Source organism: Ranitomeya imitator, chromosome 1, assembly GCF_032444005.1.
Source record: "Ranitomeya imitator isolate aRanImi1 chromosome 1, aRanImi1.pri, whole genome shotgun sequence".
Taxonomy (NCBI): Eukaryota; Metazoa; Chordata; class Amphibia; order Anura; family Dendrobatidae; genus Ranitomeya; species Ranitomeya imitator.
In genome coordinates, this window is record NC_091282.1 from 1083206123 (window position 1) to 1083278211 (window position 72089).

Sequence of the window (72089 nt, forward strand, 5' to 3'; positions counted from 1 at the left end):
CAATAGTTTGCACTAAAGTTCAAGTCCTCTTCCTCTCTGAAGAGGCAATTTGCATATTTAATTTCCACAGGAGCATTGAATGGCTTATAACCCTCCTTATACTGGTATTCCAGGCTTATCATTCTCCACAAAGCGAAACCTTATCCCTTATATCCAAGTCAGAAGCCTCTCATACAGCCAAATCAGATCTCTTGCCATACACTGATGAGGGGCAACACCCCAAAATACTGTGTCTGCAAATTGAGATTCTGATTTGGCTTTTTTGTGTGGCTTTTCCTAACCTAAGTCACATCTCTTTCCTGTAGAAAGCCACACTTTTATTTTTTATTTGACCACAGATCAATTCATACAACGAAAAAGTAAAGCAATATGTACATTACATTTAAGAAATAGAATTTCCTTTCCTTGGTACAGTATTCTGTTGTATTCTTACTTGTGTGTAAAAAAAACGCAGTAAGAAAACTGATTGGGGAGAACAATATTTACTCTTGCTAAAATACGGTAAGTATATTTATAATTCATTATGAATTTAAATAGCTGGTATACCTGCTTATACCAGGTAATAATGGTAGTGAAATTCCTAATATCTAGTACTAACTGAATTTCATACTGAGATGAATAATACAACTAATAAGGCAATCCAGGAATACAGACATTGTATCCCTTAGAGTTGCCCGACCTAGCACCATCAGTGATTGCTGGCGCTTACAGATGATTCCCTAATCTTTTAGAAAAGATGTACCAAAGCCAAGCATTCAATTTAAATGACCGATATCATGCATATTAAGCAACATTTAATGATTAATAATATTATGTCTGTTAGAAACCTTGTGAAAGACATTATGTTTTCCAGTAGAGTTCATCACACTAAAAATAACCTTAGAAAAGACTCAATATACCGTAAGCCTAACCTTCTGATTAATATGATTCATTTGGACATTCTTAGCGTACTATTTCATTAAATCATCTCATTGATAATGATGACATTAATGAGCACAGAATTGAAATTCCAAAAAAGTAGTCATTATTCCTGTATTACGAAGTCTTTTTAGAATATAAATAAACAGCAGGATTAATGAAATCAATAATGAGTAAATGACCTGGCTTGGCATCGTTGAATGTCTCTGCCTGATACAAGATTTGGGTACTCAGTAAAAAGATTAATTGGACTTACAAACATCAGAAAATTGTGCTCATGTTTGTAAAACACATATATAAAAACTTACTAGTGGCAACCACATGGACCTCTGCAAGACTCATTCAGAATAATGGGAGAGTCTCAAGATTTTCTGCAAATTTTCCTATATAGATACATATTACAAAAAAAAAAAAGAGAAAGTATGATGGCACCAGGATGAATGGTTTCTGATGGTAGTTGAGATGGGCAAATCGCTGCAAATAATCAAAGTTTCATATGGCAGACAGATTAACCGTGGACTAATATCGCATAGTGGTGCACAACCAAGCAGCAATTCATATAAGAGCGTCCAGAGAAAACAGAAAAGGTGGCACTCACCCAGTGATGTAAATGAAAAAGCCCTTTATTTATCCATGCATTGGAATGCGGACATGCCTTTCGGGCTACAGTTTAAGCGAGAGGGTGCAGAGAGGGAACCAGACGACGGCCGTTTCGCGCGGACTGCGCTTCAACGGGTCCAGATACATATTACATATGCATGCTATTTTAAAGCAGAAAGGTTAAAATGCAGCCTTCTCCCAAATATAATGCAGTTATGTACAGTACAGACCAAAAGTTTGGACACACCTTCTCATTTAAAGATTTTTCTGTATTTTTATGACTATGAAAATTGTACAATCACACTGAAGGCTTCAAATCTATGAATTAACACATGTGGAATTATATACTTAATAAAAAAGTGTGAAGCACCTGAATTTATGTCTTATATTCTAGGTTCTTCAAAGTAGCCACCTTTTGCTTTGATGACTGCTTTGCACACTCTTGGCGATCTCTTGATGAGCTTCAAGAGGTAGTCACCGGAAATGGTTTTCACTTCACAGGTGTGCCCTGTCAGGTTTAATAAGTGGGATTTCTTGCCTTATAAATGGGGCTGGGACCATCAGTTGTGTTGTGCAGAAGTTTGGTGGATACACAGCTGATAGTCCTACTGAATAGACTGTTAGAATTTGTATTATGGCAAGAAAAAAGCAGCTAAGTAAAGAAAAACGAGTTGCCATTATTACTTTCAGAAATGAAGGTCAGTCAGTCCGAAAAATTGGGAAAAATTTGAAAGTGTCCCCAAGTGCAGTTGCAAAAACCATCAAGCGCAACAAAGAAACTGGCTCACATGAGGACCGCCCCAGGAAAGGAAGACCAAGAGTCACCTCTGCTTCTGAGGATAAGTTTATCCGAGTCACCAGCCTCAGAAATCGCAGGTTAACAGCAGCTCAGATTAGAGACCAGGTCAATGCCACACAGAGTTCTAGCAGCAGACACATCTCTACAACAACTGTTAAGAGGAGACTTTGTGCAGCAGGCCTTCATGGTAAAATACCTGCTAGGAAATCACTGCTAAAGACAGGCAACAAGCAGAAGAGACTTGTTTGGGCTAAAGAACACAAGGAAATAACATTAGACCAGTGGAAATCTGCGCTTTGATCTGATGAGTCCAAATTTGAGATCTTTGGTTCCAACCACCTTTTCTTTGTATGACACAGAAAAGGTGAACGGCTGGACTCTACATGCCTGGTTCCCACCGTGAAGCGTGGAGGAGGAGGTGTAATGGTGTGGGGTTGCTTTGCTGGTGTCACTGTTGGGGATTTATTCAAAACTGAAGGCATACTGAACCAGCATGGCTTCCACAGCATCTTGCAGCGGCATGCTATTCCATCCGGTTTGCATTTATTTGGACTATCATTTATTTTTCAACAGTAAAATGACCCCCAAACACACCTCCAGGCTGAGTAAGGGCTAGTTGACCAAGAAGAGGAGTGTTAGGGCTGGCAGAACGCACCAAGTAAATATAGAGATGTTATTTGGTGCGTTCACAGCCAGGGGTCCACCGTGCAGGAAAAGAACCTGCTGCTGGCAAACGTCGGCCCAATATGGCGGTAGAAGCGAACTCTGTTGCTTCACAGAGTCGCTATAAAGAAAGGACTGAATCCTGTTAAACTCCACAGGAATACACAGTAACTGCTGAGCAGATAGCAGCTTGTGGTCACGCAGTCCAGGAAGCAAACATACAATCTCCTCACCGGAGGAGCTGGTGTTCTAGTGGCTTATTTCAGCCAGGTCCCTGAATACACACAAGCTTGACCACACTGGCGCAAAACTCATGTCATGCATTGATACTAGTGCATGGCCGTGTGGCCATGCGAACCTTATATAGCTGCAGCACGTACAGGACCTTCGTAGAAGGACCAATGAGAGGCTGCCACAGAGCCTGCGGGAACTACAGGACCTTCCTGGAGAACCAATGGGTCTTGCTGCAGAATCCAAGCATGTGACCCTCGATCTCCAATGAGAGATCATACCCTGGGCATGCTCAGAAGGGGAAAAGCAGGACTTAGTCCCAAAAGCATCTGCTCGCTGCTGCCCAGCACTGGCTTCAATGGCAGAAGCTGGAAAAGCAGCAGTAACCCTTTGCACAGAGTCAGACTGAGCGAGACGCTGCGACCGACGTCTCCTCTGAGCAGGCTCCACTGCGGCAGGAGAAGAATGGGAGACCGCAGCGGAGATGGCCCAAGATTCCCTCTGTGCAGAGGCGGTAACTCGACCCCTAACAAGGAGTGATGGGGTGCTATGCCAGATGACCTGGTCTCCACAGTCACCAGACCTAAACCCAATCGAGACGGTTTGGGGTGAGCTGGACCGCAGAGTGAAGGCAAAAGGGCCAACAAGTGCTAAGCATCTCTGGGAACTCCTTCAAGATTGTTGGAAGACAATTTCCGGTGACTACCTCTTGAAGCTGATAAAGAGAATGCCAAGAGTGTGCAAAGCAGTCATCCAAGCAAAAGGTGGCAGCTTTGAAGAACCTAGAATATAAGACATATTTTCAGTTGTTTCACACTTTTTTTGTTAAGTATATAATTAGACCTGTTAATTCATAGTTTTGATGCCTTCAGTGTGAATTTACATTTTTCATAGTCATGAAAATACAGAAAAATCTTTAAATGAGAAGGTGGGTCCAAACTTTTGGTCTGTACTGTACATTTCATATGCAGGGTCGGACAGGCCCACCAAGACACCGGACAATGCTCCAGTGGGCCCTGGGTCCTCTGTGGGCCTCCAAGCAGGACTTAGAGGGGGCCGGATGGTGCTGCGATAGCCTAAATGCCCAACGGCTTGTCAGTAGTTGATGGCACAGATTCATGACGGTGTACTCTAATAGGCCAGTGGCCATTTTAACTTCCACACTGGATTGGAAGCATGAAGATGACGCCGGGGGAGTAAGAATATTTTTTTTTCTTCTGTATATAGGGGCCCAGGATAGTGGAAATAGTGATCCAGAATGGGGAAACAGGAAGTAGCCCAGGATGGGGACATTATTAAATAAAGGGGCGGTATGTACGTCTTCCTATACATAAGATAGACTGTCAGCACAGTCAGATTCATAAGTCTGCAGTCACACACGGTGTGACTTTAAAGTTGTTCTAGAAAGGTTATTACTGGTCAGTAAAGATGAGAGACTTTTTTCTAAACAGATAATTTTTGCTACAAATTTAATTAAATTTAGCGGGTTGACAAATTGAGATACTTCGCAATTTGCTTCCAGTGAATAACCTAAATGGCATAATTCAGATGGGAAAAGAGATACAAGGCTAGAAGAACAACATAAACTTGGGCTTCTTCATAATTATTTTTATTTAACCCACCTCTAAAGCACAGCTAGCCAATCAGAGAGACTACAGTACCAGGTTCATGTTGATGATTTAAAGCCACTGTAAAAGTACAAGCAGGATGTCATACTGGCCCGTAGAGGGCTGAGCAATGTACTGCAGTGCGCATGTGCAAGAAAAGACCAAAGAGCGTCGGTGCATGAGCAATGCTGTACACACGAAGCAAGAAAACAGGACGGCGATCGCAAGAATAGAGGAGGCACCAGATCCATGCCAGTGACGTCCATTGGACTGGACCGCCCCATACATGAGTTTAACAAAAGCTCTTTTTCCTGTTTTGCAGGCATATTGGGGGCCTAATGCACCATATTAAAATGCTATATATATAAATGCTTACAGGTACTGCCTTATCTCATATGGGAAAAACCTGGTGTCAGGTTCCTTTTAATGCCACTTTAGTGTCCGGCAAAAGTGTGCATGCCGCAAATTCTACCTATTGCATTTGCTGTAGTTTAAAAAGGCTGTTGCAATTCTATTCACTTCAGATCAAAAGTTTGGGTTCGCTTGAATGAATCAAAATAACATTTTGGGAGATTCGCTCATCTCTATTGTTGCGTCTTGCAAATTAAAAATATATCAGATTAATGTGGCATAGTTTAGTAACAGAGCTCACTTTCACCTATGAGTGACTGTCAGTGGCTAACGGTACCGTCACACTTAGCGACGCTGCAGCGATACCGACAACGATCCGGATCGCTGCAGCGTCGCTGTTTGGTCGCTGGAGAGCTGTCACACAGACCGCTCTCCAGCGACCAACGATCCCGAGGTTCCCGGTAACCAGGGTAAACATCGGGTAACTAAGCGCAGGGCCGCGCTTAGTAACCCGATGTTTACCCTGGTTACCAGCGTAAAAAAACAAACAGTACATACTTACATTCAGCTGTCTGTCCCTTGCCGTCTGGTTCCTGCACTGACTGCTGGCCGTAAAGTGAAAGTGAAAGCACAGCACAGCAGTGAGTCACACAGCGGTGACTCACCGCTGTGGCTGTGCTCTGCTTTTACTGAATGTAAGTATGTACTGTTTGTTTTTTTACGCTGGTAACCAGGGTAAACATCGGGTTACTAAGCGCGGCCCTGCGCTTAGTTACCCGATGTTTACCCTGGTTACCAGTGAAGACATCGCTGAATCGGTGTCACACACGCCGATTCAGCGATGTCTACGGGGAGTCCAGCGACGAAGTTCTGGACTTTCTTCCCCGACCAGCGATCTCCCAGCAGGGGCCTGATCGCTGCTGCCTGTCACACTGGACGATATCGCTAGCGAGGATGCTGCAACGTCACGGATCGCTAGCGATATCGTCTAGTGTGACAGTACCTTAAGCTATGCTAAGAATATGCAGTGCCTTTGTTCTAGTTAAATACTTTATGACTAGTCAGTAGACTTTTGGACATCAAAGAAGAAGGTATTGCATACCCAATAATTGCTAATTGGACTTCAGTTTAGGGATTGAATGAGCTGCAGGTCTCTTCATTCTCCATTTCAGTCCTTCATTCAGTGCTTTAGAGTAGCCATTATGATGGATTTGTAGATTCAATGTATTTATTTTAGTGCACGGCCTAGGTGCAAATCTCTTGACCCAAACTCAACAGCCTCATAAATGCCTATAAATAAGTGGAGATTGGGTCAGGAGATCCACGGCCAGTCTGTCAATTGCAGTCTGTGCTCAATCTGTGGTATATGAAAGTCTAAAGTCATTCTTACATTATTCTTACATTATCTCCTCATTCGTCCTCCTATACTAATTTAATATTTTAATTTCACTTTATAATTTAGCACTGAAAGGTAAGTCAAAGTAAGATGCTGATATTTAAGTACAGTAAAGAACATGTAGGAGTAGCTTGTTTTATTTCTTAATGAGTAACCATTGTTCAACACGTGAATATAAAAAAAGTTTTTCTTTATCTTATAGTAGAAATCTATTTATTTCTCCTTCTGGACTGATTTTTCACTCTCAAAATTCTCAATTAATGGAGAAAATATGTCTTCACTGAATACAGATTTTCTCATTCTCCTATCTCATTATAAGGGGAAAGTATGTCTTCGCTGAATACTAAAAATGAGCAAATAAATTGAATTCTACTCAAATGTTACAAAAGTCTACATTCATCAAAATGCAGATTGTTTGTAATCTGCTTCCATGTAGAGTTAGGAAAATGGCAGCCGCTGGCCACCATTTTTCTGAACCATAAAGGACCATCAAAAGGTTAAGAAACCCTTACTCACCTTACCACTGACTACTCTGGCACCTCAGCTCTACATCATCAACCATCCGGTCCATGTCACATCTGATTCTTGCTGCAAACACTGAAATCCTTAGGCCTCACTGTTTTGGGACTTCAGGCTCTTATGCAGCCGGTAATAGTTCTACACATGCAGATGCAAGGTCATGGTGCACATCATGAAATTGTGAATTTTCCCATGCTTGCCCTGAGTCTTATCAGAGTTGTAAGTCCCGACTCATTATAAGAGGCCTGGGGATTTTCACAAGAGTGGCAGAGGTCAGAAAATAGGATGCGGACCGGACGATTGACAGTCAGGAGCAGATGGGACACAGAGGCAAGTATAAGGTCTTTTTTATTTCAAATATTTGGAGGGGCCCCAGAGCATAATAGGGGACACAAAATTTGCAGAGAATTTCCCTGGAAAATCTGCACGAACAGACAAATTTGAATTTTGCCCAATCCGCTCATCTCTACTGGTTACAGATTTCACCTATGAATTGAGAGTGAAAGATCGATACAGGAGGAGAAAGAAACACATTTTTCTGATAAGATATTTTACAATATTGCTTATGTTCATGTGTATTATTGATTTACAAAATAAAAATTAAAACGACTACTACTCTTTAAATTTCAATGAGAAAAGGGAATCTGTACTTGTGTCTCTTTACACTACTAAGTATTAGCTTAGATTGCACAAATGTTATAAAGTAATTTATGGAAATTCTAGTGGGTCAGAAGAATTCTAGGAAATGATAAAATATTTCTAAATATAACACTGATGAATATGAGCCTTCTTTACATAGTCTTTTTTATCTTTCAGGGTGGTCTTAGCGCATTAAGCAAAAAAGAATAAGCCCTTAAAAAATCAAATTATTGTTGACCTATACTAATTACGTGGCACCAAAAGTAATTAAAGTTGTGCATTTCACCGTTCTGTGCTATATGAGAAACCGGTTACCAGCATGATTCATTCACTTACCCAAAAGAATAAGTTATTTGTCTTCAAGTGATACTTATTAAAGCTGTTTGTTGGGTGGGCAAATGCATTCATTACAGATCTGTACCAGAACTAGGAGAGACAAGTTTATCACAAGCTAAAAAACAGAACGGCATGGCTAAGATTACTGTGACTTAGGGCCTTGTTTTATTTCTATGACTCAATGTTAGGCAGCCAAAGATACTTGGCCTTTCAGGCTTCCTCTGACCAGCTATTGACAGCTCCAATGTTTAGGTTGCGTGCCATAGTCTGATTAGCCAGGGAGCTGATCACAGCTAGCATTCTTTTTGTAATTGCTACTCTTCATTAATCACTGTACTAGACCAAAGAATCAGTATGAGGAAAAGTTTCTGCATCCAGTTTTACATCTATGAAGCACAGTAATTGAAAGAATGTAACAATGAAGAAGATGGCTGCAAAAATACAGCAAAGCTCATTTTATAAATCAATTTTTAGTGGTACATGAATTTTTATTAGATACTTAGGGAATATTTGAGCAATATTAAGTCACAATTTAAATGTTTGGTATTTCTGTGACAAGCTACATATAGCTGCGTGCTCCAAGTTTGGGCATTTTAGGCCATTAGTCCAGTTTTTTTCCTGTCTGTTACTCTACTTATATACAGCACTATTATGCATTTTAAAAAATACAGGCCACATATTTGGCTGTGTGGTATTTCCCTGACAGGCCTCGTATACCTGAGATCTCCAAGTTTGGGCATTTTAGGCTGTTAATCCAGTTTTTTTCTCTGTTACTCTAATTATATGCATCACTATCTTTCATTAAAAAAAATACAGGCCACATATTTGGCAGTGTGGTATTTCCCAGACAGGCCTCATGTATCTGCATGCCAATATTCCATATTTCACTTTAAATGAGGAGCTGCTTTATCAGGTCACTAAATGAAGATGGGAAGTGATCATAGAGTCCTAGAATTTTAGAGTTGAACGGGACCTCAAGGGTCAACGTGTCCAAAGCCTGCTCAATGCAGGATTCACTAAACCATCTCAGACAGATGCTTGAAGACTTTCATTGAAGGAGAACTTACTCCCTCTTGTAGCAGCCTGTTCCACTCATTGATCACCTTCACTGTCAAAAAGTTTTTTCTATAACGTTTTAGATAGAGCAGTTGTTAATTGTGGGTCCAATAAGTGTATGGTAATAGATTTGACCCATTCTCATGTTTTGGGTGGGCATCTGAGAGTAGAAAAAACTCAACAGCGGGTTCTTCAGAGGTTCTACTGACCTGGGTTCCACCGACACATTGTTAATTTCTGCACTACCTGTCAGCTATCTGCTCCTGTATCCCACTTCCACTGTCCCCTAGTTGGTTAAGTCTGCCAGGGTGCACAATACATCCTTGTGGTTATGGACTATGCAACACGATACCCAAAGATTGTACCACTGAGAAACTCCTCTGCCAGGAGACTAGCCTGAGAGAAAATCCATATTTTCTCCCTGACAGATGGCCAAATGAGATCCTGATGGACCAAGGGACTCCTTTATGTGGAAAGTGATGATGACGTTGTGTAAAGCTCTTCAGATTACTCAACTCTGGGTGCCGGTGTACCATCCACAGACAGATGGCCTGGTGGAGAGGTTCAAAAAGACCTTGAAATCCATGGTTAAGGAGATCATGGAGAAGGTTGGCCAAGACTTGGACTGCCTACTACTGTACCTACTGTTCTCCATTTGGAACTTCTGGATTTTTCTCTGTCGCATAATTTCTTTTTATTCAAGGAGTCCTTCTACCTACAGCTCCAGGGCACTGCAATGGGTGCGTCATTTGCGCCTGCATATGCAAATCTGTTCCTGGGGCTGTGGGAGAGGGACCTCTTGATGTCGGACCTTGTGCCAGCGATGGACCGTATCCTTTTATGGGTACGGTTCATCGATGATATATTTATTCTCTGGCAAGGATCAGCAGCATCCCTAGAATCCTTTATGCTTCAGTTGAACCAAAACCCGTTTAATATACACCTAACATACAAATGGGATTTGAATCAAGTTGAGTTTCTTGATGTTGCAGTAAGGAGGGGAGCAGATAATGTCCTTTTGACTGATCTATATCATAAACCGACGGCAGTTAACTCATTTTTACATGCGTCATCCTCACATCCGAAGGCCATCATAAATTCCATACCCATAGGGCAGTTCTTATGCCTTCGAAGAGTATGTTCAAATGAGGAAGATTTTGAGAAACAGGCGAGAATTTTGAAGGAGAGATTTTTTGAACGTGGATATAGCCATAGATCAGTCAAAAAAGAATCGGGCCAAATACACCACAAGACATGAGGCTCTATATACGGTAAAACCTCCAACTAAAAGACAGCCTACCAGGTACATCACCCAATTTCATGGCCAGACAGATTTGATGCGTCATTATCTGGCAAAATCATGGCCAATCCTTCAGAGTGACCTGATATTATCAAAGTATATCGGCAAACAACCTGATATTACATTTAGGCGTTCACAGAATCTCGGTGACTCTCTTGTTAAAAGCCACTATGTGAGCAATCCATCAGTGGGTTCCACATTTCTGAATGGGACTAAACCACAACCTGGCTGCAAACCGTGTGGAAAATGCGTGGCCTGCCCTAATATTATGAGGTCACAATCATTTAAAAATAGTAAGGACACTATAACATACCAGATTAAACATCCAATTACATGTATGTCTAGGGCTGTAATATACTATGCTGTATGTCCATGTCCACTTATTTATGTAGGGATGACGACTCGTCAACTAAAAGTACGTACAAGAGAACATGTACTGGGAATGCAAGCAGCTTGGGAGATTGAGGACGTCACAATGCTAAAGACTATTCCCAACATTTTAAAACACACCATAACTGTGACGCCTCTCTCCTAAAAGTGGTAGGAATAGACATGATAAAACATAATGAGAGAAGTGGGAAGGTCAGCATACCCCTAGCACAATTAGAAACAAAATGGATCTGGCTACTAGACACAGTGTCACCCAACGGCTGACACTTTTTATACCTTTTAATAATTTTTCCGTAATTCTCCTAGTGTTGTATACCTTTTAACCTTTTATTATATTATATATTTTTTTTAAAGTTTATTGGTATGGTTATTTATATAATATATTTAAATACATTTATATATATTTATCCAATATGATATTGTAACATGACCAATATTGATACATGATGCATTACTTTGTACTAATTACTGTGCTTATACCATCTTAGGCAATTTCTAATTACGTACCTCTGTGGAAGTATCTCATGTGTTGGGTCTTCACGTATAATCGCTGACCAGGGATCAGCTACCTCCATCTGAGGTTTTGGTTCTGAAGAGGTGGACTTCTGCCCACATTGGATCCAAGAGGACTGGATATATAGGATTGAAGCATACAAATAATGTTATACATATCCCTATGCGCTATATGTTGTAGTGTTTATTTTGTATAATTTATATTCAGCTCTTTTTTTTGGGGGGGGGGACTGAGTGTAGTCATATAACAGATCATATACTATACATATTGTCCAAAATTACATATACAGTACTATTGTGCCATGGGGATTTTCATTCACATATTACATAGTATTTATTTTTTTCTTTCCCCCCCCCACTATAGTTTCCTGGTTTCATATCTATATTAATTTGGCCCCATATATTTATATATATTTTTTTTAATTTATTTCTTATATGTAGTATACACCCCTTCTTTTTGGTGCACATACATATTATTTATTATCATACACAGCCACTTTTATGGCTGTGGACACTTAGCCAAAAATCAGCGTGATATATTTTTTACAACGCCGCACACAGCCATTGACAATGATATTATGGCTGTGAATACTTACACTAACGCTGAGGCGTCCTATTATACAACGCCAATGGTGTTAGTTGTGGGCATTCAAACACTGGCGCTGTAGCGTTCCGCTATATTTTTCACAACGCTGCCTTATTAGGTGAGCGTCATACTTTCATATTTACTCGCACTCAATTCTGGCACTTTAGAGATCTTTTTTAGTCGCTCATGTCGTTCCTGCTGTTGTGCACATGAGCGTCCGGCATTCTGGCATCAGGGCCGCGGCGTCTCTGTGTCCTTGGCAATGCCATGAACTCAACATGTGCGTCCAGTCACATGACTCTGCGTCTCGGATTTCCGGTCTGCTCGGGTGGCGCATGCGCCGCTTAGACGGCGGGGATTTACATCAGCGTCCTCAGATATATAAAGCCCCTCGGTCATGCAAATACACACACCCCCTGATGAAGGACTGCGTGTCTGAAACGCGCGTCGGGGTGCACATTACCTTTCCGCTGGCAGCCTGGGAACATTCCCCTGACTTATTGAAAGTAATTGGCATCTCTATTGCATCTGCACATAGCACTTTTCATTCAATCATCTCTCCTGCTTGCATTCTGCATGATATGTTCCTCTGATGGTGATTAATTTGTCGCACATAGCACTTTACTCTGTTATATTTTCACCATGATCTTTTGTGATTTTTTGTGATTTTTTTGAGAATTTTTTTGCGTGATATTGGTGCATATCTCTTTATATATCACTGGCACACACTGGTTTCTACATATATATATGTATTCGTTATTTACCCCTGGTGTGCATATGTGATAGACTGCCATCTTACCCCGTGGTATATTATGAGGATTTGGCTTGCCCTATTATTTGCGGCTTGAATTGTGCACATTTTTTTGGAATATATTTATCTATATATATATTTTTTTATATTTTTTTAAATGTTTGTCACTATTGCTATTAAATAAATAAAAAATTTATTTTTATACTACAATTATTCCCTGTCACGTTCTCATTTGGTTCGGGTTTTTGTGTTGAGAGCTTTGTTCTCTTCTCTTTAGTGGTTTTCCACTATAACTGTGGCACATGTTGTGACCCATTGATTATATTGGGATTTTTATTATAATTTTTAATTTGTCTACTATCTAGGTGTCACTACTGTGTCTTTTACTACTGTTCTCAATTAGGGAAGTCCCACAGGCCTCTACAAGGCTCTCATCGTTTGAGCTCCTATTTGGACAGCACCCTTAGGGACTTCTCGACATTGCTATGGATATCTCAGAAGTGGAGGTAACACCCCACCAAAACATCATTTAACTTGTGGCACATATGCAGGACAGGATTGCAAAAGTGATGCCACTTGTGAGGAAGATCCTCCTTCAAGCACAAGAGGCTAAGTCAAAGATCTTCAATTGGTTAGCAAGACCGAAACAGTTTATCCCTGGAGACCAGGTGTTAGTGTTGATCCCCACGGTGGAAAGTAATTTCCTGGCCAAGTGGCAAGGGCCATACATGGTAATCGAAAAGTTAAGTGATCTAAACTTCCTTGGTCCACCAAGCAAGGTCCATCATACCAAGTGTACTACATTAACCTGCTCAAACCTTGCTGAAACAGGGAACCTGTGGAAGCTACGTGCCTGGGGACCAGTCCTGAAGCCGGAGTCGAGGATCTCACAGTGACAGAGACACTGTCACTGGCCCAGAAGCAACAGTATCGAAAGCTGATTCAGTGGAACCAAGATCTGTTTTCAGAGTTTCCGGGATGACCGCAGGTTGTGAAGCATGAAATTCTGATGGAACATCAGGTGAGGGTGAACCAAAAGCTGTATTAAATTCCCGAAGCGCTCCGCGAAGGTGATCTCCAAGGAGAGGAGGAGAATATTGAACCTGGGCATCATAGAGGAGTCAAAGAGTGGCTGTTCCAGCCCCGTTGTCCTCGTGCCAAAGTTAGATGGGTAGTGATGCTTCTGTAATGACTACAGGAAGCTAAATGAGGTGTCCAAGTTCAAAGCATATCCGATACCCCAGGTTGATGAGCTCATTGAGAGTTTAGGGACAGCCAGATATATAACCACCCGGATGTAACAAAAGGTTACTGTCAATTTCTCCTTTCCCCAAGTGCCAAGGAGAAGACAGCTTTCTTTACACCTGACAGTGCTTTCAGTATGCCAGGACGCCCTTTGGACTACAGGGAGCCCCAGTTATCTTCCAGAGGGCCATGAAATGGATGCTAGCCTCTCACAAAAGTACAACGCACCTTATCTGGATGACATTGCGATCCTCAGCCTGGATTGGGGAAGGGTCCTGCAGAAGGTTCAGGTGGTACTGGATGCACTGAGAAAGGCAGGGTTTACCATAAATCCAAAGAATTGTACCATTGTGAAAGAAGAGGCAAAATACTTGAGGTACATCATCAGAAGGGGCAAAATAAAGCCGCAAGTAGAGAAGGTGAAGGCAATCCAAAATTGTCCACAACCGGTCTTCAAAAATCAGGTTAGGGCATTTCTGGTAATTGGGGGATAATATCTGCAATTTATCCAAAATGTTGCAATGATAGCTTCCCCCTGACTGATCTTCTTAAGGGCACAAAGACGAAGATAGCCAAATGGTCCTCTGAAATGGTGATGGTGTTCCAGGAGCTGAAGCTCACTCTATGCAAACAGCTGGTCTTGATCACACCTGACTTCACTAAGGAGATTGTGGTCTAGACGGATGCCTCCAGAGTCAGTTTGGGAGCTGTGTTGTCCCAGGAAATAGATGAGAACAAACATTCAGTCCTATACCTGAGTAGGAAACTCTCTTCCTGTGAGAAAAACTATGCCATCATGGAAAAAGAGTACTTGGCCATCAAATGAATAATTGACACACTGAGGTACTACCTGTTATGTAGGAAATTCAGGCTAGTATCAGATTATTAGCCCCTGAGATGGATGAGGGAAAGGAAGGAAATACCCAGGTGACAAGGTGGTTTCTAGAGCTAGAAAAAGAGTTCTTTGTTCCAGCTCCTTGGGTAAAAATCTTCAAAATTTTATTCCAATGATTAAAACATGATAATAGACCTGCTCCAAAGCTGAGCTTTGATAAAGATCGCTCTTGCGATCGAAACGCGTCGCTTGCTGTCCCTATGTGCACACATGGTGCGGTCTTGGAGCATGTCTATTGTCATGTTTTAATCATTGGAATAAAATTTTGAAGATTTTTACCCAAGGAGCTAGAACAAAGAATTCTTTTTTTTCCTCTGTTGCTTATCGTCTCATCAGGACGGAGTTCCCGTGCACCTGGAATGTGGTGAGTTGGCTTCACTTTCCTTTGTATTTTGGTTTCTAGAGCTTCAAGTTTTCATGTGGAGCACAGGCCTGGAAAAAGTATTGTAGCGCAGATGCCCTGTCCAGATTTTCCTGCTTATTGAGTAAAGGTGTCAAAATCCCTGGCTTTGGGCAGGGAGGGGGGGGGGGTGAGGAGAGCAAAAAACTGATGGGGAAATACAGTTAGGGCCAGAAATATTTGGACAGTGACACAAGTTTTGTTATTTTAGCTGTTTACAAAAACATGTTCAGAAATACAATTATATATATAATATGGGCTGAAAGTGCACACTCCCAGCTGCAATATGATAGTTTCCACATCCAAATCGGAGAAAGGGTTTAGGAATCATAGCTCTGTAATGCATAGCGTCCTCTTTTTCAAGGGACCAAAAGTAATTGGACAATGGACTCTAAGGGCTGCAATTAACTCTGAAGGCGTCTCCCTCGTTAACCTGTAATCAATGAAGTAGTTAAAAGGTCAGGGGTGGATTCCAGGTGTGTGGTTTTGCATTTGGAAGCTGTTGCTGTGAGCAGACAACATGCGGTCAAAGGAACTCTCAATTGAGGTGAAGCAGAACATCCTGAGGCTGAAAAAAAAGAAAAAATCCATCAGAGAGATAGCAGACATGCTTGGAGTAGCAAAATCAACAGTTGGGTACATTCTGAGAAAAAAGGAATTGACTGGTGAGCTTGGGAACTCAAAAAGGCCTGGGCGTCCACGGATGACAACAGTGGTGGATGATCGCCGCATACTTAATTTGGTGAAGAAGAACCCGTTCACAACATCAACTGAAGTCCAGAACACTCTCAGTGAAGTAGGTGTATCTGTCTCTAAGTCAACAGTAAAGAGATGACTCCATGACAGTAAATACAAAGGGTTCACATCTAGATGCAAACCATTCATCAATACCAAAAATAGACAGGCCAGAGTTAAATTTGCAGAAAAACACCTCAAGAAGCCAGCTCAGTTCTGGAAAAGTATTCTATGGACAGATGAGACAAAGATCAACCTGTACCAGAATGATGGGAAGAAAAAAGTTTGGAGAAGAAAGGGAACGGCACATGATCCAAGGCACACCACATCCTCTGTAAAACATGGTGGAGGCAACGAGATGGCATGGGCATGCATGGCTTTCAATGGCACTGGGTCACTTGTGTTTATTGATGACATAAGAGCAGACAAGAGTAGCCGGATGAATTCTGAAGTGTACCGGGATATACTTTCAGCCCAGATTCAGCCAAATGCTGCAAAGTTGATTGGACGGCGCTTCATAGTACAGATGGACAATGACCCCAAGCATACAGCCAAAGCTACCCAGGAGTTCATGAGTGCCAAAAAGTGGAACATTCTGCAATGGCCAAGTCAATCTCCAGATCTAAACCCAATTGAGCATGCATTTCACTTGCTCAAATCCAGACTTAAGACGGAAAGACCCACAAACAAGCAAGACCTGAAGGCTGCGGCTGTAAAGGCCTGGCAAAGCATTAAGAAGGAGGAAACCCAGCGTTTGGTGATGTCCATAGGTTCCAGACTTAAGGCAGTGATTGCCTCCAAAGGATTTGCAACAAAATATTGAAAATAAAAATATTTTGTTTGGGTTATGTTTATTTGTCCAATTACTTTTGACCTCCTAAAATGTGGAGTGTTTGTAAAGAAATGTGTACAATTCCTACATTTTCTATCAGATATTTTTGTTCAACCCTTCAAATTAAACGTTACAATCTGCACTTGAATTCTGTTGTAGAGGTTTCATTTCAAATCCAATGTGGTGGCATGCAGAGCCCAACTCGCGAAAATTGTGTCACTGTCCAAATATTTCTGGCCCTAACTGTATGCTTCCCTGAGGCTATTGGCTTCAGTGATGTGAAGCCCAGAAGTTTTGCTCTAGCACAATAAGTGTTGAGAAGGGTAAATGAGCAACTTTAAAAGGCCTAAGTGGGAGTTAGATCTCCAAATCTCCAGCCCAGGGTGTGGTCTGGGATTTAACTAGCTGGTCTTCTGGGTCATTTTAGTGTTTAGTGTGTCTTGAGAGGATTACCATCCTCAGAAACAAATCACATGCACTGCCACATATGTGCATGAGTAATACTCACTAACGATAGTGTATAGCTCCAACTCCTGAATGGCTTCCACCCGGATGTGCGTTTCTGCTTTTTGCCTTCATCAGTGGGTGGTGTCATGCAGATAAGGCTTACTCTATCCAATCAGCTATAGAAATGACATATGACATGCACAGTGTCCCGAAACAACCACGGCAACTGCATCATATGACCCGTCTCATTACCAAATTTAATTTGTAGGAATTGGAAATGAGGCAATTTTTAGAAAATTCTTGGCCAATTCTACTAGTCGACTCAACATTAGTGAAATACCTTTCAGAGAAACCCCATATCACTTTTCATAGCTCAAAAAACCTTTGTGATTAGCTGGTAGGGAGCCATTATCAAGTGAACGCTCCCACTACATTTTTGGATAGACTACCACCTCCTGATGATTGCTCACCATGTGGAAAATGTGTGGCGTGTCCCAATGTGAAACGTGCCAACACTTTCTTGGACTCAAAAGGACTCAAGACATTCCAGATAGCCCAATCAATTTCATGTGTGACAAGTGCTGTAGTGTATTACGCTACTTGTCCTTGTCCAAAAATATATGTTGCATTCATAACGAGTCAGCTCAAAGTAATGGTCCATGAACATATTTTGGGAATTTAAGCAGCACAAAATGAAAAAGATATCTCTGCATTAAAGACAATTCTGAGGTACTTCAAAATACATCACAATTGTGATGAATCCTTCTTCAAAGTCCGTGGTATTGATTTGGCCCAGTGTGAAACCAAGTGGAATTAGACTCTAAAAACTGTCCTTTTGGTATCAAAGAAAATATTAGCGATGTCCCCCTTCTCTGATCAACAAATGTCATCCGGTGTTTGCAATATTATTTTAATCTATTTATTTTGCTGATATGTATACAATGTTAAGTAATGATTTTAGTATTTTTTAGTCATATTTTACTTATGTGTGGCTTTATTCAATCTGTATATCCTTAACTTTTTTTTTGTCCCTATTGATGTAGTGATTTACCAATCCATGTTTTGTGTGGTCCGGATTCTGCTCTTCCTTCCTACTCATCAGGAACTCACCATCTCCATTGAAGCATTTTGGACTTATAATCCACTGTTTCTCTCCCTTTCCGTTGGTTGTCAACCCGTTTCCGAACCTCCTCCTCCCTTCCCTTCTTTCCCATTCCTACCCCTTATATCAATACATATTAGTTTATTATTGATTATTCACCTTATTATATTTATCTGCACACACATTTCTATTACCCTATAATGGTGATGTTTTTCACCTTGAACATTACACCTAATCAACCATTTTTCTATTATATTTTATTTATATGGCTCACATTCAATAGAGTCACCAATATAACACACACCGCCAATACCAATAATAAGACATATGTCATATAGTTTTCACTGTTTTATTATATAATATGTGGGGATATCACTAGGGTTGAGCGACCTTTACTTTTATAGGATCGGGTCGGGTTTCACGAAACCCGACTTTTTCAAAAGTCGGGTCGAGTGAAATCGGCCGATCCTATAAAAAAGTCGGGGTCGGCCGAAACTCGAAACCCAATGCAGTGCATTGGGTTTCCAATGGTTCCCAGGGTCTGAAGGAGCGGAAACTCTCTTTCAGGCCCTGGGATCCATATTTAAGTGTAAAATAAAGAATTCAAATAAAAAATATCGCTATACTTACCCTCTGACGCGCCCTGGTACTAACCGGGAACCTTCCTTCCTTCGAATCAGCGCTTGCAGGACCTTGCGGTGACGTCGCTGCTTGTGATTGGTCGCGCGGCCGCCCATGTGACCGCTCGCGCGACCAATCACAAGCCGCGACGTCACCGCGACGTCACGCAAGGTCCTGCAAGCGCTGATTCTTAGGAAGGAAGGCTGCCGGAAAGAAGCAGGGCGCGTCCGAGGGTGAGTATATTCCTATTAGGTATATACTCACCCTCGGACGCGCCCTGCTTCTTTTTGGCAGCCTTCCTTCCTAAGAATCAGCGCTTGCAGGACCTTGCGTGACGTCGCGGTGACGTCGCGGCTTGTGATTGGTCGCGCGAGCGGTCACATGGGCGGCCGCGCGACCAATCACAAGCCGCAACGTCACCGCGACGTCACCGCAAGGTCCTGCAAGCGCTGATTCGAAGGAAGGAAGGTTCCCGGTTAGTACCAGGGTGCGTCAGAGGGTAAGTATAGCGATATTTTTTATTTTAATTCTTTATTTTACATTAAATATGGATTCCAATACCGATTTCTGATATTGCAAACATATCGGAACTCGGGATCGGAATTCCGATACCACATTCAGAAGATCGCCGACTTCATGGCCGACCCCACACAGGGGTCGGGTCGGGTTTCATGAAAACCGACTTTGCCAAAAGTCGGCGACTTCTGAAAGTGGCCGACCCGTTTCGCTCAACCCTAGATATCACTATTATCCAAATATTATGATTTTTAATAATATTGCATTTATATAATGATCTGAAAAATATTTCTTAAGGCTGATTGCATGTCCCCTTTCTCTATTGATTTGATATTGTCTTTTTTTGTAAATCTTCTGTTATCACCTGGTTATCAATAAAGATTTTTTATATTAATATTACTCAAATTAACTGGACTTTTCAGTTGACATTTTTCTGTTATTTTTTACTATAAGAAGGTAGCAGAGTTACTTTGAATTCTTTCTGGCCTGTTCAGCGGCATCCTTCTTTTCAGAGGTGCACTTTCATGTACGCCTACAAAGATGGACACCACCAGATCACAGGCCAGACAGCATCCATGGTGCCTCCATCTGCTTCATTATAGGGTATCTTCTGCTGGGGGTTCCATCTGAATCATATATTTCAGAGATTTACATGGAAACCCGGTGAAGGCGCACAGGGTAGAGCACAGGATAAATGTGAACTGAGCCTTACTGTGATTTTTGGGATGCAGAATGAAAAAATCAACAGCACCCGAAGAATTGGTCATATTTATTTTTTATGCTGTTACTCGTTAGGTATAAGTGATTAGATGATTTTATTCTTCGGATTGGTGCGATTACCAGATTTATATTAGGATTTTATATTTGGCTACTGTCACACACTAAAAGGCTCTTTTTATTTCAAAAACAGGTTTTTGCATCACCATACTTTGAGAGCTATAATTTTTCCATATTTTGGCTGACAGTCATGTGATGACTTGTTTTTTGATGCTTTTATTGGTACCATTTTTGGGCACATGACATTTTTTGCTTGCTATCTATTTTGAATTTTGGGAGGCAGAATTAACAAACACCAGCAATTCAGGAATTGTTTTTTTATATGCCATTAATTTTCTGCAGATGGGGCTTTGCATTTGTCTTTTTTATCACGTTTTATTCCACTTTTTGTTCGGCGGTATGATGAAAAAACATATTTTTTTGCCTGTTTTTTTCTTTTCTTTTATATAGTGTTCACTGAAGGGGTTAACTGGTGAGACAGTTTTATAGGTCAGGTCGTTCTGGACGCGGTGATACCAAATATGTTTACTTATTTTTTTCATTAAAATATTTATTTACGAGTATAATATATTTTTTATTTTTTATTATTATTTTGTGATTTATTTTAATATTTTTACAATTCGTGCCACCTTATTTTTTTTTTTACTTTTTTACCTTTATGGGACTTTCACTTTCTGCAGCAGCATTTCAGTGCATTACAACTAGTGTTGAGCCTCCTCCCTAGTGTTCGGGTTCGGTTCGTCGAACAGGGACGTGTTTGACGAATGTTCGTCGAACGTTCGACGAACACCGTCGAACCCCATTGAAACCAATGGCAGGCAAACACAAACACATACAAACACATAGAAAACACATAGAAAACACCTTAAAAGGTGTCCAAAAGCTGAGAAACTGCTCAGAAGACACAACAAACACATGGAAAAGTCACAACTATATGCAAAACGAAAAGAGGTGGAGGAGTAAAAGGAGGAGGAGACACAGATATAGGCATGTCATGCCCTTCTAAAATCAAGAAAGGCTGGAGTAAAAATCTAAAATCACTCTACCAACACCCAGACGTCTTGAAAAAAAAAAGAAATATCTTTAGGTAGAATGGCGGCGGGTCCTTTCAGAACACTTTCCTTAGAAGACGTAGTGGTACGCCTGTTGGGAGTTGTGCCAAAAAATGAACCCAATAGATTCAGACTAATCCACCATTTGTCATATCCAAGGGGCAGGTCAGTAAACGACAACATCAATGCGGAACCAAGTACAGTACTATGTACCGTACCTCCTTTGACGAGGCAATCAGGCGGGTCAAGAAGTTGGTAAGGGGCACCCTAATGGCCAAAACAGACATTAAGGGGGCGTTCCGGTTACTACCTGTGCCTCCGAATATTGTCCTCCCATTGGGCTGCTTCTGTGAAGGAGCATACTACATAGATCACTGTTTGCCAATAGGGTGCTCCCTATCCTGCTCACTATTTCAGGCGTTTAGTTGCTTCCTCCAATGTGTTGTGATGGACGTTTGTAAGGCGGCACATATTATCCATTACTTCGACGACTTTTTATGCCTGGGCCCAAAAGATTCGCCACAGTGTGAAAACACGCGGTAGTCCACCTGTGAGAAGGAGAGAGCTGGAGGAAGAGTGGACACCCCAGAGCTGAGGGGTTAGATGGAGAAAGAAAGAAGGCGGTGTAGCTTGCTTCATGGGTGGGGTACTCTGCTGAGTAGCAGAAATTGCTACTAGGCCCAAAAGGATTTCCTGGCTAGATGTCGTTAAAAAATAGTACTTAGGTAAACAGGCGGTGTAGCTTGCTTCATTGGTGGGGTACGCTGCTGAGTAGTACTAAATTCTACAAGGCCCAAATGGATTTCCTGGGCTAGATGCCGTTGCAAAATAGTAGTTAGGTAAACAGGCGGTGGAGCTTGCTTCATGGGTGGGGTACGCTGCTGAGTAGCACAAAATGCTATTAGGTACAAAACGATTTCCTGGGCTAGATGCAGTTAAAAATTAGTAATTAGATCAACAGGCGGTGTTGGTTGCTTCATGGGTGGGGTACTCTGCTGAGTAGCATAAAATGCTATTAGGTACAAAACAATTTCCTGGGCTAGATGCAGTTAAAAATTAGTAATTAGATCAACTGTTGTGAATTCTGCTCCTGGGCTCCCTCCGGTGGTTGTAAGTGGCACTTTTGTGAGTTCTGCCCTTGGGCTCCCTCTTGTGGTTTCAAGTGGTATGGCTCCTCCTTGGAGTTAGCTGTGGTCAGCTGCCTCCACTTATCATCTCCTCTCTCGCCTATTTAAGCCTGGCTATTCCTTCAGCTAGTGCCACTTGTAAATGGTTCCTGGTTGGATTCACATCTCTTTGGAGTTCCCTGTTATCCTGACCAGTTCTGCAAAGCTAAGTTTTTGCTTACTTTTTCTGTCCATAGTTTGTGGTCTTATCCATTCTGTGCTTCCTTTGTTTGTCCAGCATTATCAGTTTGAAGTATTTTCTGTCTTGCTGGAAGCTCTGGGAAGCAGAGATACTCTCCACACCTTTAGTCAGGTGTGGAGATTTTTTGTAAACTCTGCGTGGTTTTTTGTAGTGTTTTATACTGACCGCACAGTATTCCATCCTGTCCTATCTATCAAGCTAGACTGGCCTCCTGTGCTAATCCTGGTTTCATTCTGTGTATGTCTTTTTCCTCTCCACTCACAGTCATTATTTGTGGGGGGCTAATCTATCCTTTGGGGATTTTCTCTGAGGCAAGATAGTTTTCCTGCTACTGTCTTCAGGGGTAGTTAGCTCTTAGGCTGTGTCGAGATGCCTAGGGAGAGTTAGGAGCATTCCACGGCTGCTTCTAGTGTTGTGTTGAGCTTAGGGTCTGCGGTCAGTACAGTTACCACTTCCCTCAGAGCTCGTTCCATGTTGCTCCTAGACCACCGCATCATAACATCAACAGGCAGTGTAGCTTGCTTCATGGGTGGGGTACGCTGCTGAGTAGAACTAAATTCTACTAGGCCCAAAAGGATTTCCTGGGCTAGATGCCGTAACAAAAGAGTAGTTAGGTAAACAGGCGGTGTACTTGCCTCATGAGTGGGGTACGCTGCTGAGTAGAACCAAATTCTACTAGGCCCAAAAAGGATTTCCTGGGCTAGATGCCGTTACAAAATAGTAGTTAGGTAAACAGGTGGTGTAGCTTGCTTCATGGGTGGGGTACGCTGCTGAGTAGCAATAAATTCTACTAGGCCCAAAAGGATTTCCTGGGCAAGATGTCATTACAAACTAGTACTTAGGTAAACAGGCAGTGTAGCTTGCTTCATGGGTGGGTACCCTGCTGAGTAGCACCAAATTCTACTAGGCCCAAAAGGATTTTCTGGGGTAGATGTCGTTACAAAATAGTACTTAGGTAAACAGGCGGTGTAGCTTGCTTCATGGGTGAAGTACGCAGCTGAGTAGCACGAAATTCTACTAGGCCCAAAAGGATTTCCTGGGCTAGATGCCGTTACAAAATACTATTTAGGTAAGGAGGCAGTGTAGCTTGCTTCATGGGTGGGGTACGCTGCTGAGTAGCACTAAAATCTACTATGCCCAAAAGGATTTCCTGGGCCAGATGCCGTTAAAAATAGTACTTAGGTAAACAGGCGGTGGGTGGCTGGGCTACTCTGTTGACTAGCAGACATTGAAGCTTTGGCACAGACCTCTAAATCCCAGGCCATAGTATAAGTAAACAACTCTGCAGACGACCCCACCCACCTGGAATTGACAATGGCAACATCATGTAAAACTCAGCAAGGGGACTAAATAAAAAGTTTCCATTTTTTCCAAAAATTCAGCCACAGACACCACTTAAGTGGCATCAATTTTGCCAGAGTTTTTTTTAAAACGGTTGGTGAGGTGATTTTCAAACATCATCAAGCTTTTAGTCTCCCCAAGATGACACAGGGGTAGAAAAGTCCTTGCAGATCCAGGATTTGTTCATCTTGATGAACGTTAGTCTGTCTACATTGTCACTGGACAGCCGTGTGCGCTTATCTGTCAGCACACCACCAGCAGCGCTGAACACACGTTCAAAGAGAACGCTGGCTGCGGGCCATAACAAGATCTCCAAGGCGTGAGTGGCGAGCTCAAGCCATTTTTCAAGATTGGAAGCTCAAAATGAGCAAGGGTCCAGTTCCACAGTCATGGCAGCGATGTTAACTTGGAGATACTCTTGTACCATCCTCTCTAGGCGTTGGCTGTGCATCAGACTTCTTGTCTCCTGTGGCCTTGCAAAGGATGGTCTAAAAAAATCTTGAAACGATTGGAAAAAATTGCTGTTACCACCAGATATGATGTTACTGTTACGGTTTGAGTGATGACTCGATAGTCCCACGGTTGGCAAGTTAGAACTCAGAGATTCACTACGTGCACCACTGGTGTTTTGTGGAAAAGCAGATGTTGGATTCTGTAACAGTCTCTGCTGATACTCCTGCATGCGTGAATCCCTTTCTATGGCAGAAATTATTTAGCCAAATTTACTTTTGTACAGGAGATCTAAGAGTGTGGCAATCCAGTAGTCGGCTGTTATGATCTGGTGGTTAGAACAAATAGTGGACCTGATAGTTAGAGCACCAGAAAAGACCTGATAGCACATTAATACAGGACAAGCTCTGGGAAGTGGAACCTCTGCTGACCGCAATCCCTAATCCTATCACGTACACTAGAAATAGCCGTGGAGCGCTCCTATCATGACCTAGGCGCCTCGTCACAGCCTCAGAACTAGCTAGCCCTAGAGATAGGAAAAATAAGCCTATCTTGCCTCAGAGAAAATTCCCCAAAGGAAAAGGCAGCCCCCCACATATATTGACTGTGAGTAAGATGAAATCACAAACACAGAGATGAAATAGATTTAGCAAAGAGAGGCCCGACTTACTAAACAGACAGAAGATAGGAAAGGTCACTTTGCAGTCAGCACAAAACCCTAAAAAAGCCACACAGAGAGTGCAGGGAAAAAATGGCTTCCACACCGACTAACGGAGCGGAGGCGCCCCTCTGCGTCCCAGAGCTTCCAGCAAGCAAGGCAAAATTCACATAAGCATGCTGGACAGAAAAAATAGCAAACAAGAAAAAAGCAAAGCAAAACTTAGCTTCAGCTGGAGAAAACAGGTAACCAGGAAGATCCAGCAGCGAACTAGACCAATGCTACAACATTGACAGCTGGCATCGGACAAGGATCCAAGTGGAGTTAAATAGAGCAGCCCACTAACGAATTAGCCTCGTCACCTGTGGAAGGAAACTCAGAAACACCCACAGGCATCAGAGAAAGTCCATGGACAGAACCAGCCGAAGTACCATTCATGACCACAGGAGGGAGCCCGAAAACAGAATTCACAACAGTCGGCATTACTTCAGATTCTGACAATCCGAAGGTCATGTTGCAGGTAGTGCAGCAAGAAGGCACTCATGTGTTTCATGTGTTTCAAGTCCTTCTTGTCTTGGTGGTGGCGAGGTGAGAATCATGCTTCCTTCATCTGCCGTCTCCCCCAACCTCGCACACCAGAAATTTGATCAAGGTCTCCCTCATCTGATGAGTCTCCCATGCCCAGCGCCAGATCGTCCTCCACTTTTTCCTCGCCTCCTGCACCTTCCTCAACAGTTTGGCTGCTACCATGCGCCTTCGGTAATCCCTCTCCCCCAGCTTCCAATGCAAGCCGCCTTGGTGCTGCCAACCTTCTTGACCTTGGAGATATTATCCCTTCCGCATACGACTCCTCCTGTTCCTCCTCCTCTTGTTCCACCACCTGACTCTGAACACTGTGTAAGGTGTGCTCCAGTATGTAAATCACCGGAATGGTCATGCTGATAATGGCGTCGTCAGCAATAAACATCTTCGTTGCTATTTCAAAACTGTGCAGAAGGGTGCATAGGTCCCTGATCTGAGACCACTCCTGCAGCGTGATTTGCCCCATCTCTTGATCTCATTGGCCCAGGCTATACATCATAACGTATTGCACCAGGGCTCGTCGTTGCTGCCACAGTCGCTGCAACATGTGCAGAGTTGAATTCCACCGTGTGGGCACATCGCATTTCAGCTGGTGAACTGGCAGGCCCAACGACTTCTGTACAAATGTAAGTCGTTAAGCTGCGGGATGCGAACGGCGGAAGTGAGCACACAGCGACCGTGCCCTCTGCAGAAGCCTATGTAGTCCGGGATAGTGTGATAAAAATTGCTGGACAACCAGGTTCAAAACGTGAGTCATACAAGGCACATGTGTGACATTGCCCCGGCGAAGGGCCGCACCCAGGTTTGCAGCATTGTCGCACACAGCCTTCCCTGGCTGCAGGTTGAGTGAAGACAACCATTGATGGAACTTGGTCTCCAGAGCTGACCACAATTCCTCAGCTGTGTGACTCACGTTTCCCAGACATTTCAATGTAAACACTGCCTGATGCCATTGAGCTCTGGTGACAGAATAGTGAGGAGTAGGGTTGAGCGACCTTTACTTTTATAGGATCGGGTCGGGTTTCACGAAACCCGACTTTTGAAAAAGTCGGGTCGAGTGAAATCGGCCGATCCTATAAAAAAGTCGGGGTCGGGGTCGGACGAAACCCGAAACCCAATGCAGTGCATTGGGTTTCCATGGTTCCCAGGGTCTGAAGGAGCGGAAACTCTCCTTCAGGCCCTGCGATCCATATTTTAGTGTAAAATAAAGAATTAAAATAAAAAATATCGCAATACTTACTCTACTCTACTCTACTATTCCTATTAGGTATATACTCACCCTCGGACACGCCCTGCTTCTTTCCGGCAGCCTTCCTTCCTAAGAATCAGCCCTTCCAGGACCTTCGGTGACGTCGCGGGTGACGTCGCGGCTTGTGATTGGCCGCGCCAGCGGTCACATGGGCGGCCGCGCGGCCAATCACAAGCCGCGACGTCACCGCGACGTCACCGCAGGGTCCTGGAAGGCTGATTCTAAGGAAGGAAGGTTCCCGGTTAGTACCAGGGCGCGTCAGAGGGTAAGTATTGCGATATTTTTTATTTTAATTATTTATTTTACACTTAAATCTGAATTCCGATACCAATTCCCGATATCTTAAACATATCGGGAATCGGTATCGGAATTCCGATTCTAGATTCAAAAGATCGACGACTTCATGGCCGACCCCACACTGGGGTCGGGTCGGGTTTCATGAAACCCGAGCTTGCCAAAAGTCGGCGACTTTTGAAAAATTTCGACCCGTTTCGCTCAACCCTAGTGAGGAGGTGTGCAAGATTCCTTCTGCGCAGTTAGAACGCGGGTGGCATTACCAGACAGGCTTTAGGTGCAGGTGGAGGACCGAGAGGAGGTTGAGGAGGCAGAAGCAGTGGAGGAACTTCTAGATACAGAGGATCGACGAGCAACTCGTGCGGACGGCAAGACATGGAAAGCAGCCCCTTCTCCTGATGTCGCCGTAGTTACCCAGTGCCCAGTCACCGACATGTGCCCAGTCACTGTCCATGTTTAATCGTCCAAGTGTCTGTGGTGAAATGCACCCTGTCACACACAGAGTTTCTCAAGGAAGCAGTGATGTTGTGTGCGACATGCTGGTGTAGCGCAGGCACAGCTTTCTTTGAGAAGTAGTGGCGACTGGGCATGTGGTACTGGGGCACTGCGACGGACATAAGGTCTCGAAAATCCTCTGTGTCCACCAGGTGGAAAGGCAGCTTTTCTTGAGCCAACAGCTTGCAGATGGAGAAATTCAACTTCTTAGCTGTGTCATGGCTAGGAGGAAATGGTCTTTTACTTGTCTACATCTGAGGGACTGAGGGCTGGCTGCCGTGCTTAGACGTAGTTGAGTAGGGTGTCCCCGGCAAACTGCTGGTCTGTGAGGAAGGTGCAGGCGGAGATGTTATGTTGCCTTGATCAAAATGTGGTGTCGATGTCAGAGAGTGCTCAACAACAGCAGGTGTTTCCACTTGCAAATGTCCTGATGACCTGCCAATCACACTGGCTGTTGCGAGTAAAAATGTGTAAGGTCTGCGTCATAAACCATGTGCGACTCCTGTCCCCACAGTCACAGAGGATGAAGAGGACGCGGATGCACTTGATGGGGCAGATGGTGGTTGACCCGGCCCACTAGGCCGCATTATAGCACAGTGAGCTTCCCACTGCCACTCATGCCTCATATCCATGTGACGGTTCGAGCATGAAGTACTCAAGCTAGTCATTTTTTGTCCTCTACTGAGATTTTGTTGACAAATCTTACAGACAACATGAGTTGGGTCGTCCTTTGAAATGTCAAAAAATGCCCAGGCTATGCAAGGCTTAGAGCCCGTGCGACCTGAAGAGCCACCACGACTTCGGGTCTGAGGCACAGTTGGGGTTGAGGATGCAGTTGTTGACGTGCTTCCAGTACTCTGTCTGTCGTCATCAGACTCGTCACTAGCATTCTCCTCCACCTCCTCTGCTGACCTCATGGACTGGTGGACTGGGGTTTGACAGTGAGTGGGGTCTATAACCTCGTCATCATCATCATGTGTGTTCTCACACCCGTTGTCCTCAGAGCCAACCTCTTCCTGCCCTGACCGAAAACTTAAGTTTTTGTTTCAATCAGGTATCTCAGTCTCATCACCATCTTCCTCATTGTCTCTACCAACAGGAGTTACAGTTTGGGAACAAGGGTCTAAATTATGCTCAGAACCTTCTTCATCGGAGCCTGGATCAGACTCACAAAGATTCTGGGCATCAGTGCAGATCATTTCCTTGTCTGGATTCACAGAAGCTCTGGAGCAGACCTCTGATTCCCAGGTTATAGCATGTGTAAACAGCTCTACAGACTCAACCATTTGTGTTACCCCATGCTCAGACGGGCGGCTGGAGACTTGGGAGCTGTGAGGAAGCAAGTGCGATTGGGGTGACAACTCTGAGGACTGGAGTAGTTGTGATGTTGAAGTTGACATGGAGGAGGACCCAATTGAACGAGCACTTGATATCCATTCAAGCACCTGCTGTTTTTGTGCCTCATCTGGAATTTTTGGCGATGCTTGTAGCGATGGTCGTAAGAAAGGGATCATATCAGATTGTCCACGAAAAGAAGTAGACATCTCACTTTGGCTGGAAGATGGTCTTTCTTCTGCAGTTGACACTGTTGCTTTATCACCTACTCCACAGACACAACCATTTTTTCCCTTTCCAACATGCCTATTCCCGTTTCCACCAGCAGCAGGCCTATTGCCACTCATTTTAGTGCTTAACTAATTGGCAACTCTGTATCTATAGTTGTTGGCACAACAACCGATGGATGAAAACCGAGCAGAACTGAGTGGCCAAACTGTGGTACTAGGCCCAAAACTATTAACTGGGTTAGATGCAGCAAAAATTTAGATACACAGGCAGTGTAGTTAGATTCCCAGGTGGGCTACTCTGCTGACGTGCAGACACAGCACCTAGGCCCAAAACTATTAACTGGATTAGATGCAGTAAAAATTGAGATACACAGGCGGTGTAGTTAGTTTCACAGGCGGGCTACTCTGCTGACGTGCAGACACAGCTCCTAGGCCCCAAACTATTAACTGGATTAGATGCAGTAACAATTGAGATACACTGGCAGTGTAGTTAGATTCCCAGGCGGGCTACTCTGCTGACGTGCAGACCCAGCTCCTAGGCCCAAAACTATTAACTGGATTAGATGCAGTAAAAATAGAGATACATAGGCGGTGTAGTTAGTTTCACAGGCGGGCTACTCTGCTGATGTGCAGACACAGCTCATAGGCCCAAAACTATTAACTAGATTAGATGCAGTAAAAATTGAGATACACAGGCGGTGTAGTTAGTTTCACAGGCGGGCTACTCTGCTGACGTGCAGACACAGCTCCTAGGCCCAAAACTATTAACTGGATTAGATGCAGTAACAATTGAGATACACAGGCAGTGTAGTTAGATTCCCAGGCGGGCTACTCTGCTGACGTGCAGACCCAGCTCCTAGGCCCAAAACTATTAACTGGATTAGATGCAGTAAAAATAGAGATACACAGGCGGTGTAGTTAGTTTCAAAGGCGGGCTACTCTGCTGACATGCAGACACAGCTCCTAGGCCCAAAACTATTAACTGGATTAGATGCAGTAAAAATTGAGATACACAGATGGTGTAGTTAGTTTCACAGGCGGGCTACTCTGCTAACGTGCAAACACTGCTCCTAGGCCCAAAACTCTTAACTGGATTAGATGCAGTAAAAATAGAGATACACAGGGGGTGTAGTTAGTTTCACAGGCGGGCTACTCTGCTGACGTGCAGACAGTGCTCCTAGGCCCAAAACTATTAAGTGGATTAGATGCTGTAAAAATTGAGATATACAGGCGGTATAGTTAGTTTCACAGATGGGCTACTCTGCTAATGTGCAGACACAGCTCCTAGGCCCAAAACTATTAACTGGATTAGATGCAGTAAAAATTGAGATACACAGGCGGTGTAGTTACTTTCACAGGCGGGCTACTCTGCTAACGTGCAGACACAGCTCCTAGGCCCAAAACTATTAACTGGATTAGATGCAGTAAAAATTGAGATACACAGGGGGTGTAGTTAGTTTCACAGTCGGGCTACTCTGCTAACGTGAAGACACAGCTCCTAGGCCCAAAACTATTAACTGGATTAGATGCAGTAAAAATTGAGATACACAGGGGGTGTAGTTAGTTTCACAGGCGGGCTACTCTGCTGATGTGCAGACAGTGCTCCTAGGCCCAAAACTATTAACTGGATTAGATGCAGTAAAAATAGAGATACACAGGCGGTATAGTTAGTTTCACAGGCGTGCTAATCTGCTGACGGGCAGACACTGCTCCAAGGCCCCAAACTATTAAGTGGATTAGATGCTGTAAAAATTTAGATACACAGGCGGTGTAGTTAGTTTCACAGGCGGGCTACTCTGCTGGCGTGCAGACACTGCTCCTAGGCCCAAAACTATTAACTGGATTAGATGCAGTAAAAATTGAGATACACAGGCGGTGTAGTTAGTTTCCCAGGCGGGCTACTCTGCTGACATACAGACACTGCTCCTAGGCCCAAAACTATTAACTGGATTAGATGCAGTAAAAATTGAGATACACAGGTGGTGTAGTTAGTTTCACAGGCGGGCTACTCTGCTGACGTGTAGACACTGCTCCTAGGTCCAAAACTATTTTACTGGATTAGATGCAGTAAAAATTTAGATACTCTGGTGGTGTAGTAAGTTTCACAGGCGGGCTACTCTGCTGATGTGCAGACACTGCTCCTAGGCCCCAAACTATTAACTGGATTAGATGCAGTAAAAATTGAGATACACAGGCGCTGTAGCTAGCTTCACAGGTGGGCTACTCTGATGACTATCAGACAATGCTAGTAGCCTAAAAGGATTGGCTGAGCTAGATTACACCAAAAGCTGTGACAAACACTTGCACAGCACTGGCACAGACCTGCCTGGCAAACAGTGCTATGAACTGCTGTAACCTACCCTGAAAAGGGCTGATATTAAAACTAGTCCTGACTACTCCCGACTCCCTAAACCTATCTCTCTGAAAATTCGCTTAAAAAAAACACTCTTAGACTTTATAGCGCCCACAGCAGCAGCGGTGCCGTCTAAACACTAAGCTGCAGCAGTGAGGAAATGGTGGCGACGGGGCAAATGGCTGGTTCTTATAGGGCAAGGACATGTGACATACACAGCCAATGACACATGCCCTTGCTTGTGTGCATCACATGCACATTGCTGTGTGTGTGTGCACTGCTGATAGGCTGAGAGACTGCACCGCCCCACTGTAAATGCGGGAAAAAAAAAAAAATGGAGATCGGCATTTGGAGATAAGCTTTTGGTGAACGAACAGAAACTCGAACAGCTGAATTTTAAGCAAATTGTTCGAGTTCGTCAAACGACTCGAAAACAGCCCAAAACAGCTCGAATTTGAAATTGGTGAACAGTTTGACTTGAACACCACTCATCTCTAGTCACGACATCACAAAGGATACATGTTTGCATTTAAAACGCGATTTTCTTTTTATTTCAAGTGGGTTATGAAGTTTTAATGTTTCAATAAAAATGTATTATTTTACTCTTGTTGAGCTGGAATGTTTTGGATAAATTATACACATTAAGCATCCTACCTCCTTTTTTGCGGATCAACTGAAGTTCCACAAGGACAGCGGCGAGGTCCCAAGCCCCATTCTGTATCTTCTAATTGTCAGTGAGCTGGCATCTCTCGATTAAATTGCACATCATAAATAAATGTTCACCTTCAGTAAAATGTGTTCTACCAATTGTGCTATCTATAAATCTTCATAATTAGATAAGATTAGAGACGCTTTTATCCTTTGTACTACAGAGAAGTTTACAATAATTTGGAAACAGCATATTTTTCTTTATATCCTTTATGTCATTTTTCATGAAAATAAAACAGTCTGTTATTTTTTATTTTACAGAAACAATGCCACTTTTGCCATTTGGTTGTGTGTCATATCACAGCACATCTCCATTTAGGTCAATAAGACTACTATATGAGAATTAGACTATGGGAAAGAATGGCACTGAAAATTCAGGAAAAATTAAACAATTTACATGAATTTAGAAAACCACTTAAATTATTTGGAGTAGCTGCAAAAAAATCTTCATTTGTTCAGAACAGTGTACTTTTTTCAAACATTTAATTTATTTAAATATTTATTTGTTATAAATGTACTTTTTATGCAAATATGTGTATCTATATTCCATATGTACACATGTAGCAATACCATAAATAAATGCATAAAATGATAAACAGTGCAAATATTTTGCAACAACTTAATAGTTTCTGAATACTTTCATGTTTTCCTATCTGATTTCAAGTAACATTTAACAAGGTTAATGTCATTCTTCGGTGTAGAATAACAAGTTAGGTGTTCATTAATCAGGGTTAGGCAGTTCTAAAAGTTATTACAATGGCTCCTTCCTCTAAGTCTGCATGGAAGATCACCCTATCCTCAGTCAATCCCACAAAGAGTTGGTGAGCTAAATTTGGAAAATGGTGCTCTCGGAGTAAACAAAGATATAACAAAGTTGAACCTTTGTGACAAGTGGCCTGGACAGGGCAATCTTGTTTCTAAACATAGTAGCTATTTCAGCCACCCTCCCCTGGAGGCAATGAAGACAATTATTGCCAAAACAAATAAACTAGTGTCTCACTACCTAAAGGCACTTACTAAACACTTAGTCTAGGTCCTTGCACCATTACTTAGAATGCACAGAATCATTGGCACTGTAGCACAGTATTCAATGAGCAGCAGATGGATGTCAGACCTTTTTGATGGATTTCTTTTTAAGTAAGGATTGAAAAACCTGGCAGTGTCTGCTCATGGCTCCAGCTTCGTAATTATTATATGTTAAATATGTTTAAGAGCAATCAGCTCGCCTTAAATTATCCCGTAATTACAAACAAATAAATTACGAGCGAGATCTATATGCTTCATGTTTGTTTTCACTGAAGCTATTAAAATCCAACTGGGATTTTTTTTCTAAACAGGAATTTTATTTAATAAAAATGCTTTGACAGAATATTTATATGGCAGCAAGATACACAGGCAATATATAAATGTCCATACTCCGCATAAATATTTGAGACTTTTTATGCGAACAGTTACCTGAAATATGACAGAAAACTTTAAAGATTTTTAGGCAAATTGAATTATGAGTAAAGTTGAAACCTAAAGGTGCTGGGCACCACTGCAAATTCTGTAACAGGACCCCCATCTTACAGCTATGTCGAATGTCCGTGATCATCGGTCAGACCTGGGATCGCAATGTTCGGACTTCCCACGCGTTTCCCAACCCCAAGCATGAGAGTTTCATAGATTTCTATGAGGCAGTCACACTACTGTAGGTTGCCGAACATTGCGATCTCAGACTTGATCGATGATCACGGACGTCTGAAAGAGCCCTAATATTTATAATTTCATGGATCATTAGGGCTCATTCAGATGTCAGTTTTTCACATGTTTCCTTGTTTTTCACAGATACATCTCATACCTATTATAATTGATAGGGCTGTCCTTATAATAATAATAATAATTTTTATTTATATAGCGCCAACATATTCCGCAGCGCTTTACAAATTATAGAGGGGACTTGTACATACAATAGACATTACAGCATAACAGAAATACAGTTCAAAACAGATACCAAGAGGAGTGAGGGCCCTGCTCACAAGCTTACAAACTATGAGGAAAAGGGGAGACACAAGAGGTGGATGGTAACAATTGCTATAGTTATTCGGACCAGCCATAGTGTAAGGCTCGGGTGTTCATGTAAAGCTGCATGAACCAGTTAACTGCCTAAGTACGCAGCAGTACAGTCACAGAGGGATATTAACTGCATAAAGTGTATGAGAACATAGTGCGAGGAATCTGTTTTTTTTTTTGTTTTTTTTTTGTTTTGTTTTTTAAATAGGCCACACAGGGATCGTTAGGTTAATGCATTGAGGCGGTAGGCCAGTCTGAACAAATGAGTTTTTAGGGCACGCTTAAAACTGTGGGGATTGAGGATTAATCGTAATCAATCGTCCTTGTATCTTTGCAGACCAAGTTGTCCACACAAGACATGGAGACATGTCGGATTTTGGTAAGAGTCATTGATCGAACTCAATGATGCAAGTCTACAGGTTCATAAAAAATGTGGGCAGCACTCAGATGCCCGTTTTTTTACTGACTAATAGGAGAATCTTCAAAAACCTCTGTCAGCTTTTTTTGCACATGAGAAAAACTGATGAACCTTTGATGAAAAAAACTGACACTCAGACCAAACTCTGATCAAAACACTAATGAAAAACAGCATCTCCCATCTCCCTACTGCATCTCTGGAGCTCAGCCACAGTGATCTTGGAGTTCTTCTTTACCTCTCTCACCAAGGCTCTTCTCCCATGATTGGTCAGTTTGGCTGGACAGCCAGATCTAGGAAGACTTCTGGTGGTCCCAAACTTCTTCCATTTAAGCATTATGGATCCCACTGTGCTCTTTTTTGCAAGTGAAAAAAAGAAATCACTGACGTCTGAATAAGTCTTTCTGCTCTGTTTATAGAATCAGGCAGCACCATGTTACTTGTAGTTATAAATATAAAACCCTGATGAAACTTGTTGTACAACGTATGTTGGGTGTGTTTTTATAGGTACTTTATGCCACTGTGCATTTGCAATCATTATGTGCACTTTTATGTGATATTACTATCTCCCTGTTTGCATGTACTTGAAAGGGCCTTAACTTATACAGCACTGGCTACTTTAGATTGAGCTTTTTGAGTATCCATCCTCAATACTGTGATTGTACACATAACTATTAATCTGTAGTATTCATACAAGGAAGTTTTGTATTATCCCATATCTACCTTTAGTATTTTATATGTTTTACTTTTATATGTCTATTTTTATGCTATTTTTATGCTATTGAGTATTTTACTATAAAATAAAGAATTAAAAATTTTATTGATTTTGAGCCTTGCACATTTCGTATTTTTCAGATTAAGGCACACTTTTTCCCCCCAAATTTTTGGGAAAAAGGGGGGGTGCAAATTATAATCTGAATGTAGCTTGCCAGCTGTGGTTAAGTGGGGTCCCAGGGTTGCTGCTACAGGAAGCTTCATGTGGCGGCAGAAGTGGGGGGATGTTGCAGGCCCCAAGCTGGTAGGAGGGGATGTTCGGCGGTGTGGGAGCTCTGCCAACATTTTGTGAAAGTCTGACACCCCCACACTTCGCATGCTTTTCAATGCTGTGGACTCTGGGAAAATGGCAGTCGGAAGCGGCACATTCACAATGCAGAACTCAGCATTGAGACCTCGTCTCCTGAGATATCATTTCCCGAGATCTCAATTGCAACATCACCCCATTCCTACCACTGCCAAACACCACCTTTTACCAGCTGGGGACGGATAGTATCTTCTGCCTCCACTGCTGCCAGCGAACTGCAGCAGCAACTCTACCACCTGGTAACCTGCTCCACCCCACTGCCCCGTGGGTAAGCTAATGTGAAAGAGGATGCACCATCATTTTATTAAAACATATCTTTCCTATTTTCCTCCCCAACATTTGGAGTGTACCAACATACGGTAGGTGTTCTTGAATTGATTGGTGCATTTTTGCCCCTTAAATATTTCTCCTTATACTCATGCAGGTGTTTATACATAACATATATATATATGTATATATATATATATATATATATATATATACATACATTATACATATATATACATATTAAACTAATATATATGTATAGACTAATGCTTACAATGCTTACCCTCAATGTCAAATTAAAAACTAATTTATTAAAAATAAGATAGATATCCTTCTATATTAGAAGGTGATTACTTTGTATCTCTGTTCATACTTCATACTTATTTTAAAAGGGATATTACCAACTACTATACAATGGTGTAAATACGCTCAGTTATGGGGTCAATTCTCCTTCATCAGTTTTACTGTCAAAGTGGCACTGCTGTACAAGGAGCTGCTCCGTTCACATACATAGGGCTGTGTTGCACTTCCTTACACTGCAGATAGATGGCAGTGCTGCTGTGGAGGAGAACAAAATGCTGTTGGCCCTGTTCTTTTGCAAGGTCCTAACAATCAGACCCCTTCTGATCAGTAAGTAAAATACCGTTATGTTTAATCTTGGGGGATCTCCTTTAGGCTGGAGTCACACACAACGTATAAAAATCAGTCCATTTTACACGGACGAGAATTGCAGAAATGTTCTCTGAACAGTGATGCGATTTTCTCGCATGTAAGCAACCGTGTGACAGCCGTATGACATAAGTATGGCGACATTTTCCCACCGGCTTGCAAAATGAACATATAATGGATCCATGGGCTCAAATATTCGTGAAAACATATATATATATATATATATATATATATATAGTACAGACCAAAAGTTTGGACACACCTTCTCATTTAAAGATTTTTCTGTATTTTCATGACTATGAATATTGTACATTCACACTGAAGGCATCAAAACTATGAAATAACACATGTGGAATTATATACTTAAAAAAAAGTGTGAAACAACTGAAATTATGTCTTATGTTTTAGGTTCTTCAGAGTAGCCATCTTTTGCTTTAATGACTGCTTTGCACACTCTTGGCATTCTCTTGATGAGCTTCAAGAGGTAGTCACCGGGAATAGTTTTCAATTCACAGGTGTGCCCTGTCAGGTTTAATAAGTTTAATTTCTTGCCTTATAAATGGGGTTGGGACCATCAGTTGTGTTGTGCAGAAGTCTGGTGGATACACAGCTGATAGTCCTACTGAATAGACTGTTAAAATTTGTATAATGGCAAGAAAAAAGCAGCTAAGTAAAGAAAAACAAGTGGCCATCATTACTTTAAGAAATGAAGGTCAGTCAGTCTGAAAAATTGGGAAAACTTTGAAAGTGTCCCCAAGTTTTGTGGCAAACACCATCAAGTGCTACAAAGAAACTGGCTCACATGAGGACCACCCCAGGAAAGGAAGACCAAGAGTCCCCTCTGCTTCTGAGGATAAGTTTATCCAAGTCACCAGCCTCAGAAATCGCAGGTTAACAGCAGCTCAGATTAGAGACCAGGTCAATGCCACACATAGTTCTGGCAGCAGACACATCTCTACAACAACTGTTAAGAGGAGACATTGTGCAGCAGACCTTCATGGTAAAATAGCTGCTAGGAAACCACTGCTAAGGACAGGCAACAAGCAGAAGAGACTTGTTTGGGCTAAAGAACACAAGGAATGGACATTAGACCAGTGGAAGTCTGTGCTTTGATCTGATGAGTCCAAATTTGAGATCTTTGGTTCCAACCACCGTGTCTTTGGGCGATGCAGAAAAGGTGAACAGATGGACTCTACAAGCCTGGTTCCCACCGTGAAGCATGGAGGAGGAGATGTGATGGTGTGGGGGTGCTTTTCTGGTGATACTGTTGGGGATTTATTCAAAATTGAAGGCATACTGAACCAGCATGGCTACAACAGCATCTTGCAGTGGCATGCTATTCCATCCGGTTTGTGTTTAGTTGGACCATCATTTATTTTTCAACAGGACAATGACCCAAAACACACCTCCAGGCTGTGTAAGGGCTATTTGACCAAGAAGGAGAGTTATCGGGTGCTACGCCAGATGACCTGGCCTCCACAGTCACCAGACCTGAACCCAATCGAGAGGGTTTGGGGTGAGCTGGACTGCAGAGTGAAGGCAAAAGGGCCAACAAGTGCTAAGCATCTCTAGGAACTCCTTCAAGATTGTTGGAAGACCATTCCCGGTGACTACCTCTTGAAGCTCATCAAGAGAATGCCAAGAGTGTGAAAGCAATCATCAAAGCAAAAGGTGGCTAGTTTGAAGAACCTAGAATATAAGACATATTTTCAGTTGTTTCACACTTTTTTGTTAAGTATATAATTCCACATGTGTTAATTCATAGTTTTGATGCCTTCATTGTGAATGTACAATTTTCATAGTCATGAAAATACAGAAAAATCTTTAAATGAGATGGTGTGTCCAAATTTTTGGCCTGTACTGTATATGTCAGTGAGACACAAACCTCTCTGTGTTCAGTATTTCATTAAATTTACATTTGACCAGCTTAATTTTCCTGAAATTGCCTGCGCCCCTAACAACCAATGTGCGACAATTTCACACAGGCCAACTAGTATATATATATATACTAGCTATTGAACCCGTTCTACGCCCGGGTGGCGAGCATTTATATTGGTATATGGTCTCCATCATGTGCTGCTGCCATCCTGCGCCCGTTCTGTCATGTGCTGCTGCAATCCTGCGCCCGTTCTGTCATGCGCTGCTGCCATCCTGCGCCCGTTCTGTCATGTGCTGCTGCCATCCTGCGCCCGTTCTGTCATGTGCTGCTCCCATCCTGCGCCCGTTCTGTCATGCGCTGCCCCCATCCTGCGCTCGTTCTGTCATGTGCTGCTCCCATCCTGCCCCTGTTCTGTCATGCGCTGCTGCCATCCTGCGCCCGTTCTGTCATGTGCTGCTGCCATCCTGCACCCGTTCTGTCATGTGCTGCTCCCATCCTGCCCCCGTTCTGTCATGCGCTGCTGCCATCCTGCGCCCGTTCTGTCATGTGCTGCTCCCATCCTGCGCCCGTTCTGTCATGCGCTGCTCCCATCCTGCGCCCGTTCTGTCATGCACTGCTGCCATCCTGCGCCCGTTCTGTCATGTGCTGCTCCCATCCTGCGCCCGTTCTGTTATGTGCTGCTCCCATCCTGCCCCCGTTCTGTCATGCGCTGCTGCCATCCTGCGCCCGTTCTGTCATGTGCTGCTCCCATCCTGCGCTCGTTCTGTCATGTGCTGCTGCCATCCTGCGCCCGTTTTGTCATGCGCTGCTGCCATCCTGCGCCCGTTCTGTCATGCGCTGCTGCCATCCTGCGCCCGTTCTGTCATGCGCTGCTGCCATCCTGCGCCCGTTCTGTCATGCGCTGCTCCCATCCTGCCCCCGTTCTGTCATGCGCTGCTGCCATCCTGCGCCCGTTCTGTCATGTGCTGCTCCCATCCTGCTGCCATCCTGCGCCCGTTATGTCATGCGCTGCTGCCATCCTGCGCCCGTTCTGTCATGTGCTGCTGCCATCCTGCGCCCGTTCTGTCATGTGCTGCTGCCATCCTGCGCCCGTTCTGTCATGTGCTGCTGCCATCCTGCGCCCGTTCTGTCATGTGCTGCTGCCATCCTGCGCCCGTTCTGTCATGTGCTGCTCCCATCCTGCGCCCCCGTTCTGTCATGCGCTGCTGCCATCCTGCGCCCGTTCTGTCATGTGCTGCTGCCATCCTGCGCCCATTCTGTCATGTGCTGCTCCCATCCTGCGCCCGTTCTGTCATGTGCTGCTGCTATCCTGCGCCCGTTCTGTCATGTGCTGCTCCCATCCTGCGCCACTATTGTATTATATGCCCCCGTATGCTGCTGCCATATAAAAAAAAAAAAATACCATACTCACCTATCGTCCGGCTCCACTGCAGGTGTGTCTTCAAGAAAATGGCGCCGGAAAGCGCGGACTGCGCAGGCGCCGATTCCTGCTGCCGGAATCGGCGCCTGCGCAGTCCGCGCTCTCCGGCGCCATTTTCTTGAAGACACTCCTGCAGTGGAGCCGGAGTGTGTCTTCAAGAAAATGGCGCCGGAAAGCGCGGACTGCGCAGGCGCCGATTGCGGCAGCAGGAATAGGCGCCTGCGCAGTCCGCGCTTTCCGGCGCCATTTTCTTGAACACACTCCTGCTCCTCTGCCTGTGACTGGATTCTGTCACAGCAGAGGAGCCGGGAGACGGAGCCGCACGCAGCGCTGGAACGGAGGACAGGTGAATATACTTACCCTCCCCTCCTGGCACGTCCACGGTCCCTGACTCTCCGGTGGAGATCGCGGTATGCGTTCAGTGCTTACGCATACCGCGATCTCCTGGGAGCGTCACTCTGTGGGGGCCAGACTGCGCCGGCGCTTGCGCCTGCACAGTCTATAAAAGCTTCGGACAGAGTGACGCTCCCAGCGTTATATTATAGAGATATATATATATATATATATTTTTTTTTTAATAAATTAATTTACTTTACTTTGATATTTAGAGTAAGCAATAGTTTAGGTGCCATTTGGGATGTTTCCCTATTACTGGAATGTCCTGAAACTTTCTTAAGAAACAACCAACTTTCCATAAAAATAAGGTCACTAGAAAAGCTGGGTGCAGCCAATGTGTGGAAGTACAATGGAGATCACTTTACATAAGCACAAAGAGCAGTTGAATGCAAAGTATGATAAAGTAACATATCTCCTGTTTCTCTTGATAAAAAATCTTTGATACTTTTTCCTCACAACTTATTTTGGATATTTATGAATTATCATCTAAAACAATGCAGTAAAAATTATGTTCAAGTATAATATTCCTGATTGCTTTTATTTGGCAGCCGTTTGGTGAGTGCATATTAACCCCAAAAAAGTAAGTATAAACTATAAATCAAAATTTGGCTTCTAAATTGTCAAAATATCTTTAGCAGCCTTATACATTTTTTCTACAATGTGAGTCCAGGAAGGACTTTGTGACCTTGTGCTGATCTACTCATAAATTGATTTGTTATGGTTTGAATAATAAACTACTAATAACACACGCAAAACCAATAAAACTGATTTATAGGTCATCACTCAATAAATCAATGTTGTAAGTTAAATAATTATAATACATCACAGTGATTTTACTGAATTGGCTAGAAATTTAAACCTAACCTACACTAAATGGTACAATGAGCCTCATATAAAATAAAAAGATAAATTTAGGTACTAAGTAAAAAGTAAACATATGAAAAACATCAACTATTTAGTTTTTTATTTAAAAAAATGTTGGCAAGTTTGCAAATTGAAATCTATGCCTTGCTACTACACCCGTCATAACGATCTTTATAGGTATAATTGCTGTTTAGGGGTTGTTACCACATTATTATAAGAAGTAAGAGTGATTTTATTGTAAAGAGTTTAACCTCAAGATTGTTCCAGTTTCTGGCTCAAAATTACTTTATGTGATTTATAAACCTTAATGCAAATCAACATTAATGGAGAAAATAGCACCTAAATCACTTTATGTAGTGAAAATATCACTCAACCCTCATAGACTTGGATTTAACTGTTACCTCTGCACCCCTATAACCATGCCAATTTGTTTATTTTAGAATACTTGAATCTTAAATTTTCTTTTCCTAGATACATTTTTCATAAAATAGACTTATGCTATGTACATTTTAGTTCTCTGTAGTTAGTTAAAGCTATAGCCCAACTATGTTCTGGAAATCCTAATTTATTCCTCCTTAATATGTAGTGCCCTCTTATAAAGAGCCAAAGAAGAAAAGGGTCTCAAATCAGGTTGCATTATTTTTCTTCTCCATGGGTAGACTGAAGCCATACATGCCTACCTCCCCAAAGGACAACACTAAAAGCGTAAAGGAAGAGGAAAACAGTCGAAAACATATTTTTGGTATCTGTAAAAATGTGTAGTGAGATCAATACACTTTTCTATGCTTATGGCCTGACCCTTGATAAAAATAAACCCTGCCTTTACTCAAACACCCATTTTCCAGCAACGTTCCTTCACCATTGATCAGCTGTATTGGTGCTTTTATACAATACACGTGACCACAGCAGCCAATCACTGTGCTCAGCAGTCTAGTGCCGATTATGTCGGCATCACTGCTAAGCCCAATGATTTGCTGTATCGGTCATGTGTACTGTAGTTGTGACATCACTACTCCAGTATGTCAAAAATGATCGAGAGTCATTTCTCAAGGGGGATGCTGAGAAGAACTAATGTTCTGTTTTCAACTAGAGCAAGCCCATAGGAATAAAAATGTATAACTGTATAGTTTCTAAGGGACAAAAGTAAAAAAAAAAACAGATTCCACATAAATGGAAAAGAAAAAAATCTCAATATGCAACTGGAAGTATACAACGGTAATAAATGGATCAACAGATTTCTAGAGCAACCTCTATATTATTTTATTTTCCATTTAAGTACATATTGCATTATGTCCAAACTAATATGTTGTAATATGTTGCAATATGTTGTAGTCTTTCATGCAAATAGGATTTAGAAAGTGCTAAGTCCAAGCATCATAAGATAAATCTACACCAAAGACTAGGATTTAATGTATTTCGATGTGAGAGAGAAAGCATATGTGTCACCTGGAAGTACTTATGCAGCTTAAAGAAGCAGCTCAGACTAACAGGTTAAAGAATAAATTGGCTAAATTACTGACAAAAATCTTCAAGCAACATTTCCCCAAATAATTTGTCCTTTTCAAACTGTGCTTTCTTATGAACATTAAAATGTGTGGGTTACCAATGAAAAGGAAGCTCTTTTAGAACAACAAAGGTGGGAAAATGCGAAGTCAAGTTGAACCGTTACATTGTTTAGATTATTTCATGGAATAGAACATAATATTGTTATAAATCAACTGGATATATTGCAAAAGACTTGTAAAAAGTAAATATATAGTTATTTTCATACTAAAATAAAATATTCTAAAAAAATGAGCATCTCAAAGTTCCAATGATTGACCTTTACATTGACAATAATAGGGAAAATATATAGAAGAACACAGAAAACTTCCAGAAATGTGTTATGCTGCCTGTTGGAGTGGAATGTCTTGATTTTATGTGAATCAAATTTGTGTTGAATAATTTGAGATTTTCTTGGCCCCCGGTAAAGTGAAACAATTTGCTACTTGATTGCGTCAAACTTCAAAAAATGTCAGAGCCATTTTACTCATGGCAGAAGATTGCATCAGCCATAGAAAGGGCATATAACCTCAGGTGTGGCTGGCCAGGCTTTCCCATGATGCCTTGCAGATATCACACGACATAGTATAGTCCAGCCAATGAGCAGTGAATATCTGAGCCACTATAAAAGCTGATAGAGAAATCAGAAGACAATTTAATAGAGACAGGGTGAGAAAGCTCTGAAGCATTAGATAAAGACATCACACAAACTGAGCTGAACAACAGCAGCACAGAATATAATGAGAATAGAAGTCAATCTACAAATAATGCAGATATTCTTTTGATAGCTATAGAGATAGGAAAGCTGAAGGTAGCAGCAATGCCAGACAACAGTCATTTATACTTATCTAAAACTTTAGCGTTATGGCCTCTCTCAGACGTCGATAGTTCACTGATGCATTCTGTCCGTGTTTTCATGCATAGAACACGTACCCATTAAAGTTTATTGTTTCTATTGTCTGTAAGACAATGTCCATATTTGTTTCGACTCAAAATTACCCATACAAATCAAGATGTCTATGAAAATCATGAACAACATATGGATGGCATCATTTCTTGCACCATTTCTCAAACTACTGAAGCAAACGAGAGATGGCTAACATCATTTTCTGTTGCCATGTGGGCTTCCACATAATGCCCTGAAACTGATTATGATACCTTGCATAAGGGGGGGTCAGTACTTGGGCCATCATAGATAAACAGTTCCCAGTGATGGACATTTTATATGTCAGAGTCATTTGCCATCTCCAAAGTCAGTGGGTAAGTTCCTCTTTTCTGTAGAGTGTAAGCTCTTTGGCCAGTAGGGTCATCTCTTCTGTTGAGTGAAAGCCCTTTTGGTCAGCAGGATTCTGTTCCTCCACACCCCCATAGGTATATAGAGATAGAGATGGAAATAGAGAAAGCGAGATTGAGAAAGAGAGAATTGTTTCCTTTCCCATGCATACATGTTGTTATGTGTTGACTAGATGTCTGCAGCCTTGCTCAAAACTAGTGAATTAAGCAAGGCCAGACATATCTAGTTTGAATGTGACTGGACGGAGGTATGCAAATTGCATGCTTGTGCTCACATGTCAACCCCCCTACCGGAGATGGCACCGTAGAATCCTAACAGTGTTCACTGTGCGCATTGTGAAGATTCGCAAGTCTACTGCCTTATAGAGTCAATGCAGACTTGAACGCAAATGCTGGATAACCTCTTTTAAGATTATGTTGGTACGATGAGTATTTGGTGAGTTTTTGATGATGCAGATTTACAATCAGCATTTCTGCACCTATTAGGTAAATTAAGTTAATAAAAAAATGTCATTACGTGCTTTAGTATGTTTTTACTCACGTTTTTATAGAGTCTGTGGTTTTGTCTTTTTGTATGTGATGTTCTAAATAAAGCTGCTTTATTTTTTATGCTTCTTGATATTTAACTGTAACAAAACTTTATTGATATAGTCATGTGCTGAGTACATGAATTTTAGTGCATTTCTGTTTTAGAAAGACATGAGTAAATTGCTTGTGACAAGAACACAAGTATTTTTTTTATTACATTTGTTTGCCAATCATATTTTACATCTGTACACACCATACCAATACAACATCCTATTGCACCTTCTGGCTTTTTGCATTTGCACCTTCCTAAAATTTCTTACCACATCTTTCTTGGGAAGAGGTTTAATTTTGTAAAAAAAAATAGATAATAAAATATTTAAAAATGAACACATTTATCTGTGCATATCTGTTTTTGCACACCTCTTTTGCTAGTCCAATTTAACAACAATTCACAGTACACCTATTTATATATGGCCTGGTTTCACATTTTGCTTTCTGTATGTGTGCCTACTTCCCTACCTAGCATTTCTTGTTATACTCTTTTGACAAAGTTTGAATTATTGGGGTTGGAAAGATTTTCAAAATAGCAATAGTTGGGGCAGTGTAAAAGACAAAAAAATACCATGCCTGAGAATGTGTTAGTCTCTAGCAGTAGCAGAAGCACCTCCACAATCACTGGCACAAGCTGTCTGGACAATAGTACTACTAAATCCATACTACAAATGGTCTCCTCTTCTTCTGCTAGGCATATTAGTGGGGAGCAAGTGAAGAGCACTCTAACAGATATGGCTCATCTCTCATTTCAGTCAAAGCAGGATGATGTTACCTCTGACAGCAACACCATCAGTTTGCGTTAGTTTGATTCAATGTTCTGCAAATAACAGTCTGTCTACTCACAAGTGACTAAAAGGAATACTTTTTGGAGCTTTTTTACTTTTTAAAAAACATGGAAAGTCAGTGCACTGTTATTACTAGCAGTTGGCATCTGTTTCTATGGTGAGGTTGATTGGCATTATAATTGCAGTCATTCTGTTATGAGGCTTGAAAGATGTTGGATTCAGTCCCCAGAGACCCCAGAGTGGTGCACTAGAAATGAGCAGATCTGACAAAAATCAAATTTGCAAAATCATAATAGTTTTCTGGGAAAATTGATTTGCAAACTGAATGTCCCTTATTAAGTACTGTGGTGCTTCCTGACCCCAGAACATATTAAACATAAAATTTAGAAAAAAAAATAAACTTACACTCATTTCATTGCTCACCTGTCTGACCCTTCTACTACCTGCCGTCTTCTTTTCCTCATTGCAAGCTTAATCTCCTAGCCTGTTTACTCTAGGTCAGGAGTGTCAGCCTCTTGGAGGCCACTGAATATCGCACATTGTGACATCACAGATAAAAAAAGCATAGTGATCTGTGAGGCCTGGTCACAGCTGTAAGTCCCTGCCTAGAGTGACCAGGCTGAAGACCTGATGGCAGAAAGAAGAGGTTCTGAGGCCTGGATGGCAGGCAACAAGCAGTCCTATTCTTTCCACTATTGCATCTTCTACCTATTTACTATAAGCCAGGACACCTGGCCATCAGTCCTAATCTAGAGTGAAGCAGTCGAGAGATTCTGCTTGTGACAGAGGAAAGAAGAGGTTTCTCTAAAGAGCAGATAGCAGGCAGTGAGCAATGGAGTGGCTGGACAAGTGAATGGTGAGTATAAGGGTTTTTTTTCAACCTTTGCCAGTCATCTATGGTTTCACACTAAATGGATTTATAAAAATCTGCATTCTTAAAAAGCAGGGTTTTGTTTGTATATTTGAGTAGAACTCAAATTCACTAAAATATATGTTAGGACTGGCGGAACGCACCAAGAAAGATGTAATAGATGCGTTCGCAGTCCAGGGTTCACCGTGCAGGTGAAAACCTGCTGCTAGTAAATGGCAGCGTAATATGGCGGTGGAAGCGAACCCGGTAAAGCCACAGGTCCGCAATACCGCACTAAAGAGTGCAAGCAAGGAGTCAGCGGACACAACCCCAAGACTCAGGATTGAAGTCCGATTAGACCACTTGCTGACACAACACCGCAACTGGGTGTGTTAGGTAACTATTATTATTAGAGCACCGAAGTGCGAACTGTGCCGTGCTGGCAAACACCACTAAGCACCCAGAGGTGGGTCAGGAAGCGCACTACTGGCGCGTGGCGCCGCACTGGCGGACACAGCAATAGACGCTGATACGTGTGTGACACGTTGAGTAGTTAGTCGGGCGCTAGATAGCAGCCATACACCATACGCGAACAGTCATACCATAGGGTAGGGGTATTTAATGAACGACTTGCACTCACAACAAACACACGTATACAATTGTACACTAGCGCATGGCCGTGCGGTCATGCGCAGTTTATATAGTTGCAGCACAGGAAGTAGCTACAGAAGTTTTGCCCTTTCAGGACCTGCCAAGAGGACCAATGGGATGTGCTGCAGTGCCTGAGCACGTGACCCTCGATCGCCAACGGGAGATCTTGCCCTGGGCATGCTCAGTGTGTGCAAATAAGGACTTAGTCCCAGAGAAGCCCGCTCGCTGCTGCCCAGCACTGGCGTTAATGGCAAAAGCTGGAGAAGCAACAGCAAGCCTAAGCACCGAGTGAGACTGAGCCAGACGCAAGGACCGTCGTCTCTGCTGAGCAAGTTTACCTGTGGCAGGAGAGGAATGGAAGACCGCAGCAGTAGCGGCCCGAGATTCCCCCTGTGCAGAAGCGGGAACTCGAAACCTAACAATATATTTGCGCATTTCAGTGGTACACACATATTTTCGGGGCAATATGAGGATTTGCAGTGCTGCGATTCATAGCCAATCAACTATTTAGCCATAATGTGATTGTGAACTGAATTCATGTCATTGCAGATGACAATCGATATATTGTATGTGGACATACTTTCGACTGATTACTTTGGGCAGGCACATTTAATGCCCTAGTGATATTAGCTATGGTAAATATCTAAGGAAGTACAACAAGAGTGCCCTTATGTTAGGTCTCGAGTTCCCGCTTCTGCACAGGGGGAATCTCGAGCCATCTCCGCTGCGGTCTCCCATTCTTGTCCAGCCGCAGTGGAGTCTGCTCAGCAGGGATGTCGGTCCCAGCGACTTGCTCAGTCTCACGCTGTACAGAGAGTTACTGCTGCTTCTTCAGCTTCTGCCATTAAAGTCAGTGCTGGTCAGCAGCGAGCGGACTTCTCTGGGACTAAGTCCTTGTCTGCACACACTGAGCATGCCCAGGGCAAGATCTCCCGTTGGAGATCGAGGGTCATGTGCTCAGGCTCTGCAGCACATTCCATTGGTCCTCTTGGCAGGTCTTGGAAGGGCAAAGTTTCTGTGGCCACTTCCTGTGCTGCAACTATATAAACTGCTCATGACCGCACGGCCATGCGCTAGTGTACAATTGTTAATGTGTGTATGTTGTGAGTGCAAGTCGTCCTTGGATACCCCTACCCTATTGAATGCCTGTTCGCGGAAGGTGTATGGTTGCTATCTAGCGCCCGACTTAGCCTACAGCACGAATCACACATTACAGCGTCCAGTTGCTGTGACCGCCAGTACGGCACCGTGCACTTCCTCTGTGCTTTCCTTACCCAAGCCTGGGTGGTTAGTGGCGTTCGTCAGTGCGGCACCGCATGCACTCTTGTGCCTTAAAATCGTTATTTAGTTTCCTTACACACCCAGTTGCGGTGTTATGCCAGCAAGGGTCTAATCGGACTTCATTCCCAGTTGGGGTTGAGTTCGCTGACTACTTGCTCGCGCTCTATGTGCGGTACCGCGGTCCTGTGACGCAACAGGATCGCTTCCTTCACGTTGGGTGAAGTTTAACCCACGTGTGTATACTTATGAGTACCGCCATATAGTCCGTCGTTACTTGGCAGCAGGTTCCATCTCTGCACGGTGGACCCCGGGCTGCGAACGCACCATACTCTATCTGTCTTAATATTTGGTGCATTCCGCTAGCCCAAACATTACACTAGCGCCAGGGTCTGGCTAGTAATGACGGACAAACAGCAATCCTTGCGGTATATCCAGCAGCTGGAGGGTAGGTTGGCGGCTCTTGAGAGCGCAACCTCAGCTGTGGATGTTACCGCGGTTGCTGTACAGGCTGCTAGCGTGGCTGCAGCAACCCTGTCCATTGCCACCCCTGCTTCGACATTTTCTCGCCTCCCGCTGCCAGAAAAATTTTCTGGTGATAGCAAGTTTTGTAGGGGATTTGTGCGTCAGTGCTCTATTCACCTCGAGCTCCTGGCTGCACGTTTTCCCACAGAGCGGGCTAAGGTGGGATTTATAGTGTCTGTCTTGTCAGACAGGGCATTGGAATGGGCTACGCCGCTGTGGGAGCGTGGCGATCATGTGGTGCAGAGTGCTCCGCTGTTTCTGAGCACTCTGAAACAGGTCTTTTTAGGACCTCAAGTCACCCATGATACGGCGCTCCAACTGCTGGCATTAACTCAGGGTGAGTCCTTGGTCAGTCAATTCGCCGTCCAATTCCGCACTTTAGCTTCTGAGCTGGATTGGTCGGATAAAGCTCTTATCTCCATATTTTGGAGGGGCCTGGCTGACCACGTTAAGGACGCTCTGGCCACTAGGGAGATTCCTGCCACACTGGAGGAGTTAATAACTGTCTCCACTCGAATTGACCTCCGTTTTAATGAGCGGAGGTTAGAGCGAGCCCAGTGTAGGCAGAGGTTTCGGCTGGCTCCTACCTTCGCCAAACCTCTGGAATCTCCGGTCCTGGTTCCTGAGTCACATGAGGCCAGGGAAGTGTCACAAGCGGGATCTAAGTCCCGGACCGCTTGTGCACTCAAGGTCTGTCATGTTTGCCAGCAGTCAGGACATCTAGCCACCAGATGTTCTCAGCGATCGAGGAAATGTCAGCGTTTAGTGGTAGTAGGTGGAGGTACACTAAACACGGCGACGTTTGCCTCTAAATTGTCCTTTAAGGGGACAATTACTATTGGCTCATTCTCCCACTCGGTAGAGCTCTGCGTGGATTCTGGGGCGGAGGGCAATTTTATGTCTTCCGCCTTCGCCCAACGTCACGCAATACCCCTGGTTATGCTAGCTCAACCAGTAACGGTACGAGTGGTGAATGGGTCGGCACTGCCCTCACAGATAACACACCAGACCATCCCTTTTACTCTGTCCATGTCGCCATCTTATCAGGAGATTATATCTCTGCTCGTCATTCCTGAGGGAATTGATGAGGTCCTGTTGGGAATACCTTGGCTACGGTACCACTCTCCTCATATCGAGTGGTCCTTTGGCAGAATCCTGGGATGGGGCGAATCTTGTGGGGGTAGGTGTCAGAGGGAGTGCGTTCAGGTTGCCACTACAGAGGTACCCGCAGATCTTTCCTCTCTCCCCAAGCAGTATTGGTCTTATGCAGACGTGTTCTCCAAAAAGGCGGCAGAGATCCTTCCGCCCCATCGCCCCTATGACTGTCCTATTGATCTCTTGCCTGGTGCTGAGCCTCCGCGGGGTCGAGTCTATCCACTATCTCTCCTGGAGACGGAGGCAATGTCACAGTACATCCAGGAAAATCTGGCAAGAGGATTCATTAGGAAGTCAGTGTCACCTGCTGGGGCAGGGTTCTTCTTCGTGCAGAAGAAGAATGGAGAATTGCGTCCATGCATAGACTACAGGGGTCTTAACGCCATCACCGTTAAAAACAAGTATCCTTTGCCCTTGATATCTGAGCTCTTCGATAGGCTTCGGGGAGCAAGGGTATTTACTAAATTAGATCTGCGGGGTGCTTACAACCTGATTCGCATCCGTGAGGGGGACGAATGGAAGACGGCTTTTAACACCAGGGATGGGCACTATGAATATCTGGTGATGCCCTTCGGGCTCTGTAATGCCCCAGCCGTTTTCCAAGACTTTGTGAACGATATCTTCCGGAATATGCTTTCCACCTCGGTCGTAGTCTATCTGGATGATATTCTTATCTACTATCCAGATATTGACTCCCACCGGAGAGATGTTTGCAAAGTCTTCGACCTCCTACGGGCAAACTCCCTCTATGCCAAGTTGGAGAAGTGTATGTTTGAGCAGGAGTCCTTACCTTTCCTAGGCTACATCATCTCTGCCCAGGGATTGGCTATGGATCCTGCCAAACTACAGGCTGTGATGGACTGGCAGGAACCCCATTCTCTTAAAGCGGTGCAGCGCTTTATGGGGTTCATTAATTATTATCGTCAGTTCATTCCGCATTTCTCAACTTTGGTAGCTCCCTTGGTTGTCCTCACCAAGAAGGGGGCGAATCCCAAATTGTGGTCCGAGGAGGTCTCCAAGGCCTTTAACTCTATAAAGTCACACTTCGCTAGCGCTCCCATCCTACATCGCCCCGATGTTAATAAGCCATTTATCATGGCGGTGGATGCCTCTTCTGTTGGTGCTGGAGCAGTCCTCTTCCAAAAGGATGCTCAAGGTCGGAAGCATCCTTGCTTCTTTTTCTCCAAGACCTTCTCACCAGCAGAGAGGAATTATTCCATTGGGGACAGGGAGATGCTAGCCATGAAGTTGGCTTTCTCGGAGTGGAGACATCTCTTGGAGGGTGCACGTTTTCCCTTCCAAGTCTTCACAGACCATAAAAATTTGGTGTACCTGCAGACAGCCCAGCGGTTGAATTCTCGCCAGGCCAGATGGTCCTTATTCTTCTCCCGGTTTAATTTCACCCTCCATTTTCTTTCTGGGGAGAAGAACATTCGGGCCGACGCTCTCTCTCGCTCCGTTGTGTCATCTGCGGAGGAGGAGGAGGAGCCTCGGCTTATTTTCCCCACCGAGAGCTTGAGAACTGTGGCGCCGGTTTCGCTAGAGTCTGTGCCCCCGGGCAAGACTTTTGTTCCATCCAATTTGCGACCGGAGGTTCTCTCTTGGGCACACTCGTCCAGGGTAGGTGGACATTTTGGTACCAAAAGGACATCTGAGTTACTGGCGAGGACGTACTGGTGGCCGCATATGGCTCGTGATGTTGCAGAGTATGTTCGGGCGTGTGTCTCTTGCGCCAAGAACAAGACTCCTCGGCAACGGCCAGCTGGTTTGCTTTATCCTCTGCCGGTAGCGGACAGGCCCTGGGAGATGGTCGGGATGGACTTTGTGGTGGGCTTACCCAAGTCTCGTAACTGCACCATTATCTGGGTGATCACCGACCATTTTTCCAAAATGGTGCACTTGGTGCCTCTTCCACGGCTACCTTCTGCACGGGCGTTGGCTGTCTTGTTCGTCAAGCATATCTTTCGCCTACACGATATGCCAGACAAAATTGTTAGTGACCGGGGTCCCCAGTTTGCGTCTCGATTCTGGAGAGAGCTTTGTCGTCTACTCAGTATTGAGTTGAATCTCTCTTCGGCATATCATCCCGAGACGAATGGGTTGGTAGAGAGGGCCAACCAGACCTTGGTCAGATATTTACGGCATTTTGTTTCTGCCAGGCAGGATGACTGGGCATCCTTGCTACCGTGGGCAGAGTTTGCACTTAACAATGCTGTAGCCGACTCCACCGGTCAGACTCCATTCCTCCTAAATTACGGCCAGCATCCGCGTGTTCTTGTGCCCATGCCTGTGTCTTCTGCTGACTCCAGGGTGGCAGACTGGGCTGTGGAGGCACGGGACATTTGGGACCGCACGCAGGATGCCATTCGGGCCTCCAAGGAGAGAATGAGGTCCTCCGCCGATGTTCATCGGTGTCCCGCTCCGACCTTTGCTCCTGGCGACTTGGTGTGGCTCTCCGCCCGTAACATCAGGCTGCGAGTTGAGTCCACTAAGTTTGCTCCTCGCTACTTGGGTCCCTTCAAGGTTCTCGAACAGGTTAATCCTGTGGTCTACCGTTTGGCTCTTCCTCCACGCTTGGGTATCACCGACACCTTTCATGTGTCCCTCTTGAAACCCGTATACATGTCCCGGTTTTCCGAGTCATCTGCCTGGACATCGGGTTCTTCTACGGATGATTACGAGGTGAACGCTATTTTGGGGTGCAAGGTGGTACGCGGCAAAAAGTTCTATCTGGTGGATTGGAAGGGTTATGGCCCAGAGGACAGGTCATGGGAGCCTGCTGAAAACATTCGGGCCCCACAGCTCATTGCTGCCTTCGAGCGTAGCGAGGCCCAAGGAGGGGGGGGCCCTAGGAGGGGGGGTAATGTTAGGTCTCGAGTTCCCGCTTCTGCACAGGGGGAATCTCGAGCCATCTCCGCTGCGGTCTCCCATTCTTGTCCAGCCGCAGTGGAGTCTGCTCAGCAGGGACATCGGTCCCAGCGACTTGCTCAGTCTCACGCTGTACAGAGAGTTACTGCTGCTTCTTCAGCTTCTGCCATTAAAGTCAGTGCTGGTCAGCAGCGAGCGGACTTCTCTGGGACTAAGTCCTTGTCTGCACACACTGAGCATGCCCAGGGCAAGATCTCCCGTTGGAGATCGAGGGTCATGTGCTCAGGCTCTGCAGCACATTCCATTGATCCTCTTGGCAGGTCTTGGAAGGGCAAAGTTTCTGTGGCCACTTCCTGTGCTGCAACTATATAAACTGCGCATGACCGCACGGCCATGCGCTAGTGTACAATTGTTAATGTGTGTATGTTGTGAGTGCAAGTCGTCCTTGGATACCCCTACCCTATTGAATGCCTGTTCGCGGAAGGTGTATGGTTGCTATCTAGCGCCCGACTTAGCCTACAGCACGAATCACACATTACAGCGTCCAGTTGCTGTGACCGCCAGTACCGCGCCGTGCACTTCCTCTGTGCTTTCCTCACCCAAGCCTGGGTGGTTAGTGGCGTTCGTCAGTGCGGCACCGCATGCACTCTTGTGCCTTAAAATCGTTATTTAGTTTCCTTACACACCCAGTTGCGGTGTTATGCCAGCAAGGGTCTAATCGGACTTCAATCCTAGTTGGGGTTGAGTTCGCTGACTACTTGCTCGCGCTCTATGTGCGGTACCGCGGTCCTGTGACGCAACAGGATCGCTTCCTTCACGTTGGGTGAAGTTTAACTCACGTGTGTATACTTATGAGTACCGCCATATAGTCCGTCGTTACTTGGCAGCAGGTTCCATCTCTGCACGGTGGACCCCGGGCTGCGAACGCACCATACTCTATCTGTCTTAATATTTGGTGCGTTCTGCTAGCCCTAACACCTTATGAATTGCATTGGAATCTTGTTTTAGTAATAGACCACTACTTAAAAAGACATTATTAATGAGCCCAGGACAAAAAAAAATACTCTCCTGTCAGGATGGCAAGTGTTTATTCCGCTCAATCAAACAGCAACCACAGATTGAGAGCAGCATTGCCATGATGCCCTCATTGGAGGTTTATCCCAGCAAACTGATGGACAAATCCTTCATGACAAAGTCATGGAACCAATACAGAAGGTGGTTAACTGACTGTGCAAGTTCACCTGCTTCTGCAACCACCTATACCAAGCACTTTACGGTCTCTGACAACTGAGTTAACCCTTCTATTTGCTACAAAGTGATAGAGAATGCCTTGTGAGATCACCTGAGCACACCCCCATAAGGACTGACTAGCAAATTCCTGTGTGCAATACACAGATGACCGCTGCTTGCCAGTCAACAGACGGACCCCGCTCACAATCACACTGACATCGGAGCCCTCCATCATCCAATGGAGCAAATAGAAACCCAAATCAAGATTTATTATGAAAACTAAGTATGAAATATAAAGCTAAAAAACATAAAAATCTATAAAATATACAATATATAACCCGAGTACGATTAATAATTCAGTAGTAGTCACAATGCAAAGTAACACCAAATTCACATTTTTTCCCATTTATGGGAGTTCCTCAAGAGTTATTGGTTTCTAATATTATTGGGTTTTGAATATAACATATGACAATGATTTTGCTTTCTGTTTTGTGCCTAAATTGTAGCTCTCTATCTAGAGCAGGGGTGGGGAACCTCAGACCCCAGGGCCCTCAATGACCTTTTATCCAGCCCCCTAGCAGAATTTCAGGGACCGCATTCTTAGGCAGGGAGGTGTATTTTGATTAGAACCAGCTCATTAATGTATTCTTGCCCTGTTAGCACACACACGGTGTTCACTACTGAATATTGAAGGGCATGCAATGAAAGATTACATCCTGAAACCAGTGACAGTCGGGATGTACTTTGTGGGCCGAGTTTGTACAGCCCACGAAGGATGGTATAAATATCCAAATGGCCCTTAGCAGAAAAAAGATTCCCCACCCCTGGTCTAGAGAAACAAAATATAAGGTTTTTACATGTATTTATAAATCAATCTGGTCCTAGATACATGTGCGTTGTGTTTGCTATGCTTTATGGTTGGTAGCCTTGGTATTTCCCTAAATACTGCTACAAGAAAAAAAAATTTGTTGTAACAGTTTTTTATTAAAAACTAAAAATGTATTTATCCAGGACGGCTTCCTTTTGATTCCTTTTGGAATTTCCTTCTATTCGAACCGAAGCGCCTTCCAGGATTCTTCATCCACACAATCTTTCCACGTGGCATGGAAGTAATTAGGAAATAATGTATTTTCTCCATAGACTACTGAAAAGGCGGCATGGTGATGAAGGAATCCATGTGTTAACCAAGTTTAGTGTTGTGCTTGTTTGCACATCCTATGCAGGTGAGTGAATTATTCTCTTTTTCCCTGGAACCAGTACACACTCACTACGATTACATAGTGCCTTCTGTTTTCTTCCAACTCTTTTTCCCTTTCCAGATTCTCAATTGTTCTGTTGTGATTGAATTGTGCTGTAAATTCAAATAGTTAAATTACTATTCATCTTTTCATTTCTCAAAATTAGACGTGTTCATAAGTCTCCAAGATTATCACTTTGTCCTCTGATAAAACCACACTCTTAATAATGTTTTTACTTATCAGTGGATAGTAACATGGCAATGCAGGATATGCTTTAGTCAGTCTATGATGTTCATTTGGCACAGTGATTAAGAATAGGTCTCATGATATTTTTTGTCTTTTATAGGGAAAGGTGTTGCAAGCCTGAACTGGGTACTCTATTCTGTGTGTATCTATTAATATAAATTCCTATGCTGTAAAGTGAGCCATTCCATGCCTTATGCTTATTGGAAATTTCTATCTTGATTAAAAATCCTATAGAACTTGCAAAACTAAATGCAATATTACAGTAATCTCTTAGAGGGATTTTGCATTTATATTACACTAGCATTTCATCATTTTTTTTTAAATAAATATATTGAAAGATTATCCAGCTAGACAAATGAGGGGCCACTTCAAGAATTGCTGCACATTTGGTGTGTAATTTGGTCAGTAATTTGTAATACAATTTACTACACGTGAATGGGGTTTTTAAAAGCCCACCCAAATATAGCAGGAAAAATCCAAGAGTAAGTATCAAATCAGAAGTATCTATAATATAACGCTGGGAGCGTCACTCTGTCCGAAGCCTTAATAGACTGCGCAGGCGCGACGCTCCCAGCGTTACATTATAGATGCCGCCGAGAGCAGGGGGTCGGGAGCACGGGGAGATGCCGCCGAGAGCAGGGGGTCGGGAGTACGGGGAGATGCCGCCGAGAGCAGGGGGTCGGGAGCACGGGGGCGCCGTATGTGCGCCCAGCACAGAAAGTTTTTACTTACGCCAGTTCCGGCGCCATTGTCTTTCTCCTCCTGGTGCCGGAATCGGCGCCTGCGCAGTACGCGCTTTCCGGCGCCATTTTATTGAAGACAGTGTCTTCAATAAAATGGCGCCGGAAAGCGCATACTGCGCAGGCGCCGATTCCGGCACCAGGAAAAGCAAGACAATGGCGCCGGAACTGGCGTTAGTAACAAATTGCTGTGCCATGAGGCTGTGGCACTTCATGCCACAGCCATTTGTTACTCACGGCATTTCCGCCGCCATTCTCTTTCTCCTCCTGGTGCCGGAATCGGCGCCTGCGCAGTACGCGCTTTCCGGCGCCATTTTATTGAAGACACACTGCAGTGTCTTCAATAAAATGGCGCCGGAAAGCGCGTACTGCGCAGGCGCCGATTCCGGCACAAGGAGAAGCAAGACAATGGCGCCGGAACTGGCGTAAGTAACAAATTGCTGTGCCATGAGGCTGTGGCACTTCATGCCACAGCCATTTGTTACTTACGGCATTTCCGCCGCCATCCTCTTTCTCCTCCTGGTGCCGGAATCGGCGCCTGCGCAGTACGCGCTTTCCGGCAGTGTCTTCAATAAAATGGCGCCGGAAAGAGCGTACTGCGCAGGCGCCGATTCCTGCTGCCGGAATCGGCACCTGCGCAGTCCGCGCTTTCCGGTGCCATTTTCTTGAAGACACACCTGCAGTGGAGCCGGACGATAGGTGAGTATGGTTTTTTTTTTTTTTTATATGGCAGCAGCATACGGGGGCATATAATACAATAGTGGCGCAGGATGGCAGCAGGACATGACAGAACGGGCGCAGTATGGCAGCAGCACATGACAGAACGGGCGCAGGATGGCAGCAGCACATGACAGAACGGGCGCAGGATGGCAGCAGCGCATGACATAACGGGCGCAGGATGGCAGCAGGATGGGAGCAGCACATGACAGAACGGGCGCAGGATGGCAGCAGCGCATGACAGAACGGGGGCGCAGGATGGGAGCAGCACATGACAGAACGGGCGCAGGATGGGAGCAGCACATGACAGAACGGGCGCAGGATGGCAGCAGCGCATGACAGAACGGGCGCAGGATGGCAGCAGCGCATGACAGAACGGGCGCAGGATGGCAGCAGCGCATGACAGAACGGGCGCAGGATGGCAGCAGCACATCACAGAACGGGCGCAGGATGGCAGCAGCACATGACAGAACGGGCGCAGGATGGCAGCAGCACATGACAGAACGGGCGCAGGATGGCAGCAGCGCATGACATAACGGGCGCAGGATGAGAGCAGCACATGACAGAACGGGCGCAGGATGGCAGCAGCGCATGACAGAACGGGGGCGCAGGATGGGAGCAGCACATGACAGAACGGGCGCAGGATGGCAGCAGCACATGACAGAACTGGCGCAGGATGGCAGCAGCGCATGACAGAATGGGCGCAGGATGGCAGCAGCACATGACAGAACGGGCGCAGGATGGCAGCAGCACATAACAGAACGGGCGCAGGATGGCAGCAGCACATGACAGAACGGGCGCAGGATGGCAGCAGCACATGACAGAACGGGCGCAGGATGGCAGCAGCGCATGACATAACGGGCGCAGGATGGCAGCAGGATGGGAGCAGCACATGACAGAACGGGCGCAGGATGGCAGCAGCGCATGACAACGGGGGCGCAGGATGGGAGCAGCACATGACAGAACGGGCGCAGGATGGCAGCAGCGCATGACAGAACGGGCGCAGGATGGCAGCAGCACATGACAGAACGGGCGCAGGATGGCAGCAGCACATGACAGAACTGGCGCAGGATGGCAGCAGCACATGACAGAACGGGCGCAGGATGGCAGCAGCACATGATGGAGACCATATACCAATATAAATGCTCGCCACCCGGGCGTAGAACGGGTTCAATAGCTAGTACATATTATATTATGGAAAAACAGCTATTCTTACAGGGGATTTCACCATTTACAAAGCAAAGTTTTATTGCAATAGCCCTTTCCCCTTGGATTACCTCAGGGCAAAGTTGAAAAAAGCCCTGGTAGTAGATAGTCCCGATCACCTAATATGATTACTACATCAGGTTTGATGTAATTGCTACAGCACACATAGCGCATGACGTTAAACCAGGAATTGAAATTCGAGGGAGATAATTTGCATATTCCTGGTGCATTCTGGGAGAGTGAAGAGAAAGAAATTTGTTTTCTTCAACAAGGAGAAGGAGATTACCCACATCGGGTGCTGCAAAGTGTGCTATATGTAAGTGTCTACTGTAGGCCACCTGGACAGACTGAAGATATGGATGAACTCTTTTTACATCAAATGTCTCTGTTCTCAAAAAAGTACGATATAGTGATCATGGGAGATTATTGCTATCCAGATATTTGTTGGGAATCTCCCTTAGGCAAAAATAATGGGTCCAGAAAATTCTTATCTGCTCTTATTGACAACTTTGTCTTTCAAAAGGTAGAAGAGAGAACAAGAAGATCTGCAACCTTAGAATTAACTCTTGCCAACAGGGAGAAAATAGTTGAGGAAGTAAAGGTGGCTGGGAATTTAGGAGGTAGCGGCCATGCTATCCTCACATTTTGGATTAGAAGAAGAGGAAGATCAGCAAGACCTTTAACTTTAAGGTTGGACTTCAGAATGGCAGATTTTAATGGGCTCAGCAAGAGGGTAGGAATGGGCCAAAGGCTGGATGTTCTAAAGCAGAGGTCCCCAACTCCAGTCCTCAAGGCCCACCAACAGGTCATGTTTTCAGGATTTCCTTTGCATTGCACAGGTGATGCAATTATTACCTGGGCAAGACTAAGGAAATCCTGAAAACATGACATGTTGGTGGGCCTTGAGGACTGGAGTTGGGGACCTCTGTTCTAAAGGACAGAAATGTCCAAAAAGGAAGGGAGATTTTTGCTAAATGAAATTCTCACTGCACAATCAGTAACAATCCTGAAAAGAAGAAAGTATTGGAAGCATTTAAAAAGACCAGGATGGATGAACACAGAACTTAAACACTTGCTAAAAAATGAAAAAAGAAATTCATATTAAAATGGAAAAAGGGGGGAGTTTCTAAAGAAGAATATCATGTTGTTTGCAGGGAATGCAGGGCAAGCCTTAGAAGAGCTAAAGCCAGCAATGAAGTGAGTCTTGCAAGGGAGACCACAAGCAACAAGAAAGGATTTGGGGGGATGTCAAAAGCAAATGAAAAGTCAAGGATGCTATAGAATTTTTACAGGATGAAAAGGGTGAAGTGCTCAAAAATGATGTTGAGAAGGCCAAACTTTTAAATCCCTATTTTGCATCTGTGTTCTCTAAGAAAACAATTGTAACATCAACTGATCTTCACAGTGCTATCTACATAATAAAATAATCCACACTATCTATAAGAGATGTGAGGAACACTTAGCTAATTTAAATTAATTAAAATCTCCTGATCTAGATGAATTACATCCTAAGATACTGAAAGAGTTAGTAGAGGAAATTGCTGAACCAATAGCACTTTGAAAAATCCTGGAGAACAGCATAAGTCCCAGAAGATTGGAGAAGTGCAAATGTTGTTCCTATCTTGAGAAAAGGAAAGAAGATGGAGCCAGTGAGCCTTACTTCTATACCAGGAAAGATCTTTGAACAAATGATTAAACAGCATGTATGTAAGTACTTGGATAACAACACAGTAATTAACCAGAGCCAGCATAGTTTTATAGTAAACAAGTCATGCCAGATTAATCTTGTTTCCTTTAATGATGGAATCACTAACTGGGTGGATCAGGGAAATGCGGTAGATATATAATATATCTCAACTTCAGCAAAGCATTTAATAAAGTATCTCATACTATTCTTTTGGAAAAAAATGTCCAAGTATGGGACTGACAAGGCTATGGTTAGGTGGATTTATAACTGGCTAAGTGACTCATTTCAAAGATGGTGATATATGGTTGCACATCCAATTGGAAGAATGTTTCAAATGGAGTACCACAAGGCTCTGTCCCAGACCCAGTGTTTTTCAACATTGTAATAAATTATCTAGATAAGGGACCTGATTGCAAGCTAATTAAATTTTCAGACAAATCAAAGCTAGAAGGGATAGCTAGCACTAGAGAAGACTGAGAAAGGATTCAGAAGAAAATAGATAAGCTTGAAGAAAGACGAAAGGGCAGCAGCTAATAGAATGGCTGGTAATTAAAAGGAAAAAATGCAAAATTCTACATCTGGGCAAGAAAAATGAAAATGAAATCTACATAATGAGAGGAACAGAAAAAAGCAACAGCACATGTGAAAAAGACTTGGGTATACTAGTAGATCACAGACTGCACACGAGTCAACTGTGTGATGCAGCAGCAAAAAAGGCAAACACAGTTCTAGGATGTATTAAGAGGACCATATGACAGAGTCTAGATCACATGAAGTAATTATCCCCTCTTCTGCTCCTTGGTCAGGTCTCATCTGGAATACTGTGTCCAATTCTGGGCACCACATTTTAAGAAAGAAATTGAAAAACTGGAGCAAGTTCAGAGAAAAAAAAATCCAAAGGTATAAACTGGCATATAAACTGGCGTGCATGAAGCATGTTCAAGAGAAGAGCTATCATGATGGTGAGAGGATTGGAAAGTATGTCTTATGAGAAACGGTTAAAGGATCTGAGTATGTTTAGCTTGCAAAAAAGAAGACTAAGTGGAGACTTAATAGCTGTATACAAATATTTGAAGGGATGTGCCAGTGTAGAGCAATTATCCTTATTCTTATTTACACATGGAAACATGAGACGCAATGGATTGAAACTGAAAGGTACAAGATACAGATTAGATATTAGAAAAACTTTTTGACAGTGAAGGTGATCAATGAGTGGAACAGTCTGCCACGTGAAGTGGTGAGTTCTCCTTCAATGGAAGTCTTCAAACAGAGTCTGGAAAGACATGTCAGAGATGGTTTAGTGAATCTTGCATTGAGCAGGGGGTTGGACGTGATGACCCTCCCATCTCTAGCATTCTATGATTCTATGATTCCATGTTGCACAGGGCCTTCCAATTAAAAGAGGTACCAGGGATGTTGCAATGTAGGAGGTAATTCACATGGCTTTGTACCATTGCCACAGACTATGGATACTGCAGAAGGGTTTGAAAAAACTTTTTGTTCATTTTTAATTTTGGACTTTAACAATTAGTACAGTTTTTACAAGTTTTTTCGTCTACTAGTAAAACAACTACAATTTTATTTTATATTTAAAACTAATATTTGCTTTTATTTGTGATATGCAGGACATTATTATGTTAGCATTTTTAATCATGCAGAAGTTGCTTTTGTAAAAATATTGACCTTTATTGACCTTTAGTAGTGTAAAAATAGGTAAAAATAAATTTTTCACATTTAAAATAAATTTTCTTAGGTTAATTGTGTAATATTATTTTGGTATATATTATGCCTAGTTCAAGTCACTTAAAGTAATTTTTTGTGTTACGTTTCTAATATTTTCTTTATAACTGGAGCTGCTTTGCATCCTCAATTACAAGTTGATATAGCCCTGACAAGTGATAACATTAGTGATGAGCAAACATGCTCTGATAATATATTCGAGTCCCTGCAGGGTAGACAAAACATGCAGCTGCAGGAACTCAAATACTGTATATTAGCCGAGCACACTCAAGACACTTGGATAACACCCAAGCATGCGCAGGTAACATGTTATCCAAGCACCTCACTCATCACTAATATTGTGGGTGCCTAGCTCTCTCTGTCTCTACCCTGTAGCTATTATTCTTGAGCACTGTTTCTTAATTGTTGTCTATTGGGACCTGCCAATTGACCAAGATAAAGCCTATGCCTCATCAATAAGATAAGGTGCACTCTTTAGTGAAAATTCATGGTAAAATGAAAAGGAGCTGAGCCCACTCCATACTGTCAGTTGTGTTACATAGCTGGCATCCCACTGTAACAGCAAAGTGCTATCTCAAAAAAGCCCTCATAGCACTCCATCAACAGAAATGTTAAAAAATTACATCTCTCAAAAAAAATCACAACAACCAAGCAACATTTTTAGAATTTTCTGAAATATTTCAACTATTAAAATAGAAAAGAAACCTTATAAATTTGATATCACATGAATATTACTGACATGGAGAATCATGTTAACACATCATTTTAACTAAAACATGAGGAGATGAATGAAAGCAGCACTCACCCGTGATCTTCAATGATAATATAGTCCTTTATTGACCGTGGCTCAACATTCCCAGCTAGGAACAAGGCAGGTTACAACATGAGGAGGGAGCGGTGAGGGAGGGTGCAGAGACGAGACAGACGACGGCCGTTTCGCGAACAATCGCTTCAACGGGTCCAGTCACTGGACCCGTTGAAGCGATTGTTCGCGAAACGGCCGTCGTCTGTCTCGTCTCTGCACCCTCCCTCACCGCTCCCTCCTCATGTTGTAACCTGCCTTGTTCCTAGCTGGGAATGTTGAGCCACGGTCAATAAAGGACTATATTATCATTGAAGATCACGGGTGAGTGCTGCTTTCATTCATCTCCTCATGTTTTGGTGATTCAGCTGCGTCTTGTGCATGCACCGCCCCGTCTTCAGAAGAAGCTTACCTCGTCTGGTCTCTAAGGAGAATTTGTGGAGGTCTGAATGTGAGAAAGCTCGTTCAGTGCCGATCGACTGACCTCTTGTGACTGTACATCATTTTAACTGCATAATGAATGGCATAAAAAAGACCAAAAAAACAACAGTGGAATTGGACTTTTTTCACCTTTCATCCCGCTTAGATTTTTAAATTTTTTTTTTTGTATAATGCATGGGAAAATAAATGGTATCCTTAAAAGCCCATATGCAGCTATGTCAATCGAAAAATAAAAAAAGTTATAAAACCTGGTAGAAAGAATGTAAAAACAAACTTTCAAAAGATTTTTTTTTTTTACATTTGTTTTAACCCCTTTCTGCCATTGGATGTAATATTCCGTCCATGTGGGGTGGGCCTTAATTCCCAAGGACGGAATATTACGTCCAGCGCGATCGGCCGCGCTCACAGGGGGAGTGCCGCCGATCGCGGCCGGGTGTCAGCTGCTTATCGCAGCTGACATCCGGCACTATGTGCCAGGAGAGGTCACGGACCGCCCCCTGCACATTAACCCCCTGCACACCGCGATCAAAGATGATCGCGATGTGCCGGCGGTGCAGGGAAGCATCGCGCAGGGAGGGGGCTCCCTGCGGGCTTCCCTGAGACCCCCGCAGCAACGCGATGTGATCGCGTTGCTCCGGGGGTCTCCTACCTCCCTCCCTGCAGAAAGTCCCGGATCCAAGATGGCCGCGGATCCGGGTCCTGCAGGGAGGGAGGTGGCTTACCAAGTGCCTGCTCAGAGCAGGCACTTGGTAACGCTGCACTGCTCTCAGACAGATCGGTGATCTGTCAGAGTGCTGTGCAAACTGGCAGATCACCGATCTGTATTGTCCCCCCCTGGGACAAAGTAAAAAAGTAAAAAAAAAAATTTCCAAGTGTGTAAAAAAAAAAATCCCAAATAATGAAAAAAAAAAAAATATATTATTCCCACAAATACATTTCTTTATCTAAATAAAAAAAACAAAACAATAAAAGTACACATATTTAGTATCGCCGCGTCCGTAACGACCCGACCTATAAAACTGGCCCACTAGTTAACCCCTTCAGTAAACACCGTAAGAAAAAAAAAAAAACGAGGCAAAAAACAACGCTTTATTATCATACCGCCAAACAAAAAGTGGAATAACCCGCGATCAAAAAGACGGATATAAATAACCATGGTACAGCTGAAAGCGTCATCTTGTCCCGCAAAAAATGAGCCACCATACAGCAACATCAGCAAAAAAATAAAAAAGTTATAGTCCTCAGAATAAAGCGATGCAAAAATAATTATTTTTTTCTATAAAATAGTTTTTATCGTATAAAAGCGCCAAAACATAAAAAAAATGATATAAATGAGGTATCGCTGTAATCGCACTGAACCGAAGAATAAAACTGCTTTATCAATGTTACCAAACGCGGAACAGTATAAACGCCTCCCCCAAAGAAATTCATGAATAGCTGGTTTTTGGTCATTCTGCCTCACAAAAATCGGAATAAAAAGCGATCAAAAAATGTCACGTGCCCGAAAATGTTACCAATAAAAACGTCAACTCGTCCCGCAAAAAACAAGACCTCACATGACTCTGTGGACTCAAATATGGAAAAATTATAGCTCTCAAAATGTGGTAACGCAAAAAATATTTTTTGCAATAAAAAGCGTCTTTCAGTGTGTGACGGCTGCCAATCATAAAAATCTGCTAAAAAACCCGCTATAAAAGTAAATGAAAAAAATGTGTTTATTTCCATTTTCCCATTAGGGTTAGGGCTAGGGTTAGGGTTAGGGTTAGGGTTAGGGCTAGGGCTAGGGTTAGGGTTAGGGTTAGGGTTAGGGCTAGGGTTAGGGCTAGGGTTAGGGCTAGGGTTAGGGCTAGGGCTAGGGTTAAGGCTAGGGTTAGGGTTGGGGCTAGGGTTAGGGCTAGGGTTAGGGCTAGGGTTAGGGTTAAGGCTACAGTTAGGGTTGGGGCTAAAGTTAGGGTTAGGGTTTGGATTACATTTACGGTTGGGAATAGGGTTGGGATTAGGGTTAGGGGTGTGTCTGGGTTAGAGGTGTGGTTAGGGTTACCATTGGGATTAGGGTTAGGGGTGTGTTTGGATTAGGGTTTCAGTTATAATTGGGGGGTTTCCACTGTTTAGACACATCAGGGGGATCTCCAAACGCGACATGGCGACCAATCTCAATTCCATCCAATTCTGCATTGAAAAAGTAAAACAGTGCTCCTTCCCTTCCGAGCTCTCCCGTGTGCCCAAACAGGAGTTTACCCCAACATATGGGGTATCAGCGTACTCAGGACAAATTGGGCAACAACTTTTGGGGTCCAATTTCTCCTGTTACCCTTGGGAAAATACAAAACTGGGGGCTAAAAAATAATTTTTGTGGGAAAAAAAGAGATTTTTTATTTTCACGGCTCTGCGTTATAAACTGTAGTGAAACACTTGGGGGCTCAAAGTTCTCACAACACATCTAAGTTCGTGGGGGGGTCTAGTTTCCAATATGGGGTCACTTGTGGGGGTTTCTACTGTTTAGGTATATTAGGGGCTCTGCAAATGCAATGTGACGCCTGCAGACCATTCCATCTAAGTCTGCATTCCAAATGGCGCTCCTTCCCTTCCGAGCCCTCCCATGCGCCCAAACGCTGGTTCCCCCCCACATATGGGGTATCAACGCACTCAGGACAAATTGGAAAACAACTTTTAGGGTCCAATTTCTCCTTTTACCCTTGAGAAAATACAAAACTGGGGGCTAAAAAATAATTTTGAGGGGAAATTTTTTTTTTTCACGGCTCTGCGTTATAAATTGTAGTGAAATACTTGGGGGCTCAAAGTTCTCACAACACATCTAGATAAGTTCCTTGGGGGGTCTAGTTTCCAATATGGGGTCACTTGTGGGGGGTTTCTACTGTTTAGGTACATTAGGGGCTCTGCAAACACAATGTGACGCCTGCAGACCATTCCATCTAAGTCTGTATTCCAAATGGCGCTCCTTCCCTTCCGAGCCCTCCCATGCGCCCAAACGCTGGTTCTCCCCCACATATAGGGTATCAGCGCACTCAGGACAAATTGCACAACAACTTTTGGGGTCCAATTTCTCCTGTTACCCTCAGGAAAATACAAAACTGGGGGCTAAAAAATTATTTTTGTGGGAAAAAATTTTTGTTTTATTTTTACTGCTCTGCATTATAAACTTCTGTGAAGCTCTTATTGGGTCAAAGTGCTCACCACACATCTAGATAAGTTCCTTAGGGGGTCTACTTTTCAAAATGGTGTCACTTGTGGGGGGTTTCAATGTTTAGGTACATCAGTGGCTCTCCAAACGCAACATGGCGTCCCATCTCAATTCCTGTCAATTTTGCATTGAAAGGTCAAACGGCGCTCCTTCCCTTCCGAGCTCTCCCATGCGCCCAGACAATGGTTTACCCCCACATATGGGGTATCAGAGTACTCAGGACAAATTGTGCCACAACTTTTGTGGTCCAATTTCTTCTCTTACCATTGGGAAAATAAAAAATTGGGGGCGAAAAGATAATTTTTGTTAAAAAAAAATGATTTTTTATTTTTACGGTTCTGCATAATAAACTTCTGTGAAGCACTTGGTGGGTCAAAGTGCTCACCACACCTCTAGATAAGTTCCTTAGGGGGTCTACTTTCCAAAATGGTGTCACTTGTGGGGGGTTTCAATGTTTAGGCACATCAGTGGCTCTCCAAACGCAACATGGCGTCCCATCTCAATTCCTGTCAATTTTGCATTGAAAGGTCAAACGGCGCTCCTTCCCTTCCGAGCTCTCCCATGCGCCCAAACAATGGTTTACCCCCACATATGGGGTATCAGAGTACTCAGGACAAATTGTGCCACAACTTTTGTGGTCCAATTTCTTCTCTTACCATTGGGAAAATAAAAAATTGGGGGCGAAAAGATAATTTTTGTGAAAAAAAAAGATTTTTTATTTTTACGGTTCTGCATTATAAACTTCTGTGAAGCACTTGGTGGGTCAAAGTGCTCACCACACCTCTAGATAAGTTCCTTAGGGGGTCTACTTTCCAAAATGGTGTCACTTGTGGGGGGTTTCAATGTTTAGGCACATCAGGGGCTCTCCAAACGCAACATGGCGTCCCATCTCAATTCCAGTCAATTTTGCATTGAAAAGTCAAATGGCGCTCCTTCCCTTCCGAGCTCTGCCATGCGCCCAAACTGTGGTTAACCCCCACATATGGGGTATCAGCGTACTCAGGACAAATTGTACAACAACATTTGGGGTCCATTTTCTCCTGTAACCCTTGGTAAAATAAAACAAATTGGAGCTGAATTAAATTTTTTGTGAAAAAAAGTTAAATGTTAATTTTTATTTAAACATTCCAAAAATTCCTGTGAAGCACCTGAAGGGTTAATAAACTTCTTGAATGTGGTTTTGAGAACCTTGAGGGGTGCAGGTTTTAGAATGGTGTCACACTTGGGTATTTTCTATCATATAGACCCCTCAAAATGACTTCAAATGAGATGTGGTCCCTAAAATAAAATGGTGTTGTAAAAATGAGAAATTGCTGGTCAACTTTTAACCCTTATAACTCCCTAGCAAAAAAAAATTTTGGTTCCAAAATTGTGCTGATGTAAAGTAGACATGTGGGAAATGTTACTTATTAAGTATTTTGTGTGACATATCTCTGTGATTTAATTGCATAAAAATTCAAATTTGGAAAATTGCGAAATTTTCAAAATTGTCGCCAAATTTCCGTTTTTTTCACAAATAAACGCAGGTAATATCAAAGAAATTTTACCACTATCATGAAGTACAATATGTCACGAGAAAACAATGTCAGAATCACCGGGATCCGTTGAAGCGTTCCAGAGTTATAACCTCATAAAGGGACAGTGGTCAGAATTGTAAAAATTGGCCCGGTCCATAACGTGCAAACCACCCTTTGGGGTAAAGGGGTTAATTACTTATACTTTTGTGCCCACAGTGACAGTTTGCAAGTTCTCATTACTCCTCAAATCAGAGCCAGCCACAACCAAGACAGAAGGAGAGGCACCCGGTGGCTTAGTGGTCGTACTGGAACCTTTCTTCCTATTGGGGCAAGCAACACTAACATGTCCCATTTTGTTACTTGTAAAGCATTGATGTGTATCCCAGGGGCCTCAGAAAAAGTAGTTGTAGAATGCCATGGAGACCAGATGGCAGAGGGTGAGGGGTCCCCAAACTGACTTACCTCCCTTCCATCTGAATCCTGTTCGCCGTATAAGAGTCCGCAATCATTGCAGCCTGATCAGCAGTCTTTGGCTCTCGATTGCACATGAATTGTCGAACACCCATGGGACATAAAGGGAGGAATTAATACTTAACCATAAGGTCCTCTAATTCCTCAAAGCTGATAACATAAAATCCTAGGATCTATTGCTGGATCGTGGTTCTCAAGGTGTTCATGACATCCGCATAGCTTTCAGTTGATCTCTGCTGTAGATTATGGAACTTTCACCAATATACTTCTTGGGTGAGGTTGTATTTCCTGGCCAAGGCCTCTTTTGTAGAGTCATAGACCTCATATAGCTCTGGTGGAGGGTCAGCAAAAACTTGCAAGGCTTATTCTTCCAACCCTGGAGGTAAATACTGTGCCCACTAATCATGGGGCAGATGGCATTGCCTGCAGGTTTTTCAAACCTCCAAAGAAAGGTATATAAGTCTCTATCTTTCTCCATCACAGGGAAGTTTTTGAAGCATGGTCTCCGTGAATTTATGTCCTGGGAATAGGGTAGCTGAGAACTGTTACCCCTTGGTATTTGGGCCATATGAAGCTGGAAATTTCTCTCATATGTAGCCTGTTGATAGTCTAGAATAAACTGCAGGCGCATATTGACATCACATTCTCCCAGCTGTTGTAAGGCCTTTTGCAAAGAGATGTCAATGCTCGCCTCAGAATTGGCATTGTTGGTACCCTCAAATTTGTTTTTGCGACAAGGTCCATTGCTTGGCTCCTCTGAGTCGGGCTTTCTGTTTGTTCAGGTGTCACGGTACTGTGCTCACAGTCCTGCTCCATCAAGGCACCAATCTCTAATGTCTCTATTGCTCAGTGCTCTCAGAGGTTAGTTAGAGCCTTCTTACTCTTCTTCTTGTATATGGCTGCCATATCAGTAAACAGCCTTTCGCTGGTTCTGTAATTGTTCTCTTGTTTCTACAAGACTAGGGATTCCACCACTCCTTATGGGTCATTTGCATCAAAGCTGTTCCATTAAGCATGTCCACATAAAAATTCTCTCTCTGAACCCTGCTTATACAGGTACTATACAGATGATCAGGTAGTTAAATACATCAGATAGGGATTATATACATTAGGTAGGACTGCTCTACATCGGTATACCTTGACGATTGGTGGAGCAGCTTAGTATACATTTTTTTTGCAAAAAATAAAAACAAAAAAACGTAAAAACTAAATACCCTGTTTCTTCCATCTTTTGACTAGCACTTGCTTATTACTGTGATTTTTTTTTACAACAGAGTATTTTTGACCTCACTGTGCTCTTTTGTGTCTTCAAGTTTCTTGGTGGTGTGTGAACAGGTTCCTACAGACTTGTTCATTGTGCAAGTAGCCAATGTGTTTCTGGTTCTGTAGTTGTGAAATGGTTGTGGTCAGAGGCATGTCCTAAAATTTGCTGCGGCGCGCATGGCGCGCTGCAAACTTTGTCCCTCTTTCCCTTCTTCAAAAGTTGGGAGGTATGATACCGCATTTGCCAGATCACGGCAAGTGCTGCAAATGTCCACAAATCCCATAGGGAATGAATGAGGCTGAATGCAGTGTTGCCGTAAGTGATCCGTTACGCGGCAAATGCTGAAAAATTGCCGGATCTGTTGCAAAAGGCTACTTTCACATCAGCGATTTTTGACAAAGCCACTGCCGATAGTGTCATACTCCCCAAAGGGGGAGGCAGCCCTAAAAGTGCCTAGGGCAGCAGAAACTCTAAATACGACCCTGACGGAAAATAATGAGCTGGCAGTTCTGTTATAATTAAAAAAAATATTGATATCCTAAACCTGTTTCCTAAAATTATTGATATTACATACACTGAAAAAAATAATTGAGATTAATAGTTCCACTGTTTGTATAGAAAAAAAATGAATGTCAAAATACATTGTAGATAAAAGGTAGAATAAAGCAAGAAATGCAGCAAGGGTTCTGTCATTACATTATATAGGAAATTAGTTTGATTAGATGGACCAGATGGTCCAAATCTTCTGTCAGTAAGTATTTATGTATCTGCGTTTCTATTATCTTTAAGAAGCCTCGGGCTCAATGTGCACTCTGTGCTAGTATTATCTCTTTATAAATCAGCTTTACAAAATAAATGGCCATCCCTATCTCTTGTGCTTTGTGAATACTGCCTAGTAGGATATATTCATTCTATTTAGTGTCATGCCTGATTTTGCTTAAGCATATCATATGAAAAGCTAGATAGAGAGCTACAGTACGTATATATTCTTTCTATAGAGCAACCTCATTGATAAGTATGTGAAAAAAAATGCTTTATGAACTTATTTTCTGTTGTTTATATAGCACTAGCATACTACACCGTGCTGCAGAGAGATTCACCATTCACATTAGTCCCTGTGTCAGTGGGGCTCACAATCCATTATGCTTTGGGCTAATTTAATAGAAAGGCAATGAAAATTTTGGAATGTTTTTTTAAATGTCTTTTTCTATTTTTTTTCTCCATAAAAAAGGGACAGAATTGTAAATCACCAACAGCAAAATACATGAAAATGGCCAAAAAAGTGTAAAGGGGGAAAAAAAAGGTTTTGAAATATGGCAGTCTTAGTGAGTACTTCGAGAAACAACAATCCAGGCGTCAGGAAATCATAACGCATTCCATGTACAGTTGAAATCAGAAGTTTACACTATATAAAAAGACATGAACTCAGAATAAACCTTTCCCGTTTTAGGTCAATTAGGATTATCTTAATTATTAATATTTGACAAATGCCAGAATAATGAGATAGAGAGACAGTTTTAAGGCATGCATTTTATTGCAAAGTCAAAAGTTTACATACATTAAGATTACTATGCCTTCAAACAATTCTGGGACTGACCATAGGATGATGTCATGTGTTTTGGCAACATCTAAGTTAGAGACTCACCTGTGGATGTATTTTAATGCACAGCTGAGACACACTGCTTCTTTGTGTAGCATCATGGGAGAATATAAAGAAATCAGCAAAGATATCAGAGAATTGTTGACTTGCACAAGTCTGGCTCATCTTTGGGTACAATTTCAAGATACCTGAAGGTGCCTCGTTCAACTGTACAAACAATTGTACGCAAGTACAAACAAGATGAGACTGTCCAGTCATCATACTGCTCAGGAAGGATATGGGTTCTGTTTCCCAGAGATGAATGTGCTTTGGTCCGACATCTGAATATCATCCCAAGGACAAAAGCAATAGACCACTCTGCCAGGTAGGAGCGATTACTCCAAAAGAAATATAAAAAAGCCAGATTAATGTTTGCAAATGCAGACGGGAACAAAGGCTTTAATTTTTGGAGACATGTCCTGTGGTCTGATGAAACTAAAACTGAACTTTTTGGTCATAATGACCATTGTTACGTTTGGGGAAAAAAGGGAGAAGCTTGGAAGCCTAAGAACAGAATCCCAACTGTGAAACATGGGGGTGGAAGCATCATGATTTGGGATTGTTTTGCTGCAGGAGGGATTGATGCACTTCATATCAAGAGAAAAGAATTTTAAGTGGCAATACTGAAGCAACATCTCAAGACAACAGTCAAGAAGTTAAAGCTTGGGCAGAAATGGGTCTTCCAAAGGGACAATGACGAGAAGTATACTGCCAAAATAGCAACAAAGTGGCTTAAGCATAACAAAGTCAATGTTTTGGAGTGGCCAACACAAAGCTTTGATCTCAATCCAACTGAAAATTTATGGGCAAAGATGAAAAGGCAGGTGCGAACAAGGCAACCTACAAACCTGGATCAGTTACACAAGTTTTTTCAGGAGGAATGGGCCCAAATTCCGACCAACTATTGTGAGAAGCATGTCGAAGGATATCCCAAATGATTGACCCAAGTCATTCAGTTTAAGAGCAATGGTACCAAATACTAAATGTATGTAAACCTCTGACTTTACAGTAAGTAATACAAATGCCTTAAAACATTC